Genomic DNA, 60,948 nt, shown 5'->3' with positions numbered 1-60,948 from the left:
ATGGGCTCCTAACTGGACTCCCCAAACAAAAAACAGCTGCAGGTCATTCAGAATGCTGCTGCTAGAATGTTAACCAGGACAGAGAGAACAGAGCACATCAATCCGGTTCTTAAATCTTTGCACTGGCTTCCAGTCAGCTACAGAATAGATTTTAAAGTGGTGCTTTTAGTCCATAAATCACTGAATAGGCCTCAAATACAATTCTGATATGTTTGAAGATTATAAACCAAGCAGGGCTCTTAGATCCATTAACTCATATCAGCTAGTAGAGCCCAGAGTCCAAACTAAACATGGCGAAGCTGCATTGAGCTGTTATGCTGCATACAACTGGAATAAACTAAAAGAAGATTTTAGAGGTGGCCAAAATGTATCAATATTTAAATCTAGGTTAAAAACACTTCTCTTTTGACGTGCCTATGACTGAGCACTTAAACTTAAGCACACTGTTAGCCTTACAGCTTCCCCATGCAATCTATTACGGAATCTACCTGTTATGTTTTTATTTTGTTATTATTCCATTTCTATTTTCTTATTCTATGTAAACTGTTTTTATTATTATGGTGGTTAGAGACCCCTTGTTTTATTTTTGTTGTAAAGCACTCTGAATTATCTGAATTTTGTTTTATTCTAATATTTGTTTTTATTCTATTGTATTTGTATGTTTTTCTTTTTCTTTGTAAAGCACATTGAATTGCTTCTATGGATGAATTGTGCTATATAAATAAACTTGCTTGCTCCCTTGTGAGCAAGTTTAACATCCATCCTAAAACTCTGGAACTGAACTCCCACCAACTACACCTGACTAGCCTGCTGGGGAGCAACAGCTACTGGCTGTTACCTACTATTCTGTGTCATCTGTTTGCAAACAGATGTCCTTACACAGGTCTGTGTACACACACAACACACACAGGAGCTGTGGAAGCACACCTGTGACGAGTTTGCCCACCTAAACGACTGCCAGCTGCGTCGCCCTGGTTACCTAACCTTGAGGCTTTCATCTTCTCTTGTTTCAGCACTTCCTGTTGCACAGGAAGAAGGAACATCAGCTGACCAGAATAGACTAAACACACCTGCAGTTCAGATTCCTCCGTTGCCATAGATACCCACTTGTTTTGAAACTAGCAGGTTTTAGTGCCTTCTCTTCCTGTGGGTGTGTGTGTTCATGCGTGTATGTGATCCTGCATTTACTATATATGTGGGGACCAGACATTCAGACAAAGATACTTAAAACCTGACTGACTAAGAACTGACTAAGAACTGCCTAAGAACTGCGGTTCGTTTTAGGTTCGGGCATTAGGTTTAGACGTAAAGGTTAGGTTGTTTAAGTTAGGTTAGGGTTAGATTAAGGTTTGGGATAGAAAAACAAATGTGTGCACGTGCGTGTGGACTGCTGAGTGGAGCAAGGCCTCTTGCTTTCTTTCAGAAGCTGCTAGTCTCCCCATGGTTTCATCACCACCATTCTCCCATGGACAGCTGAGCCAACAAGCTTTCCACAACAAAGTCGTGTGGGAGGGAACTTCCCTCTGAAATGTCACCACTCTCTCCCTCTGGAATGACAGCACAACCCCCCCCCCACCCCCCTGTCTTCCCTCCACAGTGTCTTTGAAACGGCAGTAACCCAAATTCCTCCCTCCCTCGCAGTGACTCAATCAGCTCAGAGACAGAGATTGCGTTGTTCTTAGCCAACACCTCCTCTCCACCCCAAAGGGACACAGACCTCCCTCTCTATACCACGGTTGCACACAGTTCTCGCTCTCTCACCCATAGGGAAACACAGACCTCCCTCTCTCCCCCTACAGGGACTCACAGGCCTCCCTCAGGTGAGCAGGTTCAGGGCTTCAGTGAACATTCAAGTGAAATGTCACTCCCAGAGAAACAAAACAACCAGCTGAATTAATTTGATCTTTTAATTGTTCAATTAGCTCAGTTGGCCAGTTCATGCTGTCCAGGAACAGGGAAGCCTAATCCCTGCCGCTCTGCATGCTGGGGAGGGTAACATCAGATTGCAGGTTCAACAGGTTAATCTCCAAGATTATCTCTGAACACCAACACACACACACACCTTGTAGTGGTTTTGTATTTCTGTAAAATCTGTTTTCCAGAACATTAACCAAAAACCTTACCATTACCCGTTTGCCTGAACCTAATCCTAACATTAACCCAATCAATATTCATACAAAAGCATTTTGAAAAACTATTCGGTCTTGGACACATGAATGTGTGAACCCTTATCTCTAAACCACGTTCAGTACCAGGGCATGGTTCAGCTGTGGCATAGACAGGCTTTTGTGTGTGTAATGACCTCAGCTGACTTACACAGAGGTTTTTTCCTTTAAACCCCAAAACCTGAGCTGACCTCACAGAACGTCCCTTAACCCTCCCCCCCCAGGAGAAAGCTGGGGGTTTCCGGAAACTTTTCAGAGGCACCCAGCAGAGCCATTGACACCTCTAACACAGAGGCACCCCAACGGGACCTCGTTCGTTCTGGGGAGATACTGAAGGGCATTTAAGAAGCTGCGAGTGATAGCAACACCTGGAAGAGAGGACACTGAAGATGTGTTCAGGAAAGTGTCATGAGCTGCAGAGAGGAAGCAGCAGCAACACAGAGAAGAGCAACCCCAAGCCGTGCTGCCCTGAGCGCTGCTTGGCTCCAGGGACGGTTCGGGGAAGAAGGGTGGAGACTTCGACTGCTGGAGCCCAGTCCTCCCCAACCGCCACCGGGGTGCCCGCCCAGAGCCCCGCCTCCCCATAGCAGCGGTTGGTTTTCTGTTATTAATTACTCCCCCGACTCCTCCCCTAACACCGCGGTTTATAGGCAATATTCCACGGCTAAGGGCTTGTTAGGCACGACTCATTGTGGAGTGCCTGGACACGGTGCTTAGCTGTGGTATATTGGCCAGTGGTCATCTAGGAAATCGACCCAAACCCCCCCCCCCCCAATGCCGTCCCTTGCGTTTATAGCCCAGGGCTGTGCCTAAACCCGCCACCAGTGTAACTGGGAGAGACACGGGGAATGGACACAGTGCCGGCGGTCTGGGCCCACGAGGGCATTTATTTGCTTTACCCAGCATAGCGTAGTCACAGCTCTACCGTGAGCTGCATTCCTGGGGCCCTTCAATCCTACCCGGACGAGGCCTGATTGAGAGCAGTTGTGCAGTGTGGCAGCCAAGCTGAGTTTGAAGATGGCCGCTGGCTGCGTTCAAGGGCCCCATTTTGCCGGCCGGGCCACGGGGTTCTGATCCCGGGAGAGGGGCCGTTTGCACAACATGCACATGCGACGGCGCTGGAAAGTGCCCGAGAACACTTCACTCCTCCCGTAGTTTGTTGTGCAAAAAGTTTATTGAAAACCTAAAATAACTGAAATATCCCATGTACACAACTATTAAGACCATTTATACAGTATATGTATTTATCATATGTGCACGTATAACACACACACACACGGTATTTGTATGTTCAAGGTCTTACCATGCCACCTACATTGCTTCTAATGGCAACTAACACTATGATCTCCACTGTAGCCAAGGCCAGAGTAATGGCTGTGTACACACTACGCCTTGTAACCCAGGAAACAAGCAACACACTGGAGTAGAGCTTTACTAGAAATGCCTCAGTATTGCATTTACTCAACTGGAAATGTTCTGTGGCTTTAGCAGAGGGAGTGTTTCTCAGTTCCAACCACACGAGGACTGCCTAAGGGACTACACGAGTTAGCAGGCAGCTCTCTGAAACTAAGACGAATCCGGGCCTGCCGTCGGTTCTGAATACAAATGTCATAGGCTGTTTGTGTGTGTGTGTGTGTGTTATTCTTAGGCACATTTCTATGGAACCATGAGTGAAACTTACTCCGAACCTCAAGTCATTCCACTGTTTGTTTGAGGACTCAGTGTGTGTTTATCACTTTGTGAGACAAACCTCTGCCCTGCCACATGCAACCCCAGAACACAGGCTCCTTTCATTTGTCACTACACTGATTAAAGGCTCCAGGGGTCAGGGATCGAGGGTGTGTGTGTGTGCGTCCTTCTCTCAACAGCCTGTTTTTAAGGTCCTGTTTTCTTCCAGTCGTTTCCTTCTGAACCCATTACCCCGCCAAGGTCCCTGCCGTCAAAACAACCCTCCTCAGACCATACTAACCTAGGCAGCCCTCTGTTTGACACTGAAGTTTGGCGACTTCACCGACGGCACAAGTGTTTAGATTCCTCCTAGGTGGCAAAACATGCTAAAGCAACAATGTGATCCATCGCCGCCTGCCCCCGATTCAAGTCCACAGTTATCCTTTTGTGCAGTATGCAAGTCTGCCTCGGGTGCAGCTCGTCAACTGTCTGCAAGCTGGCTGGTAGGTCTGATGGTGGGGGTTTTGCACACCCCCGCAGCTCAGAACGAGCCTCATGGACGCCTGAGAACAAAGAGCGACGGACGTTTGCGGCTGCATCGCGAGGCAGCACTCTTGTGGAGGACCGGCGCCCTGGTTGGACCACATACAGCTGCAGTGACAGAACAGACCCAGGCACACAGGGTTTCACTTCGACTTATGGTTAGGAGTGTGTGTGTGTTTGTGTGGGCGGGGGGTGTTTGTGTTGACTCTTCTGTCTGGATGTCTTTCACCTGGACCGGGACAGGTATATTGGAGAGCTGCATCTCAATGCGTCAGCTGACAGCGCAGCACCACACAGGAACTAACAAATGGGGCAAATTTCCAATTGAGACCACATGGGGAATTCAGCAAGAACCACCTCAAAGGGCAATGCGAAACCCCAAATAATGCATGTAGAGCAGAATCTCAACTACACCCAGTACTTTGAGAAGAGCTGTTAAATGAAATGAACCAGCAAGCGGATGAGGTTGTTGAGAGGGGAGCCTTCTGAGACAGTTGTTCTGGGGGCCCCGTTCACAAAAACCAACATGCCGAGTCCCAGGACAGCAGTACAGTTAGACCCAACCAATACATGAGAATGGTGTATTGGCTATATCGCACATACAATTAATGCATTCTTTTAAACTGACAGATTGACAGAGAAACAGGAAGAAAAAAGACAGACAGATAGATGGACAGAGACAGAAAGGGACAGGGGGAAAAACCAAGAGAGAAATCAACAGACAGAGGCTGATGGAGAGATGGCAGACAGAAACTGAGAGACAGGCACATAAACCGACAAGGACACAGTGATACAGAACACGTCCGGACATGTTTCCAGTCATCCCATTGCCTTTCCCATTGCCTCTCCTCCATCCCTCCTACTCCTCAAAATAAAATTAAAATAGGGCCTTTGTATTCCCGGGGAGGGAGAGTGGCGCGATACAACGACGCCCCAAATCCCGTCACTACACGGACAGGCCTTTGATCCCCTCGGACCAGCTCGGCGGTGGCTCCCGGCATGAAGACACACACAGAGTTATTAGTGCATCCGTTGCAGTGTTTCTACCAGTGCGTATTGGTGCACAGTCTGGACGTCTAACCGCAGTCCGCTTCTGAGGCGCCACATCTCATTACGCTGCCGGGTCACGCCAAGGTCAGTGTACACAGATATTAGAACGCCGCCACCAGCAAAGACGCGCGGTTCTGAAACATTGAACACTGTAACACAAATAGAATTTCACAGAACGCCACATTTAAACAACGGTCTTTATTCATATAGAAATATGTTGGTGTTTTTCTTACACAGCTTTGTAGTAACAAACTGTTAAAAGTAAAGGGTGCTAATGCTATTAGCATCGTCTCCAGGTTTCTCACAGACTGAGTCAAGTGGATTTCCATTCGTTATTCACATGACCTGTATAGTGTTGGACACAGACCTGGATCGATGGAGAAACTTGAGCTTGGCTCGACCTAGTGGACCTGGTGCAGTGAAACCAACAGACATGTGGACAAGCTGGTCAGCCAGTCTGAAAAAACCCACAGGCAAGTGTTGTTCAAAACACCACCGGAACCAAAAAACTTCCTTTAAAGAGGGAGAGGGGGAGAGAGAATCTACCGACAGTGGCCCTCTAAGTCCTCTTCACCACCATCGTCACGCTGTTTTTGTCTTGGAGGAAGAGTCACGTAACCGGCTACAATGTGGAAGGTGTCGGTAACGCATGGAAGCGTTCAGCTAGTCCATTCGACGGCGAGGTGCAGTGAATACAGGACGGACTACATATGTGTGAAGATCCGTGTGGGGGTCCGTTCGGGACAAACCTGCCAGGTATGAAGTACATCCCCAGTGCATCGCTATAGACAAGGTTTTCAGATATTAACACCCCCAGTGCACCACTATAGAGAAGGTTTTCAGATATTAACACCCCCAAGTGCACCACTATAGAGAAGGTTTTCAGATATTAACACCCCCAGTGCATCGCTATAGACAAGGTTTTCAGATATTGACACCCTCAGTGCACCACTATAGAGGTTTTCAGATATTAACACCCCCAAGTGCATCACTATAGAGAAGGTTTTCAGATATTAACACCCCCAGTGCACCACTATAGAGAAGGTTTTCAGATATTAACACCCCCAGTGCACCACTAAAGAGAAGGTTTTCAGATATTAACACCCCCAGTGCACCACTATAGAGAAGGTTTTCAGATATTAACACCCCCAGTGCACCACTATAGAGAAGGTTTTCAGATATTAACACCCCCAGTGCACCACTACAGAGAGGGTTTTCAGATATTAACACCCCCAGTGCATCACTACAGAGAGGGTTTTCAGATATTAACACCCCCAGTGCATCACTACAGAGAGGGTTTTCAGATATTAACACCCTCAGTGCATCACTATAGAGAAGGTAAAAACACAGGGGGTGTGTCCACAAAGACTCCTGGTTCCTTATCTAGAACACTACTCCTGACCAGGTTCAGCCATTGAAGCCGCTGACAGAGACACGACAGCTACACAATTCAAATAGGAGTGGAACAATGAAAGTAGTGCCTTCTATAGGAGGACCAGGGTGTCGTTTGGGACTAAGACACATTACAAAACCACCGTAAGGCCAGAGAAATCTCCTCAGTGTGCCTCTCGTGTCCTCCCTCAGTGTTCAGTCCAACCTGGTGCCTGGATGGGCTCTACAGACTGCCTACTGTACTCCACCGGGCCTGGTCCATTAAGACTGTTCACATGTTGTTAGTGGTCTGGACCACCCAGCTCATCTGTCCTTCCACAGTCCAGTTCCCCTGAGGGTGGTAAGTATAGTTCAGGGGAATGTTCATTAGGCAACTAAATGGAAATGTCTTCAGATATTTTGCAATGTCTCTTAATGGTCAGGTGTGGGAACTGTTCCTGGCAAGGCTGGTTCAGTTTCTCTCTATCTGTTCAATGTCCAGCTCTCCCCCGAGCTGATGAACGTCCTTCCTGGTTCCACACAGCCCTGCCCACAGGGGCTCTCGGCCCTTCCCGTTGGCTTTTCCTGATGTCAAGTCACCACAGTCTGGAGAGCTCAGCCAGTTCACCTCCTCAATCAGGATGGCTGGATCCTCCTCCCCAGAGACTCTAGCGATGACACCGCCCTCTTTAGTTCGGGCGTGTGGATCGTCCAATCCCTGATCGCCTGCAGCTGTGAAGTCTGTCTCACACTGGGCGGTGGTCCTGAGAGGGGGTGGGTCCTGGGTTGATTGACAGCTGTCGTCCCTAGTGATCCCAGGGCAGCTGAGGCTGTGGAAATTCTGAAGTTTCTATTGAGAGAGAGAGAGAGCAAAAAAAAAAAAAAAAGTTTTGGTTAGCATATTTATTTTTCCCATACAGGAAAGGGCATAAACTAAAAGCAAACTAAGATCAACTTTGGACTGTACTGTCAGACAGAACATGCCGGAGTGAACAGTCATACTCCGAGACTCTGCACAGAGTACTGGCAGTTATTCTACAGTTGGTTTCCATGGAGATGGAATATTTGGTCGGTAAATCACAAAGGCTTTTTCCTCTGCAGTCTACCACATGACCAAAGTCCTCTCTCCCACCCCTCCCTCTCTCGGTCTCGCTAGCTCTTTATGTCCGTCTCTCTCTCTCCCCCCCTCTCCCTCTCTCATGCTGTCTACATCTTGTTCTCTGTCTCTGTCCATCAGACCCACATCAGAGCAGGCCCCAAGCCAAAGCCCAAGTTTAAGTTTCAGTTACGGCAGATGTCCATCCCAGGAGTACAATCTCCACACTGTGCTCTTGTACAAAACAGAATGAAGTGAACACAGTCAGTCAGAAACCAAGAATCTCAGAGTTGGCTAGAGTTTGGAACGACCCTAAACGCTGACAGAACGGGTTATAAACGAACAACGAATAACAGCTGGGGAAACCGGTGATGGTCAAGGTCGTCTGAGCGAGCATGTGCAGAACCTCCGTCCTAAATAGCACCCTACCACCCTGTATGTAGTGCACTACCCTTCACCAGGAATTCTTCAGGACGCAGACAGAGGTTCTGAGGCACTGGGGGGGGGGGTGTACTGGCCAGGTCAGTGAAGCAGTGCACCTCTTTTGACTGGGGGGGGGGTCAGTGTTCACTACAGAACGGGACGTGATGGGGACACAGCGGCGCCCCTGGAGCTCCAAACAAGCACATCCACCAAGGAGGAGATCATCGTGGGCCAGCACGAGGGTCAATCAACTGAATGGTCCCAACAGCTGGACCGCAGCTGGACCATGGCCAGTGTGTGTTCTCAGACCACTGCATCCTAGATGGTTAGCAAGGCAAGTGCACACAGAGCAAGCAAATGTATTTTGTTAATGAGCCCTTTACCGCGCGCACACGTGCGTGCGTGCGTTGCTTGTGTGATACATGCATGCACCAGGCTGATCGTTCAGCAGCATCTAGTGAAAGTGAGTGTCTGGGAGATGGAAGGCTGCAAATTAGTGACCCTCAGTCCAGTGTCTGTGGTGGTTGGACCCCGGTTTAGTAAACTACCTTTCACCTGGGCCCTCTGGACTAGTTGTATACTAAATAAAAAAGAAGGGTTACATTTTTTACACGTGCACCCAATCAGCTCTTCAGTCAGTCCATCCCTCTGCCTGTCGGCCAATCAGGAAACCAGTCAGCCAGTCAGGAAGCCAGTTAGTCCTTGTGTCAGTCCATCCCTCTGCCTGTCGGCCAATCAGGAAACCAGTCAGCCAGTCAGGAAGCCAGTTAGTCCTTGTGTCAGTCCATCCCTCTGCCTGTCGGCCAATCAGGAAGCCAGTCAGCCAGTCAGGAAGCCAGTGAGTCCTTGAGTCAGTCCATCCCTCTGCCTGTCGGCCAATCAGACAGCCAGTCAGGAAGCCAGTTAGTCCTTGAGTCAGTCCATCCCTCTGCCTGTCGGCAAATCAGACAGCCAGTCAGGAAGCCAGTTAGTCCTTGTGTCAGTCCATCCCTCTGCATGTTGGCCAATCAGGAAGCCAGTCAGCCAGTTAGTCCTTGAGTTAGTCCATCCCTCTGCCTGTCGGCCAATCAGACAGCCAGTCAGTCCTTCCGTCACTTTGCCTGAAAGCCAGTCAGCTTTAGCATGAGATCAAAGGAGGCTGTGGTCTGTTCTTCGGATCAGAGCCCCCAGACCTGTTCCTCAATACTAGCCTCATCTATACTCAAAGACCTTTCCGGGCAGAAAGTGATGGGGTCAAGTGGAGTTCACCGGCATATAGCAGATTCTCGTTTTTCCTGTCCCGACTGACCCACAAAGATGTACTTGAGCCTTAGGTCTCTAGTGTCTTTAACCAATCAAACACAAGGGGGTTTGGTATATGGCCAATATAAAACGGCAAGACACATTACGGAGTGCCTGGACACAGCACTAAGCCATTGTAAATTGGCCATAGACCACGACCACCGATGTGTCTTATTGCTATTATAAACTGGTTACTAACACAATTAGAAAAGTATATATACCTCTCACAGCTAACATCCAATCAGCATTCAGTATTCAATACACCCGGTTTATAATTAAGCAATAGGGCATGAGGCAGTGGGGTCTATGACCAATAGACCATAACTAAGAGCTGTTCTTAGGCATGACAGATGCCTTTTTGTAAACCAACAGATTTATAACAGTAACTATGTATGTGACCCAAGGAATATGGTCTTGTATGCCACAGCTTTCAACCAATCAGCATTCAGGGTTTCAACCATCTGGTAAACAATCAATATTAAACACCAGCCCAGTCCTTGCATCAACGCTGCCTTATCAATACCTCACGTCATTCCACCAGAGATTATATAGGTCTAAGACACTAGACGGTGAGTCATTCATGTGGGCAGTCACTGATAGTAGGACTACATTCATGTGGGCATTAATTGATAGTAGGCCTACATTTATATTGTCAGTCACTGATAGTAGGCCTACATTAATGTGGGCAGTCATTGATAGTAGGCCTACATTAATGTGGGCAGTCATTGATAGTAGGCCTACATTAATGTGGGCAGTCATTGATAGTAGGCCTACATTAATGTGGGCAGTCATTGATAGTAGGACTACATTAATGTGGGCAGTCATTGATAGTAGGCCTACATTAATGTGGGCAGTCATTGATAGTAGGACTACATTAATGTGGGCAGTCATTGATAGTAGGACTACATTAATGTGGGCAGTCATTGATAGTAGGCCTACATTAATGTGGGCAGTCATTGATAGTAGGCCTACATTAATTTGCTTTCTGTGGGCTTGGAACCCATAACCTCAACAGTTCAGTGTCATGGCTGTCATGTGAGATGGTCCCTCTCTTAGAATGGTCCTGGAGTCGTGCAACAACCTCTCTCAGTGTCTCTCTGTCTCACTGAAGCCCCACTGACTAAAATACATTCAGCCTGCGCCCCAAACGGTTCCCCATTACCTTCATAGTGCCCTACTTTTAAACCAGGGTAGTGCTCTGAAGCGAATAGGGACGCACCCCCCGTCCGTCAGTCACAGTCACCCAAGCCAAGAGATCTGGAAGGAATTTCCCCGGGAAGCTTGGTTCTATTATATGTCTAAACCATAGTCACTTGAGGGGACTTAAAATCAGATTTACAAATAAAAATCCTATCAATACTAACCAAAGTGATTCAGCTAGCTCGTGGCTGATGTTAGATTATAACAAGCTGTACATCCATCCTTCGGAAAGGCCCGAACATGGCGATCGTTCCAAATAACTAACAGTGTAGTCTGACCTCTCCCTTTTTATCCCACTCATTGATCATCCATTGATCCCGGGGCCATAAGACTAAATGTTTAGGAACAGAATTAAAGGAACATCCCAGTGTGTGTGTGTGAATACATTTGAGCTGGGTGGGTTGTGAGTTGATGTGTGAATAATGTGAGGTGTGGTGTGTGTATGTTATGTATAAATGTGTGTATGTACATACAGTAGCTCACAAAAGTGAGTACACCCCTCACATTTCTGAATGTAGTGTGTGTGAAAGTAGTGTGTGTGTGTGTGTGTGTTTCGGAGGGCAAGCAGACAGAAGTGTTGAGACGGGTTTACTGTCCCAACACAAAAGGTCATACTTTGGCTAATTTAAGACTACCTGTATACATTTACACTGATGTAATTTGGCAGACTCTCTTCCCCAGCAAAACTACATGTTGATAAAGTTCTTTCTATCAAGAAAAGTGATTTACACCAAAACCACACTAATCAACCTCTTGACTTACATCTAGAGGTGCAGTAGAGGAGCAGATTTCCCACATATTCCTCCCAAACGGGACACACTGCCTGTGCCTCTACAGTTTTTTCAGATTACATTTTAATAATTTAGTAGACGCTTATAGCCAGAGCGTAAATCTTTAAGAGCCTTGCTCAAGGCCACAAACAGGCAGATCATAAAATGTTTGCATCAGCAACCTTTTGGTTACAAAACCAACACTCTTGACACTTAGGGTATCTGCAGCCACGTTATGCCATGTTATGTAGCCTTAAGACCACATAACGTAGCCTTACCACCAAGACAAACCCGTATTCTGAGGCCTAAAGGCTGCACTACTAACCTGGGTCATCTTGGCCAGATCCAGAGAAGGCCTCTGTTTGTGGGAGTCTGCCGGGCGCCGTCGCTTCATACCGATCTTCTGGTCGTTGAGGACACAGGGCTGGGAGCGGCTCCGGGCGAGCCCGCCCTGCCCAGCGCGGCGCTCCATCTCCGGGGTGGAGTCCGGAGAGCTGCTGGGTGACGCCGGGCCAGCCTGGAGCTCCGGGAGGCAGATCTGTTCGTGAGAGAGGTAGAGGAAGGGCCTGGGGGGTTCCGAGGACAGGGTTGGGGAGGAGGAAGGGGCCGGGCAGGCGAAGGAGAAAGGGCAGGGGAGACTTTTCTGGGTGGAGAAGCTGGGGAGGTCCAGGGTGAGGGGGTTGGAGCGGGCCGGCAGACTGAAACTGGAACTACGCTGAATGGCCGGGAACCCCAGCTGCTGTGAGCTGGACCCTCCCGTTGCCAAGCCCCTCTGGACGCTCCCCCCGCTGTGGCACCTCCTCTTCTCCACGGCCGTCCAAACCCGTGAGCCCTGGGGCTTCCAGGCCGTCCGGCATCCACCGAGATCCTCTGAGCAGGAGAGGGAGCGGCACTGGCGTTTAGGGGGCGGGGCGTTGGAGGGAGAGGAGACTGGCTCCTCCCCCAGGCTGAGGTCCTTGAGCAGGCTGGTGATGACCCCTGGGGCGGGGCCCAGTCCCGCAGGGGCAGAGTTCAGCCCCCCATCTCTGCCCCCCCAGCGGACAGTGCTCTGCAGGTGGTGTGGCTGGAACTCGGACGGCACAACGTCCCACAGGTTCTCCAGGCTGCTGGACCCAACAGAGGGCCCCTGGTGATGCAGGGTCCCACAGCCCCCACGGCCCAGTCCCAGTCCCACATCACGCCACCTGCTGCCACTCTCTGAAACACAACGAGGAAACAGTCAAATATACTGTGGTCGATCGTGTGACTGAATGAGGAGGTTGTAACCAGCTGGTCTAAAAGGGGAACGTGAATATTGGGAAGCATTTGAATGTATTTGAATGCAATAACTGGAGAAAAAAACTGATATTTAACAGGTTTGTAGAAAATAGGCAAACATAATAAAGTGACAGTAGGTAAGTATGCTGTAAGGTCAACCTCCAGATCACACCCTCAATCAAGCCATCAATCCGCTGACCATACCTCACTCCCTCAACCAAGCCATCAAGCCCCTGAACATACCTCACTCCCTCAACCAAGCCATCAAGCCCCTGAACATACCTCACTCCCTCAACCAAGCCATCAAGCACCTGAACATACATCAATCCCTCAACCAAGCCATCAAGCCCCTGAACATACCTCACTCCCTCAACCAAGCCATCAAGCACCTGAACATACCTCAATCCCTCAACCAAGGCATCAAGCCCCTGAACATACCTCACTCCCTCAACCAAGCCATCAAGCACCTGAACATACCTCAATCCCTCAACCAAGCCATCAAGCCCCTGAACATACCTCACTCCCTCAACCAAGCCATCAAGCACCTGAACATACCTCAATCCCTCAACCAAGGCATCAATCCCCTGAACATACCACACTCCCTCAACCAAGCCATCAAGCACCTGAACATACCTCACTCCTTCAACCAAGCCATCAATCCCCTGAACCTACCTCACTCACTCAACCTAACCACCAATTCACTGAACGCAGCTCACTCCTCAGATCCCAATCAACAGAATTCTAATCACCTGTTCACACTCACCTGTTCCCCATCAGCTCCACTACATAGTTCAGTTCCATGCACCGTTTTCTGTGTGAGGTATTGTTGTTTGTATGAGTACTCTAAAAAGCCTTGTCTTACAGTTACTTACTGGATATTCTTGTGTACTGGCCTATGTTTCTAGCCTTAGACCTTTTCGATCTTGATTTTGGATAGCCTCTTTTGTACCTTAGCCTCTCTCTCTAGGATCTCTAATGGACCTTTGGACCTTCTTTTGCCTTATTTTACCACGTTTTCCAATCTACCCCATGTTTAAAGTCCTTTCAATAAAGTGCCCTGTGAATGAAACCAGCTCCTGTGTCTTTGGTACTTCATTACATATTCTGGTCTAGATGCACTTTTACTTAGGCTACATTTCCTTATTACGAATGTTTTTAAGTTGTGTAATATCATTTAACAATGTAAGTAATTACTTCATTCCCTGGACACTAGACCTCTGAGCCCAGACAACTTCCTGAGTTAAAACCCAGGCAGAGATCGACCGCTCAGGAAATAAAGAAAATTCACACGATAATCATTACAAACCAAAATAACCAAACATGAAATCACTCCAAAAATTCACTGACTCTTTCACTAGACATGTTTTACAGATTTAGAATCTCAATATCAACTTAGCCAGACGGACAAGGAAGCCACACAAACCAGGATTCATTGTTGTTGTTTTTTATAGAGATGTTAAGTGATTGATTAGGAGTGTCCGTCGCAATTTGACTAACATAAGTGACAGGAATAAAATCGCAAAGGACTCATCATCTCATAATTTTACATCTACATTTTATAAGTAAGAGAGAGCATCTGAAGAAGAGAAAGAAGAAAAAACAAACAAGCCACATCAGCATGTGGGCCTTAACTAGACCTACTAGGAATGTCTCATTCCTTCTCTTTTCCTTGTCTACTTTCCCTTCAGACCAGAATAGAGGCTAGTGAGGTGCCAAATACTCAGACAACACGAGGATCCTTACAGAAATGAGCAATTTGCTGGATGCCCTGATAATTTCATGTCATTATCCGTGATCAGATAGTAAATGAAAAACAGAAATTCTCATGCCAGACGTCTATAATAGTTAGTATTCAGTAAGAGGTGCAGGATGTCTACAATAGTCAATATTCAATAAAAGGAGCAAGACAGCTATAATAGTCAATATTCAGTAAAAGGAGCAAGACAGCTATAATAGTCAATATTCACTAAAAGGAGCAGGACTGCTATAATAGTCAATACTGAGTAAAAGGAGCAGGACAGCTATAATAGTCAATATTCACTAAAAGGAGCAAGACAGCTATAATAGTCAATATTCACTAAAAGGAGCAGGACAGCTATAATAGTCAATATTCACTAAAAAGAGCAAGACAGCTATAATAGTCAATACTGAGTAAAAGGAGCAGGACAGCTATAATAGTCAATATTCACTAACAGGAGCAGGACAGCTATAATCGTCAATATTCACTAACAGGAGCAGGACAGCTATAATATTCAATATTCAGTAAAAGGAGCAGGACAGCTATAATAGTCAATATTCAGTAACAGGAGCAGGACAGCTATAATAGTCAATACTGAGTAAAAGGAGCAGGACAGCTTTTAATAAAAATGAACCTACCATCCAGGTAATGTTAAATAGGGTTTAAGGCTTAAGGCGATGATAGTCAGCAACTATCCACGGTCATGGTGTGAATACATATGGAGTGATAGCCTAGTGGTCATAGTGTTTAACATGTCAATCTGAAACTTGGCTGGATCCAATTCCAGCCGGCTGAAGGTGAAAAATTTGGCGTTCTGTTGCTGAGCAAGGCAGTTAACCCTGATAGCTGATCACGGTGACTCTTGAAACCTCCCCAATCTGCCTTTCCCTGATAAGGCCACCATGCCAGGCTTCAGCTACCTACCAACCCTCACACCTATTGACTAACAGCAGAGCCTGCACAGTCTCACAAACATTTGTTTAGGAAAACACAACTGGTATGCCTGCATTTCTGTCGCTGTCCAGGTCTCTCTCTCTCTCTGTCTTTGTCACTCCAGGTCTCTCTGCTCTGGGTTTCCCCAGGTCCCTCTCTCAGTCTTTGTCTCTCCAGGTCTCTCTCTCTGTCTTTGTCTCTCCAGGTCTCTCTCTCTCTGTCTTTGTCTCTCCAGGTCTCTCTCTCTGTCTTTGTCTCTCCAGGTCTCTCTCTCTCTGTCTTTGTCTCTCTAGGTCTCTCTCTCTCTGTCTTTGTCTCTCCAGGTCTCTCTCGCTGTCTTTGTCTCTCCAGGTCTCTAGGTTTCCCCAGGTCCCTCTCTCTGTTTCTGGGTTTCCCCAGGTCCCTCTCTCTCTCGGTCTCTCCAGGTCTCTCTGTTTCTGGGTTTCCCCAGTTCTCTCTCTCTGTCTTTGTCTCTCCAGATCTCTCTGTACCTCTCTCTAGGCCTCTCTCTCTGTCGGCATGCTTCAGACAGAACAGGAAACCTCTTTCCTTTCAGCAGACGACCGATACAATGGAAGTGCAGCTCAACAACAAGGTGTAGATTTATTGTAGAAGCACGACCTGATCTCAAGGAGTCGGTAATTACAGGCTACACAATAAAGGAGCCGTGAGCTCAAGTGAAATAAGTCAAAGCGATATCCATCATAATTAACAGCTATCAGACACATCAATACAACCTGGCAACCAATCAGACACACACACCTGCCGCCAGATTCTTGTGATGGGACCGGACACCCAAAGCTGTAGAAGGCTGCCATAAGCACATAATTATGGTTCAGTTCGTGGCAGACCTTAATTGTGAGAACGGCACAAAGAGCCAATGAGAGTCAATGTAACGGGGGAGGTAAAGACAAGAGGGGAAAGTGACAGTAAAGTTTGGGGCGAGATGGGTTGCCTGACTGAAATAGGAAGAGAGTGAATGGGTGGGGGGGGGGGTTGAGGGAGAGAGGAGGGGATGAGGAGAAGAAGGGAAGATAAAGGGGGTGAGATAAAGGGGTGAGTCAGGGGATATGAAGGTGAGAGGGAAAGAAAAGCAGGTGGTGTGGCTCTTTCTTAATCAGTCATTTTCTCGGTTGCATTTTCTCGGTTACGTACTCAGCTCCTCACAGCGGATGGGAAATCAAAGGGGAAAACCATTCTCCTCAAACGCATTTTGCAAAATGAGGCGAAGCGAGAGGTTGAGAAAAGGTCAATTAGGAAAAAGCCCCATCACCCGGAGGGGCTCGGTGGCCAAGCCGACCCCAACCCCACCCAACCCCCCCCCCGACAACTAGGGGCTCCGTGTCCCCACTTACCCATGACTCCGCAGGGAAACATCGCAGTCCCCTGGAGGCTCATGCTCCGTCTCTCGATCTGCGGAGAAACACAAATCACACATGAGGAAACAACACCTCCTCGCCGGACACGCAACACACCGTAATCACCGGACAACAAACCTGATGCCCGCGCGCACGCCCTCCTCACACTGGGACCCTCCGCACACTGGGACCCTCCGCACACAGGGACCCTCCGCACACAGGGACCCTCCACACACAGGGACCCTCCACACACAGGGACCCTCCGCACACAGGTGCCCTCCCTTACAACCCACTGGTGGAGCGTGTGTTCTGGTAATTCGCAGACAGAACAGAACTCTACACATTGAAACAGGAAGCGTGAGCTAGTGCCATGCGACCCCCCCCAGATATGCAAAGATGTCTCAGCTGCAAACCGCAAGCAAATGTGCTTGCCGCTGTGGGCGTCTGTACTTGTTCTACCGTCTTTGTAGGGACCGAAAAAGTTGGCTGATCCTCGTTTTTTCAGGCTCTGGTTTATGTTCAGGCAGGGGTAAAGTTTTAAGAGGGCAACCGTTTTTTTTTTTTCCTTCTTTGAACGGTAATGCCATTTCGGTCGTCACAGAGACGGTTAACGACCAAAGCGTGAGCACATTTCCATAGCAGGCCTATGTAAATGATCAAAGAGGGACACTGGGGTGTGACTGCAGCTGTGACGCCGTGTTATTGACATCTCCACAGGTGACGTCTAAAACCGCACCCTATCCACTTCATTGAGCACTGCCCTCGACCAGGGTAAGTGGCGTGTGCCTTGGATGAGACGGAGCGGTCCATTTGAGCCACACGACCAGCCACACAGAAACTCCGCTGGGACAGAGACTGCTGATGACTTCACTCCACACCGACTGAGGGCAGACCGAGTCCACGCTGCATCGCACTGGGGGGAATGTTCACTTGTGAGGAAAAACTAGAAACGCTCCTCTTCCCTGGTAACAAACATGAGTCAGTTGCCCGGCCGTGTCTCCTCCCGTGTTGTAGGAGTGTTCCCAATGGCACCCTATTCTTGACACAAATAGGCCAATTGGAACCGATAAACAGAAGTGTACTTCACAGAACACACGGTGCAACTGAGGACAAAGAAGATTCCAGAATGGAACCACATGACACACCCTTCACACACACACACACTTCCTCCCTTGCAATAACAAGTTGAACTATTACCACGAAATCACGGTTTAATTGCAGTACAAACACACATTTTGTCAGGCAAACAGTGTTCAGGTAACGTAACAACATTTGACAGTTTCATGAATGGAGATGTGGCAGTGCAGAGCCATGCTTCAGAGCCACGCTTCAGAGCCACGCTTCAGAGCCACGCTTCAGAGCCACGCTTCAGAGCCACGCTTCAGAGCCACGCTTCAGAGCCACGCTTCAGAGCCACGCTTCAGAGCCACGCTTCAGAGCCACGCTTCAGAGCCACGCTTCAGAGCCACGCTTCAGAGCCACGCTTCAGAGCCACGCTTCAGAGCCACGCTTCAGAGCCACGCTTCAGAGCCACGCTTCAGAGCCATGCTTTGAGTTTCCCCAGTGAATTCAACAACCCAAGGAGAGTGGCGTCTAAGTCGATTAGTAAAAGCTTACAGCATCAAAAGCAGTCCCTGTGATCCCAGTCCGCAGCAGAAATGGCTCCCCTTATAGTGCAAGACTTCACAGCCAAAATAGGGTGCTAACATGCTAAAATGGGAATGTAATTTAGGCCCCAGTCATTCTAATGCTCTGATTAACTTTAACAAAGAGAGAAAGCAGTAATTTATTATGCTCTGCCTGGCTGTATGGTTAATAAACTGTTCCAGCTTTGGGATGCAAAAAAATGTGGCAAGTTATTCTTGATCTACAACACTGGGCTTTTGTTTTCATTTCACAGCTATAGATGACAGCGGAACACCAGAAAACAGTACACATCAACATAATATTTTCCCAGATAAGTGCGATAAGAACAGATTCTTATTTACAGCAACGACCTGGGAGCAATTAAGAATGAACCCTCTTACGTACAGAACAACAATGTTTTCCACCTTGTCGTCTTGGAGATGACAATCACTGACCTTCCATTTGCCGACCCAAAACTCTTCACCTTCGGGCTATCCTGACATCCTAATACATCACAAAGCTAAGCCATAATGAAGCTGAAAAAGAAACAAAACTGCTCACCAGCTCCAAATCCAGCTCTTTGGCAATGGCCTTTACATCATCCAGACCCGGCTTCTTCTCCAGTGTTTTACTGTAAATGATTACCATGGCAAAGCTGCCACACACATTTGCTGCCACAATCTATTCCAGTTTATTGGGCTGTGAACAGGGTTGGAGACGGAAGCAGATGCAGCGGCCATCTTGACGGCCATCTTGATGATCCTCCTTGGAGCTTCCGGGAACGTCGGCTTTGCCTGTCACTCTTCCAACCAATCCTGTTGCAGAAAGACACAGAGATGAGCAAAGGGCATTCCAGTTCGGTGCATTTCTGAAGTTCGTAAACTCATTCCTCATTCCTCTCAAGGGTCCCACCAGAGTCACAACTCGATGATCTTCTAAAGGGCCTCTCGGTTCTTTTCTCCACTCATCTTTGCTAACAGAAAGCATGTGCTGCGCATTTGTTCGCACTGAAACAGAAAAGGAAACAAAAACTTGTTTTTATCAGCCGAACCACAGTATCTCTACGATAATGGTCCTCTGTAGGTTCTCTGTAGCCAACGCTTATCGCGATAAAGTGCTTTTACAACTTCACAAAAATCCATACTCTAGCCTAACACTGCAGAACATACGTATGTTTAAATCCATACTCTAGCCTAACACTGCAGAACATACATATGTTTAAATCCATACTCTAGCCTAACACTGCAGAACATACATATGTTTAAATCCATACTCTAGCCGAACACTGCAGAACATACATATGTTTAAATCCATACTCTAGCCTAACACTGCAGAACATACATATGTTTAAATCCATACTCTAGCCTAACACTGCAGAACATACATATGTTTAAATCCATACTCTAGCCTAACACTGCAGAACATACATATGTTTAAATCCATACTCTAGCCTAACACTGCAGAACATACATATGTTTAAATCCATACTCTAGCCTAACACTGCAGAACATACATATGTTTAAATCCATACTCTAGCCTAACACTGCAGAACATACGTATGTTTAAATCCATACTCTAGCCTAACACTGCAGCACATGCGTATGGTCAAATCCATACTCTAGAACACATTTCTAACCGGCCTACTGTTAATACCAACAACCGCCCACCCATCGTCATTGGTCTATTTTATTTACTGACTGGTGATGTCACAAGACAAGCATAAATCCCACCTATGTCCGCAGTGTAGATACACCTGCGACGATTGTACATTCAACCAGCAGATCAGGAAGTGTTAAGTGATAAAATAAAAGCTTTTGTGTACAAAAGGGCAGTATATTTATGTGGCTCTGGGTAAGACTGCTGAATGATTAAACTGTAGCACAAAACACAGGAAGATCACAACTTTGACTGAACTGCGCTTTCAAACCTCATAATGACTCAGTGCAAACATGGTCAGATCCTTGCCAGCACTTGAAGTCTACACCGACACACTCTTACAGCAACCAAAGTGGAACGTCAGTGAGGATGAACGAGATCCTTTAATTTTCTCATAAACGTGCGATATTCCCAGCAAACTAGCAACCCGTCTCCTAATACTAAATGAGCTTCCATATGATACAGGAACAATACTTGACATTTAAAACAATACAATGCCTGGGTTGATTCATGGAACAAATCTATCAGATCTGAAGTTGGGCCTCCCGCTGTCACAGTGTGTGCGTGTGTTGGTGTATCACTGTTGTTTTTGTGCGTTTTCTTTTTTTACAAACTGCTTTCAGAACAATAAATCTTAACCTTGACATATTTCTGAACATCCATGATGATGATTCGCGGACTAAAAAAAGACAGAAATGTTTTCTTGACAGTGGTCCCACTGCAGTACAGACGGACAGAAACAGAGAGACTATAGCATAGTACAGGAAAGTTAAACATTTGTGTAACAGAATCCATGGAGGCAAGTCCTGGAATATGACCTAGTCCAGCCATGACCTTGTTGTTATGACAACAACCCCTTTCACATTAGTTCTGTGCCAATAACTGTGAACCATCTGATTAGTTCCATAAGAAAATCTATTGTCACTGTGTTTGATTATACACAGTACGAGGTACAGCAACATTCACTGGGGAGTAAAGGAGCCAGGCGTCATTTACTGACAGTAGTTTAAGGGCAGGAAATACAACCAACATTGGTGTAAATCATTCAGTGATTACAACTGGAAAAATAAGCATAATTTTAAGGCACAGATCTCAAGCCAGAAAAAAGCACAAGATAATGAGTTGGAGAACAGAGGAGGTGAGGGATGGCGGAGGAGGTGAGGGAGGACTGAGGAGAGAGAGAAAAGACACGGCGAGAGACGAGGGAGGGAGGAGAGAAGCGGAAAAAGAGGGAGTAAAGGAGAAGAGAGGGAAGAGGAGACAGGAAGGAGAGAGGAATGGAGGACAGGAGGAGCTCCGGAGGACTGTCTGTGTCTGTGGAACAAAGGCGTGTTGTCTTGATGAGGATGACACACCGTGAAAGACAATGAGGTGACATCAGAGAAGACAGAAAATAAATCACAAGACCACAGGGTGCTGACCAACTGAGCGGTGGGACCGCGACTGGCGGTGAAATAGTGTACGCTTTCACCCAACTGGAATGCCAATTTGAACAGGTGCTTGTAGACAGTGAATGAAATCAGTCCCATTAAAGCAGTGTGAGGCTGAAAGGTGACTGGCCTCGCTGTGGTACATTATAGATACAGCACAGTGAGGAACTTCATTAAAGGACTAGTTCACCATTTTGCCACTGAATGTCTGGCGATTAGGCTGTGGCTTAAGTGAGCTGTAGTGTGTAATGGCTGTTTAAAGAGAGAGGGTTGCACGTTCTGTGGACTACTTTTGGATGGTAAAAATAGCATCCTAGTCCTTTAACTAACACAGAAACATGATGTGTTCCCTTCCTAGACCCATCAGAGATAACCAAGGACATTGTGGCGCTGAGGCAGTCCATTTAATACATTCCCCATAATGACTGTGTGCTTCTGTAACGGCACCCTATTTCCTCTGGAGTGCACTCATTAGGACCAAAGCCCCATGCGTCCTGGTCAAAAGTAGGGTACTAAATAGAGAATAGGGGGCCAACTGGGACACAGAGAACATGTGACGTCAATGCACCACACATCTTTGATTCCCATTTAGCTACAGTGATTATTATTCATGGGACCCAAAGGATTTCTCCATGATTCAATTGACTGAGGGACTGGAGTAGTGTGTAATAAAATACAATGGACACTGGAGGTCATCCACTCTCGAGGTCATCTCATGGAGTTGGGAAAGGGACAGGCAAAAAAATAAAACACGAAACATTTTAAACCGCATATTTGTGGTCAAAGGCGCTTGGTGGGGCTTATCTGGTAGGGGGGGCTTTCCTTAATTGTTGCTTTTCTACTGCTTTTCTGTTGTCCCTTTTGTAAAATATTGACATTACAATATTCTGATGTAAAACTATTTATAAAGCAACACTGTATGATTCCAGGTATGTTTCTGCCTTCGTCCAAGCCAAAATATTTCAAAACATAAAATATTTGAGTGCTCAGAGGAATGGAAAACTGCACGCCTTTAGAATCTAAAGCCCTCTCTCCCTGAATGGAACAAGGCTTGGCAGGACCTCCGCTTTCTCATGCCGGAATGAAACTGTAAAGCAAACGCAACGACGGCCTGGACTGCTTGTGCTGTCCGTCTGCCTGACACGGCTCCTCCACTACAAGCTGTCCTGTCCGTCACACCGCCGCTGTGTTCAGCGTTACTCCAAAACGGCCATTCCAAATTCAACCCAGCAGTGTACACACAAGAATCGCAGCCACACTGGTTGACATGGAGTTCAATAAAATGAAAATGTGCCTAGCTTGGGGTGTCTGAGTGCCTGGGAACAAACCACAGGCACCTTTCGCGTCACACCAGCAACACCACTATATGGTTGGGACTTTGATAGTTAATAATAAACCAACCGCAGTCCAATGTGCCACAGACCTAAAATGACATGAATTCCATTATAAATGACATTATCAGTGTTCAGTTCAAACATAAAGACAGCGTCTCAGTCTCAAAGCGCTATCCCACACAACAGACCGGTCGTGTTCAGCACCGCCCCCCCTCCCCGGGCCCCGGCGCTCTTCTCCCATAGCAGGGAACACGCTGGGCTCAAACCTTCCAGTGACTGATGGCTTCATATCTGAGGGAGGGCAGCCGGGGACACAGCCGGCCCAGACAGCCGAGCAGAAGGCCGACGCCACGAGGAACATCCCAGTCAGATCTGACCGTTTTAAGCTGCTCTCGCTGACTAACCAACGCGATTGCGGCGGTGACAGCGGACTTCCCGTTAGGATGAAAGGCGGCGACACGGAAACCATTTTGGGTCAAGCAGTGGTGAATGGATGCCACCGTGACGGCTGACAAAGGGTGTAATCTCTTGCGAAAGACACGTCGCAAAGAGAAGATCTGAGAGAAAAATATTTATCTCAGATCTGGAGTTTTTCTCAAAAGTGACCTTTACTTTTAGGTCGCAAAAACACAAGTGAAAATCTGAGTATGTGTAAATGTGTTCAGCAAATAAAAGGTGATTCTGATCACTTTTCTGCCGGGTCAAAAGGCAAGAAGATCAACTAGACCCGTGGATATGCACATTTTCTCTGTGGTCAAAGTGAGCCTTTCAACAGGGAAGCCTATTTTGGGCTGTTAAAAGTTGAGATGGCTACAGCTATCGTGTGCATTTTTGGCTTGATTGGTGGTTGGGAACAGAGATACTGTACACTTCCTCTGTGGTCACAGTGTGTCTTTCAAATGTTGCCTATTGTGGGGTGTAAAAACTGGGTAAAACAGCTCAGGCTATCTGGTATGAGATCCCTGGGAAATAACCATGCATAGACAAGAAATGCTAAATGATGACATTTGTATATACACCACATTCTAGAATACAATTAGGGTTAGTTGTGCTTTGTGTATAGAAGGAATTCTAGAATTTGTATGTTTGTGCTTTGTGTCGGGCCTCTTACAGCATCCGGGTATCTCTAGAAAAGCATCCACAGTATATATGGGAATGGGTAGGGTTAAATATTTGCATTGCTTCTCTGAGGAAATGTAGTAGAAATGCCAAGGAACACTCACAACACAGTGAAATATGTCACCACTGTATGGAAAAAAACTGCATAGAAAAACTCAATGTGGGATACAGAAGCTATTGAGGCCAATTTACAGCTGATGATATATGAGCACCTTTCATTTGGATTAGCTGTTGAAATAAAGCAATACACCTAGCCAACTTGCTAGCGCCCACACGAGGGCAAAGCTATTTTGCCTAACTGATTTAAAAATTTCAGACGGGGAGCGAACATTTGGAACTGAGTGCTACCTTTGCTAGTTGCGTTAGCATCTTTTCTCATACATCTCTGCCAAAAAACATTCTGCACATTTTTTTTAGATAACACTATTAGAAACACCCAACAGACCTGTTCAGAGGACAAAATCTGTCAATATTCTGTCCCAAACAAACTGACAAGGGACTTACATAAATCACTGCCACAGCCACAAATTTCACCCTAAGCCTTATATAGGATACTTCTTTTTACCATGGCCCATAATGCTAGTATGCAGGGAATAGTGTGCCATTTGGGATGATGCGATACTGCAAATTTGACAATAGGCCTCTGATTAAAATCAATAGTTTACTGCTCTACTGGCAACCTAAGGGATCTTGGTGACAGTGTGCCCAGTCTCAGATCAAATTGACCACTTTTACAGCACTAGGATATAACTCATCCGACTGAAGTGTTTTTCGTTCTTAATATACACAGTCCAGCTTTCAAATCTCTACAGTCTTATTATTATAAAAGAATTCAAACTTAACAGCTTGAAGGAAGTCTGAAAATAATCCCACATAAACCACGAGGAAGTCCGAAAGCCAAGCAGGCAAATACCAATTGACTGTTGTTCTATAATCCTGTTATATTTCTAAACTGGCAACTGGCCTACATATGAATTAGCCCAGTCCCATAGCCATCCATGCTGTATAAGGGACCCATATTGTCGTAGTTGTAGCCATGCATCTCAGTTGGCAAGGCAGCAGAGAGGTCTGAATTGCCCCCCTATTATGGGAGCGTTGTGCAGTGCACTAATTGGATGTTAGAAGGAAACCCAAGCTTTCCACATTCCTTTCGGACATAGCCTGGGTCAGATGAGTGTTCCAGGGCGGAATCATCCCACTGGGGCATACTAAAAAGCAGGTTCAATGAGTTAACCAGTTAAACAAGCCTAAACATTCTTAAAATATTATTATTAGTATGTATTTAATAGTTATAGGCTTACTGACACAAAAACTTTTAATGAACCAGAAAGCTAGTTATTTCTGGTGTTTTTATCAGGCTTTCACCCTGTTTGGTAGCCTAAGGGTTAAAGTGGTGTGCCAATAAGCTACCACTTTAAGGGTTTCAAACCCTGATAGGACAAGGTGGAAAATCGTACACGCCCACAAGCAAGGTACTTAACCCAAATGACTGCTGTAAGTCGCTCTGGATAAGAGCACCTGCTCAATGACCAAAGTGTCATTTCAGGATTATGGCCTCTCGTCTTTCTGCAGTAATCCCAGTGTCAGGTGGGTAGAGAGCACCTAAGACTGGCTCAACAACCAGACCAGTACAGGGAGAGAAACATGGAACCAGACCTGTCTGGGAGACGGCATGAAGAGATAGGATAGTGGAGAGAATGCTGGTGCGTGAGGGAAAAAGATACAGACATGTGCACTGCAAATACAAGCGCTCACTAACGCTCGGCCACACAGAGCAAAGAATTCACTCTTCTTAGAAATAGGCATGTGTACGAGCTAATGCTTTTGCCAATGTATCGGTCACTGTGGTACGTCTATTTCAGCACTGCTTATTTGGTCTGACAGTATTTTCACATGGGGCTTTCGTGCCCACAGAGCTTTTTTTCCCCATGTCATCAAGTTGTGTGTTGACACGGCAATGTCGTAAAGGGCAGAACATGGTAGAAATAGCCTAAAGACTAAAAACACTGATAATAAGAAAACTTTTTTGTTTTTTTTTGCTGTGTCAGCAAATCTTTACTGTTGTGAAATGAAAATATTTGTAAGACAGAACCTTCAAAAACAAAAACACTGGCAGAGTTTGGTGTGTGTGTGTTCTTTACAACAAAATATTTTGGTGGTTTGGCCCTCTGGAGATGGCAGCAATCAATGGGTATATTTTTTATTAGGTAAATGACAAAAGTAGTAGATGAACACCAAACCCTGGTGGAGAGGCACAGACCTAAGTGCCATCTTGGAGTTCCCTGAAGTCGACTTGACATTTCTTGCAAGGTGATGAGAGGTTTCCAAATGTGCAAACCTCTTATGAGCCTGCCATGCCGCAAGATCCCTTCCCTTTGCCTGTTCAATAAAGTATATTCCTACGGACATAAAAGACTGAAAAGTTTGGGGTCACATTTTTTAAAAGAAAAGCAATTTTTTGGTCCATTAAAATAACGTCAAATTGATTATCATAAATATAGTGTAGACATCGGCGTACAACCATCAGTCCCGGGTTCCAATGGCACGGTGTGTTGCTAATCCAGGTTTTTCATTTTAAAAGGCTAATTGATCATTAGGCAACCCTTGTGAAATTATGTTAGCACAGCTGAAACCTTTTGTGCTGATTAAAGCAATAAAACTGGCCTTCTTTAGACTAGCTGAGTATCTGGAGCATCAGCAATTGTGGGTTCTATTACAGGGTCAAACTGGCCAGAAACAAATAACTTTCTTGTGAAATTCATCAGTCTATTCTTCATCTGAGGAATGAGGGCTATTCCATGTGAGAAATTGCCATTTTACAACACCATGCCATACCCTGTGGACAGTGCTTGATTGGAGCCAATTTCCTCCTACAACAGGACCATGGCCCAAAGCACAGCTCCAAACTATGCCAGAACTATTTAGGGAAGGAGTCAACTGATATTCTGTCTATAATGGAGTGGCCAGCACAGTCACTGGATCTCAACCCAATTGAGCTGTTCTGGGAACACCTTGACAGTAAGAAGTGCCGATCAAGCCAATTCAACTTGTGGGAGGTGCTTCAGGAAGCACAGGGTGAAATCTCTTCCGATTACCTCAACAAATTGACAACTAGAATGCCAGAGGTCTGCATGGTTGTAATTGCTGGTTTTTGACAAAAAAAACATAGTTAGAAGGACAATTATTATTTCAATTAAAAATCATAAGTTTCCAACCTTGTAAATGACTTTATTTCCTATTAATTTGGCTATATTTGCTATTCAAACTAATTTTCATGGAAAACAAGGACCTTTCTAACTAACCCCAAACTTTTGAACAGTAGTGTAAAAGTACCCAAAGTATCAATAGGCTGCACTCATGTCAGGCTCCTGGCGACACGCTGAATAGCCTAGTGAGTGTTGAGTGGAGCCGGGGGGGTAACTTGTCCATAAAAGTGCTAAGGTTGAGCAGGGCCTGGGAGGGACTAGCAGAGCACAGCAAAGGGTCTCATAAGCATGCAGCTGCCTCGGACACTTACCATAAAAACAAAGACTCACCCCGCACGCCTATGTTGGCGGCCAAGGCAGAGGCCTGCCTTTCACTGGGTCTACATTCTACGAAAGAGGGCTCGGTCTGCCTGCTGTTTAATGGTCGTGTATCTAACCACGCGGACAGTACACGTAGGTCCAGCGCACACAAAAAACAACAGGCCTGTCCGGCGTGGCGGGTTAGCGTCTGTATTGGTTTGGCTCGGTACGCCTGGGCTTAAATTCTGAAACCGTTGGGAGGCCCGTACTTTATAGGCAACATCCTTCCAGGAAGGACCACTGTCCATGTTCCGGAGAGGTATTCCATCTAACGGAGTCATAGGGAAGCTCAGTGGTATGGAAAGACAGGAGGGGAATATGCATGCATCCCAAACGCCCCACCCTTCACTGCGCACTACTTTTGACCAGAGCCGATGAGGCCGAAATGAGAAAACGGGGTGCATTTTTAGAAGCAGCCTGACAGTCGCCATCCTCGACTTCGGGCTCGTCAGTCAGCGCTCAACGTCTATCCACACGAAGGTGCGGGAGTGAGCAATCTTTGGACACTCCCAGTAAACCTTAACCTGACAATTACGATATGTATGGAAAATAACTGTTGGGAGTCATCTTTACAGGGTGTGTCAGCCTTCGACCCCCACCTCTGTAAAATGTTTACTTCAAACAGTACAATGCATTTGCGGCACATCAAGCTCTGATTACGGTCTTGCAGTGCAAGAGAACAGAGCATGACTCAAATGCTGACTGGCTACCATGGGTTTTTACCTGTTGACACTTTCTCAATGAATACATCACTATACATCTGACCACCTCAATATAGCTAGCAGCACCAGCCTTTTCCAAAATAGGAAATGAGTGTGGCAAGCAGGTTGGTATGGCAGAAATCCACAGAATGCTGCCCAGGATGGTTGAAAATACATCTGTCTGGTGGGAGAAAAGTAGGAAAGACTTGTTTGCAAGTCTTTTGCTCAAAGTGGAATACAAAACAGACAGGATTTCCACCTTAAAAAAAGACCACTGGTTGCTGTAATAACCCAATATGAGTCTAATATGAAATAATATTTCAGTCCTAGGTTAGCTTTATGATGTTACAGTGAATATGTGGAATGTTGACATCTACATTATAAATACCTACTGTATGTCCAAAAGGGTTAAATATCTGCCAGAGAAGCTCCTGGACACACTCATTTCCTTATTACCTACATGTTTGGGTGATGAAGTATTAATTAACGTTTATGGATTACAACATTCAACCTATTTAGAATGTACTAAATAACAGAAGAGGAACTAGGTAGTGCAATAACTAGACATTTATTGTCAAACGTTATTCTAACATTGGAGCTAGCTGGTCATAAAGCTGATATCACTGATGTTAGTTTTATTAGATGCCACCTTGTATTGAAATGATAGGAAAGGTGCGCCCTTTCAAATTAAACTAATCCGTTTACAAACTACTTCTTCTGGGTTCTCTTTCAGAAAAAGGACAGTAACATAGAGACATTCCGTTATAACATAATTATGAGTAATTATTTTTGTACCAATTGTGTGCACAGAAAAGCATTTCGCAAAAGGAGAAAGATCCAACTAATGTTGTAGTAGAAAGACTAGTATGTAGTAATATCTGGCACGCCAGTAGTTGTATTGCAGCTACGCTGTTTGTCATGTGCAGTCCAAAACTACTAGCTACTGAGCCAAAGCTACTTTTTTTCTGGCCATGAGCAATGTTCCACGAAAACGGTCTAGTAAACACTTTAGAGTGTTCAAGAAAATCTGTACAATATTCAAGGGGCTAGTACAAATAAATGTACTTGACTGACGATAAAACATGAATCTTATTAACTTTGTACAGTATTGAGGCATTATAAGTCAACTTTACAGTACTATCTTACTAGACATCAGCAGAAGCCAGTTATCTAAAGTATCTGGTAAAGTTGTTCATGACACGCCTCTGTTCTCTGACTAGCTACGTTATTCCACAACAGCCACTTAACAATATATAATCCGTAAAGGTTAGTTAGAGTCTTATTAGCTTACTAACTAGCTAGCTTGTATGGCTAACTGGCTAGACAAAGAGAGCATGTAGCTAGAAAACTAACTTTTTATAATGTTAATGTTGTAAAGGCTAAAAAGCGTTATTTCTATGCTGTCAGTTACAGCACCACCGCAAGCTTTATAGCAGAATAATAACTTGTTAATCATACTAGCTACAAAACATATCGCTCTGACATAAGCCTACATCCTACCTTGCTACTACGCATGTTTCCTACCAGCTAGCTTGATTGCTAGCTATAGAGCAAGTCAAATGGCTTGGTGGCTACCGGTAGTTTGATAGCCCTAGAATATAATAAAAAGTGTTAGAGCCAGCCAAACGGTGTTATAACTCACGCGATTCAGGCTGTACATCTCGAGGGTCCAATGCTTGCCTGACTCCCACACTAACTATTAGTTAGAAATGCCAAATCATCTTCAAGTTTTTGCAAGGAATTGTGCAAAAAGAGAAGCACCCAGCTGGTTCAACTTCATATGTAGCAGCAGGAGTCTGGGCTCTCGCAACTACCCAACATTGCGCCAGTGTGTCCAAGTTAGCACGCCGTGACATGAACTTTGGAGCGAACCATTATTCCCTCGTAGGGGTAGTAAGTCTACTGAACTAGACCTTGAACAAAGTTGACGCGCATTTATTGAGAGGTTATTAGGCTTGGGTCGCTTTGATAAGATAGACAATTAAAGCTATGTAGGGATTAAATGTCAAAGATGTACCGCAACAGACTTTAAGAACCACGGAGTGCCGGTTTCGCCTAAACTATGGTCTCAACCACGTCTGTAATCGAAAGCACATAACAACAGTTTAATATTGTTCATAATGGTAATTACAATGTTATCTTAGTCCGATTAAAACCCACTCTAACAACTATGGAAAGGGCTACAAATATATGTATGATAAATTACAGTTGTACCGGTGACATGAGCCTTTCAGTGGGAGTGCAGGTTGGGATGATGGCACTTGAAAGTACCTGGAGATAAAATATTACAAGTACGTCAAAGGAGCAAACATACACACACACTTAGGTCACACAACTGTCCGTGGAAAAGTGTTTTTATCTGCATTTCACATGACATGTTTCAATACTTAGTGTACTTAATAAGTAGAATAGCACGGTCTTGTAAGTGACCAGTGCCTGCTGACCACGATGAGTCTGCTGATAGATTGAGTCTTGGGTTTCAGTCCTAAATTACATCCTATTCCCTATGTCGTTTTTAATCAGAAAATATGGGTAGGAGTCAACGCACTAAAGCGAATAGCGTTCCATTTCAGACAAAATATGTAATCAAAGGATCCTCCTTTGGCCTGCGAAACTATGCCTCACACGCAAACACTTAAACAGATTAAACAGATATACCCTCTAACGTGGTTTAGAAAAGATTCACGTAGCACTGAATCATAAAAGAGGACGTAAAGCCGTGAATACTTTCTACATCACACTTTTGAGAGGCAGGAGAGTACTACATGATAGTGGCGAATGGGAAACGTGAAAGGAAGTGATCGTCAACTCTTAGCTACGGTCATAGAGGGAAATGTTGTTGCCCATTCTCACAAGCTCTGGCGAACAACATGGCATCTGCCGTTTTCCAACGAGACATCAGACATTCAAAGTTTGCATGGGAACTAGCCCAACACTCATTAAACGATAAGACCGTTATAGACGTGGCATAGGGGTTATTGACTTCAGTGTCACACGCGGCAGACGTCGCCGTGTAGTTAATTAATTGGGGGGGACAGAAGGAGGTTGCTGAGGCCTCAGATGGGTGGAGTGGGCTGGGTACTATATTGCACTGGCATTGGGCCACCTCGGACAGCCTGGGCTTGGCCGACACATTCTTAATCACTGGGAACATCTGTTACGTGGCCCTAATCTCTTCGTGGTGCAGACTGAGGCACATTGTCAGCCGACATGAATACAAAACATTGTTCGTTGCATGATTTTTTGTCGCTGAGGTGTTGTGTTAAGTTAGCTATCATCCGGAGTCTAAACATCCAGAGCTACACTGATAAATGTACATGTGCGTGTGTTTGATTTTAATCTTGAATGCTGATCGGCCGATCATATATGGGACCATATATCACAGATGTGACACCATATAAGCTTTTATTCGTATAAGTGTGCTGGTAACCGGTTTACAATAGCAATAAGCCATCTCGGGGTTTGTGGTATACTGCCACTATACCGCAATGCATCGTAACATCATAACAGTTCTTATCGTTTTAGGTATATTGGACATACCCCAGACCCCTTGTACCATATTGCTGAAATGTATTGCTATTATTCATATTTATGTCACTATAATACAATAGCTTTAAATGTAGTTATGATGTGCACAAGCACAATACAGCATTCATGGAAGGCCACACGTAATCCCCGTCAACGCACACACAAACACAAAACATAGTGACATACGAACAAACGTCTGTTGATTCTCTTTCAAACAAGTTTTAATTGACCTACATTTAAGAACGGATGACACCGGGTGACACACATTAAGCAAATGTAATGTGTACTTTCAAACTGTAGGGGACAGTATACACCAACCTGCAGACCAGTAAGGTTGACTTTGTAAGTATTGTATGTATAGCTAGTTGTTTAACCTGTGTTTTGCTGTAAAAATCTGTATATTAAACAGATTAAATTCGTTTCTACAACATTTAATGTATGGTCATAGATCAGCATCAGAAATCATTACCAGCTTTCATTATACGTTTATTCCGAAATCACACCCTACAGTGTCTAAAGGGCCCTGTTCAAGGGATGTACAATAGCCTACATAGGGAATAGGATGCAATTTGGGACAACCCCAATGTCCGTTTTACTACAGTGTGGCCAGCAGCTACCACATGGTCCGGCCCATGTAGCCAGGAACTGTTTGGCTGCATCTGAAATGGCACTCTATGTGCCCTTTCAGTCTTATGCGCCCTAGTCCTTTAGGTCCTGGTCAAAAAGTAGTGCACTGGTGTGGATAGTGTGTCATTTCTGACGCAAGCATGGTCCCAGCTCTGGAAACCCCATGGAGTCATGGTGAGGGCATCACATGCATGCCATCTGGGGGTCCCGATTAAATTAGGAAATTAATCAAAACCTATATAAAGAGCATTCAACAAGCCTTTGAAAACATGTTCATCTATATCATTTCAATATAAAAAATGTTTGTCAGCCATTTAGGTCGCGCAGTGACCCCTCAGTTATACAAAATGCACCCTCAGTCATGTCATCCTGGCGCCGGCCCTGTCCGTTATGTTCCTCGAAATATTTGGTTGAAGTAACCAAATGTAGAATATTGCAACAGCTCGAGTTTAATTTCAACAGAACAACATGTATTCGACTTATAAATGTTGATCTTTACCTTTACCTCAATGTTGTTGGCATAAGAACACAGAATAGGATCTGTCTTTTTTGATCCTGAGAGAAAAAAAATCCATGATTCGTCACAAAGAATTACTACATTTCAGAACCACCTACTGGATGACCTAGCATTCTATGAGAAACAAAATGTAGAAATACTGGACTACAACACATAGTAAACACAAGTAAGTATAGTTGTTCTTATAAGTTTGCATACCCTGGCAGAAATTTTGACATTTTGGCATTGATTTTGTAAATAGGACTTATCTTTTATTTAAGTATAGTGATCATATGAAGCCATTTATTATCACATAGATTTTTGGCTCCTTTTTAAATCATAATAACAGAAATCACCCAAATGGCCCTGATCCAAAGTGTACATACCCTTGAATGTTTGGCCTTGTTACAGACATAAAAGGTGACACAAACACAGGTGAAAATGGCAATTAAACGTGAATTTCCCACACTTGTGGCTGTTTACATTGCAATTAGTGTCTGTGTATAAATAGTCAGTGAGTTTGGTAACTCTCATGTGGATGCACTGAGCAGGCTAGATACTGAGCCATGGGGAGCAGAAAAGAACTGTCAAAAGACCTGCGTAACAAGGTAATGGAACTTTATAAAGATGGAAATGGATATAAACCAAAGCCTTTATTTATTAAGAAGTAGAAAATTCAGGGATCTCTTGATACCAAGCCAAGGTCAGGTAGACCAAGAAAGATTTCACCCAAAACTGTGAGAAGAATTGTTTGGGATACAAAGAAAAACCCACAGGTTACCTCAGGAGAAATACAGGCTGCTCTGGAAAAAGACGGTGTGGTTGTTTCAAAGATCACAATACGACGATACTTGAACATAAATAAAGTGCATGGTGAGTTGCCAGAAAGAAGTCTTTACTGCGCCAATGCCACAAAACAGCCCAGTTACGATGTGCCCAACAGCACCTTGACATGCCTCACAGCTTCCGGCACACTGTAATTTGGAGTGACGAGACCAAAATAGAGCTTTAGGGTCACAACCACAAGCAGTATGTTTGGAGAGGGGTCAACAAGACCTGTAGTGAACAGAATACCGTCCCCACTGTGAAGCATGGTGGTGGCTCACTGATGTTTTGGGCGTGTTTGAGCTCTAAAGGCACAGGGAATCTTGTGAAAATTCATGGCAAGATGAATGCAGCATGTTATCAGAAAAAACGGACAATTTGCATTCATCTGCATGAAAGCTGCGCATGGGACACTCTTGGACTTTCCAGCACGCCAATGGCCATAAGCACAACGCCATGTTGACCCTCCAGTGGTTACAGCAGAAAATGTTGAAGGTTCTGGAGTGGCCATCACAGCCTCCTGACTTTAATAACATCGAGCCACTCTGGGGAGATCTCAAACATGCGGTTCATGCAAGACGACCAAAGACTTTGCATGACCTGGAGGCATTTTGCCAAGACGAATGGGCAGCTATACCACCTACAGGAATGTTTTTGTTTTGTGCCATTCTGTTATGACCTACAGTTGAATGTAAATCCCATAAGAAATCAAATGTGTTTTTCCTGCTCACTCATGTTTTTCTACACTTGAAACATACACTCACCTAAAGGATTATTAGGAACACCATACTAATACTGTGTTTGACCCCCTTTCGCCTTCAGAACTGCCTTAATTCTACGTGGCATTGATTCAACATGGTGCTGAAAGCATTCTTTAGAAATGTTGGCCCATATTGATAGGATAGCATCTTGCAGTTGATGGAGATTTGTGGGATGCACATCCAGGGCACGAAGCTCCTGTTCCACCACATCCCAAAGATGCTCTATTGGGTTGAGATCTGGTGACTGTGGGGGCCATTTCAGTACAGTGAACTCATTATCATGTTCAAGAAACCAATTTGAAATGATTCGAGCTTTGTGACATGGTGCATTATCCTGCTGGAAGTAGCCATCAGAGGATGGGTACATGGTGATCATAAAGGGATGGACATGGTCAGAAACAATGCTCAGGTAGGCCGTGGCATTTAAATGATGCCCAATTGGCACTAAGGGGGCTAATGTGTGCCAAGAAAACATCCCCCACACCATTACACCACCACCACCAGCCTGCACAGTGGTAACAAGGCATGATGGATCCATGTTCTCATTCTGTTTACGCCAAATTCTAACTCTACCATCTGAATGTCTCAACAGAAATCGAGACTCATCGGACCAGGCAACATTCTTCCAGTCTTCAACTGTCCAATTTTGGTGAGCTCGTGCAAATTGTAGCCTCTTTTTCCTATTGCTAGTGCAGATGAGTGGTACCCGGTGGGGTCTTCTGCTGTTGTAGCCCATCCGCCTCAAAGTTGTGCGTGTTGTGGCTTCACAAATGCTTTGCTGCATACCTCGGTTGTAACGAGTGGTTATTTCAGTCAAAGTTGCTCATCTATCAGCTTGAATCAGTCGGCCCATTCTCCTCTGACCTCTAGCATCAACAAGGCATTTTTGCCCACAGGACTGACGCATACTGGATGTTTTTCCCTTTTCACACCATTCTTTGTAAACCCTAGAAATGGTTGTGCGAGAAAATCCCAGTAACTGAGCAGATTGTGAAATACTCAGACAGGCCCGTCTGGCACCAACAACCATGCCACGCTCAAAATTGCTTAATCACCTTTCTTTCCCATTCTGACATTCAGTTTGGAGTTCAGGAGATTGTCTTGACCAGGACCACACCCCTAAATGCATTGAAGCAACTACCATGTGATCGGTTGATTAAATAATTGCATTAATGAGAAATTGAACAGGTGTTCCTAATAATCCTTTAGGTGAGTGTATATTACCAATTCTCCAAGGGTATGCAAACCTTTCAGCACAACCGTATGAATGTTTGACATGAATACATATTAACAACGGCTAATAATTGTTGTCTATTTCTTGGTCCATTTATATTGCAAATTTCAAGGAACGCGTCTCTATAGCCTATAAGGGGTTTTAAGAGCAGTGCTCCTGCTCATTTAATGTAATTGAGTACACATTTGCAGTTGATGTACACATTTACAGAGTCAGTACAGTATCTCGTTAATGAACTGTTTCATAGCAGTGTAGTGCAGCCCTGCAGTTAACAGTTTGGAAGTGGCGCTCGATCCAATGAGCATCTCATCGATATCAATGGGACAGACGGCAAGCTGCAGGCCACTGCACACGGAAAAAAACTGTCCAGGTTTCTGTGGCAATTCTCTTCCGATGCCCACCTCCACTTTTCCAATACATACTCTCAGGCCACCCTACAGTAAATTGTTTCAAGCTATTTATCTGTGCAGTGTATACTCGCTTGTAAAAACAATATATAACATACTGTATATAGGACTGAAGTAAATCCAGTGATGTGCTTGCTCAGCGTCTGCCAATGTCCGGCACTGAAGTGCAGTGGGAAGAAAGGTAAAAACAAACGGCCTTGTGGGCACTGGCGGAACCACCAGTGGCAAGGGGTGGCAGCTGCTACCCTACAAGAATGTCTTGCCACACTAACTTCCGAGTCCCGCCTCCCCCGTAAAATGGTTGTGTCCCGGAGTACGCCTGCACCTGTCACGGTTCTGCTCCCATCCCTAACAGTGAAAACACCGGGCCTCGGGCCGTGGTGCTCTATGCAACTGAGCAGTCAGGATCGCGGCAGACTGGACTAGACTAGCAGTAATGAAAAAAGGTACTGCTGCCACACATTTACTAAATATAGGTTACAAAATGTAATCTTATAATCTTGCATTAGCAGCAGACATGTATTGTAGTTAAGATATGTCTGATATCGTCTACTAGCTAATGTAATGCAATCGTCAATATTATTGGTAAAGTCCGCGAGCTAGCAAATTTGCAAATGAAGTAGGTTGCCATCATTGCCATGTAATGCTTGTCCTGATAGCTAGCAAATGGGCATTGGACAATGATGTAGCTTGCTATGGATAATTAAATGGTTAATTATGTGTAGAAAGTTAAGGTTTATCTACAATAATTCTAAATTAGACATCACTGGACATAACCAAAAATGGAACTATATGCCTCTCTTGAATTTCAGCTTCTGCCACCACATGTAACATTTTCTAGAAACACCACTGCTTGTGGGGGAATGTTACAGCTAAGAAATGTTACAGCCATAATCCTGCCTGCTCGTTGCCTTTCCACTAGAATGGTATCTTAGTTGCAACACACACTACAAGGCAGAACAGAATGCAGGTAATACAGACAGAACAGTAAGGTCAACTGACAACTACATCTGTGTGAGAGGTGTTTATTTTGCAAAACATTTATGGCTTGGTAAAATCTCTTTTAACATTGCAAGCTGTGAGTCAAACTGGAAATGTACTAGCATCCAACTGTAACCATGACCGAATCCAAGCAGCTGATTATTAATTCAAGAGAGACCTTGGATACGTTCCAAATGGCACACTTATATTGTCCAAAATGAATGCCCTACTTAGGGAGGACAGTGTGCCATTTGTGTGTGCAGCCATTGGCCTAAGGGAACACAAAAGAGCCATCTGTCCCCGATAAACCCTCATCTACTCACATAGCCTCTATAAGACATCTAGTTAATGCACAGCCCAGGACGGAGGCATGACATTACTGAGCTGCAAGATAAAATGCAGGGATCCACTTCCATAAGGCCTACCATGTGCTCACTGGTGAATAATTCAGCCCACTATGGTACAGTCCGATTAACTTTCAATCAGAACTGTATGGACTGTGGTCAAAAATGCTGCAGTTGGTAGGGCACTATTTAGGACACACCCCAACTACCTCCCCAGGCCAGTTGAGACCCAGTGTGAGGCTTGGTAATCATCAATGTGTTGTGTCGTGACTTGCAATTACCAATTCAAGAAAAGCCATTCTGAAACATTAAATATATTGCATTTATTCATTCTGATTAAAACTTGTGCATTTAAGATGACTGACAGCGTACTGCATGACCCGCATGGGCTTCAGATTCAGCTCACGTGTACTGCAGATCGCCAGACATTCTCTTTTAGAAGTATCCGAACCAGAACCAGAATTCTCAATTACGTCAAGCCTTCCAGGTCCCGATCTAGTAAATAATCCGGAGAACATCCCATTTTTGGGATCTGTCCATAGGAGATCGCTCCCAGTCAGGACAGGTGCCTCCAGGTGCATTCTGGCAAATATTGGAGTGCTTGTTTAAAAACCCAAAACGTCCCTAAGTAAATGCATTTCTAGATAGAAAAGTGGTCAAAATAATTTCACAGAGTGTAATTTCACTTTTAAAGACAAGCTGTGAAATAATTTCACTGTGTGTCTTTTTACACTCCGGTTCCCTTTTTTAAATATTGAAATCTGAAACCTCAAAATATTGTGACTAAACAAAAAGAAATTGGGCCTATTTTCTTGGCACTTTACAGAACTCCAAGCTAGAAGTGTGCAGTAAGTGCCCAATACATTACCAGACTTTATTCATCTCATTAACAAAGAAAATCAGGACCACATTTTTCTAATTGTGAATGTTTACAGCTTGATGTCTGGTTGCCAGCATTTCTTTTGTCAAGTCAGTCCTCGTAAACTGTAAGACACAGTGCTCAATGTTAGAGGTTTGTTTGACACATTGTAAATGTTTTAGTTTAAAAAAAAAACAAAAAACATTGTTTTGTATTAAATTACACAACGTGACCAGTTGTTTTTCATAAATCCTTAAAAGTTTTTAATATAATGAATAGATCATGTCTATAAATGAAAAGGCTTTCTCGACTTAAAGTTGACTAGGTTGCCTAGTGCTCGGAGACTCCTTTCTGTCTACATTTGCATTGCATTGCAAAATAGTAATACAGAAAGCAGCTTTGAAAAGGCTGTGAAGTTGCCATAACCACAGTCAACGGAGGTGATGCTAATTTAGCTATTGCATAACTTTTGACGATACAATAATCAACTCAGGACGTATTGGCACCCTTCATGAAATCGAGCAAAAGTGAAAAATCACACAAATCAATGTTTTGTGTTTGGGAAATAGTGCTGTAAATAAAGCAGAGCCCACGTTAGTAGAGTTTGTAGTCCCAAAATAGGACTCACTTCATGTTCTTCCTTCTCCACTATACATCGTTGTTGATATGATGAATGCATTTTCTGCATTTTCCCAGTCTTCTCCCGTTTTAAACTTTAGGAGGACATGAGGTCCTGGTCCACACCTGCGGAGTACCTGGTTGGGGGGCCCATTGCTGTCCCTGTCCTTGTCCATCTGGTCATACTTCTGACCTAGTCTAATTTTAAATTGACTCTGGATTTAGCCCAGATAAATGTATTAATTATTCCAATTGGACTCTTAATATCTCACCTGGCACAGCCAGAAGAGGGCTGGTCACCCCTCTGAGCCTGGGTCCTTTCTAGGTTTCTTCCTAAAATTCAGCCTTCTTAGGGAGTTTTTCCTAGCCACTGAAATTCAACACTATTGTTGTTTGCAATCCGGGTGTCTCTGTAAAAGCACTTTGTAACAACTGCTGTTGTAAAAAGGGCTTTATAAATAAAATTGATTGATTGAAAATTGATTGTGTTGTTTCCTTGCTGGCATTCCATTTTGCTCAATTTCATGAAGGGTCCTAACACTTCTTGAGTTCAAGAATGTAGTAAATGTCTGGAGTAAATGTCTGGATGCAGTATTTGCAGTATCGAGCAGTTAAACTGCAGACCCCCAAGGCCTAAATCTACATATAGTGTTAGTTAATATTGACCGTTTTGCCTAGTGGGGAGGCTTTCCAGACTTGTGTGTTGCTGTTCAGCTGTGTTCTCCTCTCGGGTCTCTGCCCTCTCTGACTCCATGTAGGCCTGGACAGACCTCCACAGGGCTCGGATGTTCCCCTCCCCGAATCCTGACGCCCCTCTTCTCTCTATCAGTTCCAGGAAGAAGGTATCCTCACAGAAGATAGGCTTGGTGAACACCTGGAGAAGGTATCTGGTTAGAGGGAAAAACAACACAACACTCACATTAATCCCTGTTGCACAATGAACCCACACTATACAGATTCCTCTTCGCAGGTGGCAACCAAACTCAGGTGACGTTAACCCTACGCGACAGTCATCTCAACAGCTAATCAAATGCCCAAACATGGTCTGACCATTCCCACAATCCAATTATTTATTTATAATATAGCGTATTTTTGGCCAAAGGATAAGATACACGAGTGATCTATGGACACACTGTGTGCTAGACACGGTAATACATCTTACCTTTTCCCCTGGGCGTCAATGGCCTGACGGGACAGGTCTGTCTGGCGCAGGTCAGTGTCCAGCAGGATGCCGTACTGAGACAGCACCTGGGGGTCATGACCTGCTTCCTCCATCTCCTTCTGCTTACCCACCTGCCACAGCACACAGGTCAGGAGTCAAAGGTCACGAAAGGGTCATTAGGCACAACAACCACAACTCCTGGGGGACCAGAAATAAACACGGCGATCGACCCGTTTCCTCGGGGACAGACGCCAGCGGCTTCTGCATTTGAATGACACAGACACAATAGCAGTACATGAGTCATACCAGCTGTCTGATCATATTGTTTCCATGAGGGGGAGAGAGATGTCATTAAGTAAGTACATTTCGATTGAACGCGTCAAGTGAACTTCACCTGGGAAATTCATTGAAGGAATCCCCCTAGAAACAAAAACATAGTACAGTAGAATGAGTCATGTAAAGGGGAGTAGAGTGTAAGTGAGTGAGACCTACCTCGGTGTAGTAGAGTGTGAGTGAGTGAGACCTACCTCGGTGTAGTAGAGTGTGAGTGAGTGAGACCTACCTCGGTGTAGTAGAGTGTGAGTGAGTGAGACCTACCTCGGTGTAGTAGAGTGTAAGTGAGTGAGACCTACCTCGGTGTAGTAGAGTGTAAGTGAGTGAGACCTACCTCGGTGTAGTAGAGTGTAAGTGAGTGAGACCTACCTCGGTGTAGTAGAGTGTAAGTGAGTGAGACCTACCTCGGTGTAGTAGAGTGTAAGTGAGTGAGACCTACCTCGGTGTAGTAGGCTGGAGGAGGAGAGAAGAAGTGTACTCCGGCCTGGGCCATGGTCTGCGCTGTGGACACAATGTCCTCTGTGTACAAACCAATGTGCTGGATACCTGGTCCTCTGTGCTGCTCTAAAAACGTTTCCACCTGGTTACTACCTGAAACACACAGGATCCACCTGGTTACTGCCTGAAATACACAGGATCCACCTGGTTACTACCTGAAACACACAGGATCCACCTGGTTACTGCCTGAAATACACAGGATCCACCTGGTTACTGCCTGAAATACACAGGATCCACCTGGGTACTGCCTGAAATACACAGGATCCACCTGGGTACTGCCTGAAATACACAGGATCCACCTGGGTACTGCCTGAAATACACAGGATCCACCTGGGTACTGCCTGAAATACACAGGATCCACCTGGGTACTGCCTGAAATACACAGGATCCACCTGGGTACTGCCTGAAATACACAGGATCCACCTGGGTACTGCCTGAAATACAAAGGATCCACCTGGGTACTGCCTGAAATACACAGGATCCACCTGGGTACTGCCTGAAATACACAGGATCCACCTGGGTACTGCCTGAAACACACAGGATCCACCTGGGTACTGCCTGAAATACACAGGATCCACCTGGGTACTGCCTGAAATACACAGGATCCACCTGGGTACTGCCTGAAATACACAGGATCCACCTGGTTACTGCCTGAAATACACAGGATCCACCTGGGTACTGCCTGAAATACACAGGATCCACCTGGGTACTGCCTGAAATACACAGGATCCACCTGGGTACTGCCTGAAATACACAGGATCCACCTGGGTACTGCCTGAAACACACAGGATCCACCTGGGTACTGCCTGAAACACACAGGATCCACCTGGGTACTGCCTGAAACACACAGGATCCACCTGGGTACTGCCTGAAACACACACCAGTCAGACAGACAGGATAACAATGTGGGCTCCATCTCTAGCCTTGACCCATTTGGTCTATATTTATATATCCACTCTCCATCTCCTTCTCATCACTGTTAATGTATTACATTTAAATTTTGACTCATGAGTAATTTTATGAACAGCTCAGCCTTATGTTTTTGGTGGTACATCTTTTCCTTAATTGACCAAATACATAATATAGGAGACTACATGCAGACATGCCTGAAAGTACGGAAAATAAACATCTGAAAATTACTATTATTATAACTGTCTACAGCATCTTTGAGTCTGGCCTCCATAATACAGTTTTTTTAGTTCAACCCTTCCTGTGAATTAATAAAAGGTCTGAGGGAAGGGGCTTTGGACCTTCTCTTTCATCACAGTTGAAAAGGTGATGCAAAGAATCTTAATGTGGAAAAACTCAATTAGATTAGTCCATGATACAGATTCCACTCCGCAGCATCACCCCTTGAAGAGTAGCCTACCTTGTTCTGGTAGGGACTCTGCAATGACAAACTTGCAGACCGGTTCCTTCTTATCTGGTGAGAGGAGCTGCGTCCCTTTTTCACTGGACTTCCAGTACATAGCAGTTAGACGGAGACCGATGCCATCCTGGCTTAAAACAAAGCCCTCATCCACGTCTTCGTTGCTGCTCACAGATCGGAGACAAAAACCAAAACCATTTACAACTGAGCTTACCATGTCCATCTGTTTGCACATTCAATTGCATTACAAGAAAGACCCAACAATGTATAGCCTACATTTTAATTTGATAACCATTCTTACCTTTCAATGAAAAACCTCTGAAAACCAAAGTTCCTCTCATACCACCGGATCACCTGAGGGGTTAACATTCTTGGGCAAGCATAGGTGATGTGATCAAAGTGGGAGATAGGACAAGATTCTGTATTCTTAACCGTAGGTCTGCCGTTGTTCATCACGGTATCAACTTCCTGAAACCCGGGTAGGAAGCTCCCGTCATATCTAGTCCTATCCACAAGCGTGTGGTTCACATTGCCCACAATGGACTTGACGACCATGTAGGTGACAACTCCCTTGTCGTCACATACCTCCGTCGGGGGCACAAGAAAAACGCAGCCTTGCTTGCGGAGAAACTTGAACGAGCTTTCCACATCCTCTACTTCGAAACAGACGTTACACGCGGTATCGACTGAATACTGAGGATAGACATCGTAGAGACATGAATCCGTACCATTCTTGTACTTTCCTTTTCCAATTTTCTTATTCCATTCTTGTTCAGATTTTAAAGAAGTCCCACTAGTGCTCGATAACGTTGATCCTCCATTTAATCCAAAATGAGGTGAATTTGGTCTTTCATTGACGATGAAAACAGCTGCTCCCTTCTTGAAAGCCAACTGTTTAAAGCTCTCTGTTTCCCTTGTAAAAAATAAATTAAATTTAAATTTTTGAACAAGGTCATACGCTACTTTATCCACATTTCTAACGTGGAGTGCTATGTGATGCAATCTGCTCACGAAGGCTGCCATTTCCGTGTGACGTTAATTTGGGGTCGCGTCATCTGGGAAATTTGAGTGGCCATAATCCTATTTTTATTATTGCCTATGAAATCAAACCCTGTTAATTACCTGCGTTAATAAGCGTACAAAATTAACACCTATAAAAATACGTGTCTTAAACCACGATGTTTCGGTTATAATTAGAGTCCCGGCCCAAAATGCCTAATGGTTAATGTATTAATAATTTCCCACAATTGACAAAAATCGAAATTAATTTATATGAAGACAATAAAGCGATGGAGAACACAACCACCTTGTCAGGATATCAGACACCTCGTGGTACATGCGGTAGCTGCAGTAATAACCAAGCATCATCTTTCCATTATCAAAGCCGGTCAGAGCCAATGAGGGAACGTTATTTAGGAACAGCCCTAATGTGTCGATAAACCGAACACCTGTCAATCACGTCATGCCGTCATTCCGCTATAAACATAAAATGATTAAATGAATGACAGTTGTAAGCCGATGTAAAACTAGTCTTTATTTAAAAAAAAAAAAACATTAGATGGTTGTAAAAAAGAATACGTTTGTGACACACTGGCATACTTCCTCCTGAGATGTAGGCTGTCCAGAAAGAACTACCCATGTTTATCAATCACTTCAAGAATAGCCAGTAAGTTCCTCTCTTTCTTCTCTTAGCTCCCGAGATTCACTATGGCGTCCAGTCCAGGGGGTGTATTCTTAGGTCAAACCGCCTCATGCAACAGAAACAAGCTTCTGCTCCTATATACTGCCCGAGCTAACACAGCCCAAGGCATGCGCAAAGCCATGTTACTTACTTTCTAAGATTGTTACACTCTCCCTTTGGGCCAGTCGTCCTTTTTGTCTAAGATCTTCCATCTGTTCGGCCATCTCCTCTGCCATCTGTATCTTCAGTCTAACCTCTTCCCTGTTCGTCTGACACGTATATGTAGTGCGGGAAAGCCCAGGCACAGGACTAGAGCCTTCAAGGCCTGCATGGGGAATAAAAGAGGGACATTGTCCAAAACCTGTAGGGAGTGAAAGCAAGGTGGGAAGGGAGGAAGAGCAGGAGGGACAAGAGGAAGAGAGAGCAAGCCAGAGCAGGAAGACAGGGAAAGAGAGCAAGCCAGAGAGCAAGCAAGAGCAGGAAGACAGGGAAAGAGAGCAAGAAAGAGAGCAAGCCAGAGCAGGAAGACAGGGAAAGAGAGCAAGAAAGAGAGCAAGCCAGAGCAGGAAGACAGGGAAAGAGAGCAAGCCAGAGCAGGAAGACAGGGAAAGAGAGCAAGCCAGAGCAGGAAGACAGGGAAAGAGAGCAAGAAAGAGAGCAAGCCAGAGCAGGAGGGAGGGGAGGGAGAGAGAGAAAGGCAGAACAGGAGGGAGAAACTGACATACCATACCATCTTCTTCCGCTTATCCGGGGCCGGGTCGCGGGGGCAGCAGTCTAAGCAGGGATGCCCAGACTTCCCTCTCCCCAGACACTTCCTCCAGCTCTTCCGGGGGGACACCGAGGCGTTCCCAGGCCAGCCGGGAGACATAGTCCCTCCAGCGTGTCCTAGGTCTTCCCCGGGGTCTCCTCCCGGTGGGACGGGACCGGAACACCTTCCCAGGAAGGCGTTCCGGAGGCATCCGAAAAAGATGCCCAAGCCACCTCAGCTGACCCCTCTCGATGTGGAGGAGCAGCGGCTCTACTCTGAGCTCCTCCCGGGTGACCGAGCTTCTCACCCTATCTCTAAGGGATCGCCCGGCCACCCTGCGGAGAAAGCTCATTTCGGCCGCCTGTATCCGGGATCTTGTCCTTTCGGTCATGACCCAAAGCTCATGACCATAGGTGAGAGTAGGAACGTAGATTGACTGGTAAATCGAGAGCTTCGCCTTGCGGCTCAGCTCTTTCTTCACCACGACAGACCGATACATTGACTGCATTACTGCAGAAGCTGCACCGATCCGTCTGTCAATCTCCCGTTCCATCCTTCCCTCACTCGTGAACAAGACCCCTAGATACTTAAACTCCTCCACTTGAGGCAGGCACTCTCCACCAACCTGAAGTGGGCAAGCCACCCTTTTCCGACTGAGGACCATGGCCTCGGATTTGGAGGTACTGATTTTCATCCCCACCGCTTCACACTCGGCTGCAAACCGTCCCAGCGCATGCTGAAGGTCCTGGTTAGAAGGGACCGGTTCTGTTCGTAATTTTTATGGACAGAATTTCTAGGCGCAGCCAGGGGCCGGAGGGTGTCAGGTTTGGGGACCACACAATTTCGTCTCTGCTCTTTGCAGATGATGTTGTCGTGGAGAAACTGACAGGTTAATAAAAACAGATAAATGAGAATGGATTAGGCTGTGTACATAACAATAATAAAGCTATTCAGTTTAAGCAGTAATAAGGTTATTTGTGGTGGATGTAATAAGTCTATGTGTTGTGTTTATTATAATAAGGTATGTGCTGTGTATATATTAACAAAACAGCTATAGGCTCTGTATTTACTAGAATTTACTAGATTATGTGATGTATATATATAAAATCATTAACACTATAGGCTGGGTATACAACATTAATAAGGTTATGTGCTGTGTTTATAGTAATAAGTTGGGGTACTGTCTATATAATGAGAAGTTCATATGCTACTAAGCCACGCCTCCACTCCAGAGATCCCCAGGAACCGGTCGTTACATTAAACCATGAACAGTTCCTACCCTCAACTATCTGAAGTCTCAGGAATGAACCATTGACCAGCATTGGCTCTTGGAGATCTCCAGGGATTCCTTGAGGATATCCAGGGTTACTCTAGTCACCGTTAATTCTAATATTGTGTGTGGCAAGCTAGATGGAGTAGTCCTTGCTTGGTAGACAAAGTTGGCCTACTTAATATAATCCTCTGCAATGCACGATTGCATGGAAGGGCAGAATAGGCTACATAACTTTCCCCTTTTTCTATAAATAGAATCTGTGTTAGTGCAGCATAAAGTATTCATGGCCAGGCTATCCTCAAAACTATGCTTGCGAATACAAAAGGAACTCTACTTTACAAAGCACTCATAACAATGTAACTTACGGCGAGGACAAAAGAAATATAAAAAGAGTGAGGGCAAAAAAAAAAACTTTTAGCAAGGTAAGATACGATTCTTATGACACACTAACAAATGATCTTAATTTTGTTTAAGTGTCAACAGTCTTCTTCATGGATATGTGTACACTCTGTCACTGTGAGATCCATGCCTGTTGTTGTGTGGTTCCGGGAGAATACAATACCACTACTGATGACTCTCTGCAGATGTATTGCTCAAAACGGCACCCTGATCACTTTAAAGTCTACTATATGAATGTTTGGCACTTCTTCTGGCCATAGATGTGTGTTAGATAGAGGGTTATGTAGACCTTCTGAAGGCGGATTAGGTAACCATATTGAATTTGATGTACATTGTTTGCCATTAGGTAATGCATGACAAACCGGTGGGCTAGGCAATAATGGCACTGGGTTTCACAGGAAATGTGTTTTGACAAATGGACAATAACCGTTCTATTATTAGAGACAGAAGGAGAGAGGGAGAGAGAGAGAGAGGGAAAGATGGAGAGTAACAGAGACACAACGAGAAAAAAGAAAGAGCAGACAAAATGTTAGTGATGTGCACAAGAGTTCAGGTTTTTGATGGTCAGGAAACCTCATTCAAATGTTTAACCTACACAGTTGTGAGAATTAAATCCTGTCAGTAAACGCTTATCACAGCAACAATCGCTACAAGACTGTGATGCAGGTTCCATGACAGCTCACCAGAACCAAAAGAAAAACACAAACCTTTTATGACACCAGCTAATTTGTTTGGCAGGTCACTCGTGTAAGTAGACAGTCATGGATATAATTAACCTGAGGGAGAACACTTCCCTGGACTGACAGGGTCCACTCTTTCCCCAGGGGCCAGTAAAAATAAAGATATATTGCTTGAGACGGCTTTGAGAAATAGCAAAGCCACACATCTACAATTGCTACTTCAGCCTATGTTTAATAATACCAGATGGGATTATTCAACCAGATACTGGATGGGAGGTGGAGCATGTGGATGTGTCTTATGATACCTTATTCAACACACACATGCATTCTGGGATTTTTTCACCACTAGTTGTAAACGTGTCGCTGTTGAGCCCAAACAGGTCCCCAAAAAATCATGTATTCTGTCATTATATGTGCTGACATGATTCATGTTATCAAAAACACTTTCGCACTTTCAAATTTCATGGTAAAACTGTGAATCATTTGTTTATAGATTATGCACGTATATAAACATATTACACATACAGACTCAAATAAGTTTGTGGGGTTTTATATGTTTTATTTTGTTTATTTGCAATGTCCCATGGTGCATCTTAAACTAAGAACAGACATGGATTCATGCAGAAATGTGGCGAGGAGAGTATTAGTCACACACAGAGACAGAGGGAGAGGAAAAGCTGCACTACTGCTTATTCACACAATGGCCCTCCACACTGCCCCAAGGGCAGGGATCCACTGACAGTACAGCACAGTTGGAAGCATATATTGTGCTTAGCACTGGAACCAGCATTCACTTGTCCCTCTTAGTGTTATTTGAGTCCCGAAAGAACTAGTCCTGAAAGGGGAGCTCCAGTGTGGTTTGGAGTCAGGCTTTTGTCTTGCCCAAGACAACGTGATGCAGCTTCCAGTTGGTTTGACATCCCCACATGTCTTTCGACTGTATGTATCTATATGTACAATGTAATTAAATTGAGTACATATTCGCTAACTAAGTCACTGCAGATTCCTGCAGATGTGCATTGTGGGTACTAATGGGATATATATATATATATATATATATATATATATACACACACATATATATATATATATATATATATATATATATATATATATATATATATTGATAGGACAAAAAAAACGATTGAGGGGGTGTAGACTTTATATAGGTCCAGAAACTCCATATCAAATTGCTTAATTATGTTCAGTTCTAGATGATGACTTCGTACAAACAGGAACGTAAGGGAAAAGAAAGGCAAAGACGACCGACAGTTTTAACGGTAGACAGCGAAATGACGTAGTTGCATAAAATAAAAATCTCTCAGTCTTCAGAAACGCCTGCGCAGAGGAACGGATAAATCCGGGAGCTGTCTAGTGATGGTAATTCCGAATCATTACAGTGAACTTTTTTAAATGATTCTGAGCCTTTGAATCATGGATTCGTTCAGCATATCTTCATGTCCTATCGGTTAATTCCATCTATATCTTATGATATGTCCATATTTGTCAATGTAATAGCGCCCGGTTTGCTTTTTCCAAGAAAAAGAAACACAAGATAATTTTACAGTTAACATATTTGCCATGTTTATAGCAAAATAATTGTAATTTGAATAAATAATGAACCCAAAGTTATTTTGTGTAACACGTATCATTGCACACATAATTTAAAAGTGATTTTGAAAACGTAATTAAAATGAAGGAGTGAAAGAGAGTTTTACCAGCAACTACTTTTGAAATTACATTTATTCAGGCAAGTGTGACATATGGCATTGTGATGCATTTGTTTATAAACGTTTTTAATACCGACCTCACTGGCATGCTAAATAAATATAATTATGTCATTTTGCGTTGCGCAATAGTGATTAATTTGAATTTATATTTAAGAGTAGTGATTACGTACACTCAGTTCACTAAAAATATGATGTACAAAAATAGGAATCGTTCGCGAAATGCAATCACAAGGAGCCAAATGATCGTCTCCTTCACAAATAAGATTCAGTTCCCAGCCTTCACCCGAAAGATCCGTTCGTGAAGAGTCGATCATCCCCAGTACCAGTACGATGGAGTCCGGGGGATTAACAACATGACATAAAGAGGGAAGCGGAACGGGGTTTATACTGTACAAACACGGTTCTTTTTACTGAGTTAATCGTGGACAAAGAACGGAAAACATGTGAGAGAGAAAACAGTTCGCAATCAACTGGAAGAACGCGGGGAGCGTGAAAGGTTCGATAGAACGACGAAGAGGGACTGGTCAGCTCGAGCGGTCTCTGGTTTGTTGTGGTTCAGGACCAATGAGGAAAAGTAGCTAGCCTACACGGGAGAGCTAATTCAACTAGCGAGGTAGCTAACGTCATAGTTTCAGTTGATAACGAAAGTGACAAATTGAATCATGATAGAGACCAGGCAACGTTCTTCATTGTAGTTCAACATGTTTACTCAATGAACGACAAATAGCAAATTTTAACGGAAGACTAGCAAACAGGCAATGCTACCTAGCTAACGCCTAGCAGCAGTCGCTAGGTAGTTAACGAGTGTCAATACAAATCATGCTGCCAAAACGGGACGTCGGGGGGGGGGGGGGGTTCTTTGAAAATTTAACAGATACAGAAGGTGGGAGAAAATGGCTGTCCGTATAAAAAACAGACAGGTGGTGCATTCATAACAAAAGCGAGCAAACGTTTGCGAACTAGCTAACATTTCGAGCTAACGAAACGTAAAATGACAGTCGTATGTTAGCTAGCTGGCTTGGGTTTTAGTTGCTGGGCAAAGTGCAGTGTTTACGTAAGAAACTCAATTACTTGGTATATATTATTTTCTTGCTTTGGGGTGGTACGGAACGTGAAATTGCTGTTATGTTAATCCGTTATGTTACGAAATTCAGATAAATGTATGTTCAATAAATTACATATTACAAACTATACATTTTGTATTTGTCTGTTCAACATTTTTTTTTATTTTTGCCCAATACATTTTTTATGCATACAAATAATTTCCCATAAGAGCTTTTTTTTTATCTGCATTTTTGTCTACAGCTAGTGCTATCCTGATCCTTTGGCCAAGGGAGCAGAACAGTCTTTCCTTTCCAGCTGATAAATAATGACTGAGGTGGGAGTGAAGTGGGCCTGCGACTACTGCACCTATGAGAACTGGCCGTCTGCAGTCAAGTGCACCATGTGCCGGGCACAGCGCCCCAGCAGCCCCATCATCACAGAGGAGCCATACAAGAGCAGCCCCTGTAGTTTCAGCCTGGAGCCCGGCTGCGGCTGGCAGGACCCCCCAAACATAGAGGGCAGCGTTGGAAGTCTGCTCATCTGTCCGGACTCCAGCGCCAGGCCCCGGGTCAAACCCCCGAGCACCGCCGAGACTAGCTCCAAGTGGTCCTGTCAGATATGCACCTACCTGAACTTTCCCCGGGCGATCCGATGCACCCAGTGCTTGTGCCAGCGCCACCAGAGAACCCCCCGCGGCCCGACAGAGTCCCCTCCAACGTCGCGCTCTAATGCAGGCCGCCGCCCAGCCACGGCCGCCCCGCCCGCCCACGTGGACCCGTGCACAGAGGAGTACAACGACCGGAACCGACTCAACACCCGTGGCGGCGGCGGAGGAGGAGGCAGCAGCAGTAGCACCGGGCAGAACTGGACTTGCACCGCCTGCACTTACCAGAACTGTCCCAAGACCTGGAATTGTGTTGTGTGTGACCACCCTCACCCGCAGCCCCGACCTAAAAGCCAGGAGGCTATTCCTATAGAACTGGCCGGGCAGTCTGATGAGGCTCCCTTTCCCATATCCTCCATAATTAATGAACAGGACAGAGATAGGGCTCGGTGGAGAGGGAGTGGGGGGAGCTGTAGTGGGGGACTGGGACAGGGGAGGACATCTCCAGCTACCTCCCAGAGAGAGGCCGAGGAAAAGATGGACTTCCAGAGGATCGAGTTGGCGGCGGGAGCGATGAGCAGCAGAGATGAGCAGCATCAGGAGAAAATCGACTTCAAAAAGATGAAGCAGATTAAGAACCGGATGAGGAAAACAGACTGGCTGTTTCTCAATGCATGTGCAGGTGAGTGGTCACCACTTGATCAGTCCATTACTATTTGCCCATGAGGCTTTGCGGTTTTCATCCTCTTAATCATGGCCCCTAACTGCTTCAAGTTCCAAGTGCAATTTCTGACCCCTGTTTGCCCCTAAAATTACATCATCTGACATGTAGTAGGCTAATCAGGAAGACTTGAGAGCAAGGCTAAGCTAATTGTTTCCTGTGCTAGTTTACTGTAGCCATTGTTCTGCTAGTCATTGTTGCTCAACCCTATTCAGTGGTGAGAGTGCACTGTTCCTATCTCTCCATCTCCCTGGCAACACACTGGCACTGTAATCCTTTTAGTGCCTTCTGTGATGTCATACTCTGCCAGGGCAGCCAGATGGGGGAGTCCCAAACGGCACCATACTGCCCGTATGTTGTCCTTCATCCAGTGAGGTCACCTGATGAGTAACTGGGTTCTGGTCAAAGGTAGTGCACTATAATGTCCTATTGTCACTGACACTTAAAGAGCCACTTTGGTCACGTGACCTCCCAGCTGAAGTGCTCAACCTTGCATTGGTTTAGGAGACAAAAGGAAGTGTGACAGCGTATTCTAACCTATGAAAGCAAAAAAAGCAAGGTGTAATACAAAAGGGTATATGTTAATTGGTGATTCTCTTTGGTGGGTACGCGATCAGTTTGTCGTTCAGTTGCTCAGTTACGGCACTGTGTGATTTGGCAATCCCACGTCATTTCCTGAAGACTTGATCGAGTACATTGTGTCATGAACATTATATAGTTGTCTGAAATAATTATCTTAAGGAATCACCACAAATGGCGTGGCGTGTAGCTGTCTAAACCTAATGTCGTCAGGGGCTCTGGTGAACGTGAGGGAACGAAAGCAGCCAAGGAATCTCGACCCGTCTATTGTAGCTGAATGGTCGTGTGTGTTTACGTGACAACTGGGGCAACAGAGTTGAAGTTAAATGTCAAGGAATGTCACTTGATACGTTAATGCAGACAAAAACGTTTTGTGATCGGTCTGTTTGAAAGGGTATCACATAAAATGATTATTATTGGCAAATTGTTCTGACAGGAAACGTGCCACAAATTGTGTCTGAACCCAATGAAGGACTTTGTGCCTATTAGCCTTAAAAATTGTTATTGACGTGACATTTCGATGTAAATAACGTCAGTGCGGTTTCCCATTCATGGTTGCGATGCACATTTGCATGCCCAGCGCCTGACCTCAAATCTACTCAATAGTGTCTGCAAATTGAGCTCTGTTGCATCCTGTGTCCTTTGATCATCCTTGTTATGTCTGTGGGACTTGATTGTAGTCAACCTCGGGCAAATTCAATGATGTCTGTGTGTCGTCCCACACTTCACTTCACAGTGCGTGTCAGAACAAAACCACAAAGTCAGAACTCGGAGTGTTTTCTTAGACATAGATCCAGGGTAGATTATTACAAAGAAATTGCTCCAGCATTGAGTTCCCAGGATCAGTGTGCTCCGTTAGGATTCAGGATGGATGAATGGGGCAAAATACGGAGAGGTCTTTGAGGATAATTTGTTAAATAGGTACATTTTGCGGCTGTTGTAGCAATGTTTTAGTGTGTTCAACCACAGCGCTTGGAAGGTTAACGATTCACTCGTAACAGGTTTGATATTCCGTCACTGACAAATAACGAATCGTGACAGCAGAAAAATAATGAGAACAGGGGATGTGTGAAGTAAAAAAATAAAAATAAAATATATATATATACTGCACTGATTTTAAAGAAAATATTTTCTGAAAACATGAGTATCTTACCAAGGGAACAAAACGGATGGTATGTTAAAAGGAGAACTTAATCTTTCCCTTCTGGACCGTGTTAAACAGGAAATCGGAACTAAACAATAAAACAAATAGAGCTCTTGACTATTCCTGTTACTGAACAGGATAATACGCAGACTTGAGCTCTCCAAAGCTAAATGAGTAACGGTAGTCAAAGAAGTCAGGGGAATGACGGCTGATGTGCTTCTTCCAAACTTTGCGTCCGTTCTCCCTTGTCACTGCTCCAAAATGTGAGCACACTTGGCTCCTGGGTTTCCAGCCTGGGGTGCTTAAATAGGGCCTTAAACTCCAAGCAGCAAACAACAGTAGTGTTGAATTTCAGTGGCTAGGATAAACTCCCTAAGAAGGTATATTTACAAATTGCCCCCCAGTCCAGTGGCCCCTTTTTCTTCCATGGTAGAGATCAGGGTGGACCCACGTATAATGTCCCTGTGTCTCAGATGTTAGACTGTGGTGCTTACAACGCCAGGGTTGTTGGTTCAATTCCCATGGTTGGACACCAAGGAAATGTATGCACTCACTGCTTTAAGTTGCTGTGAATAAGACCACCTGCTAAAGTAAATGTGGTACAAGCCAGTTCGATCAAAGCTCATGTATTTTCATTTTAGGGTCTGTATCTTGAAAATGAAGACTTTTGAAAGCTTGCGTGACCCCTGCCATTTCAAAATTGTCTCTGTCTCTGATAGTGGAAGTATTGCCTTGGGCTTGCACAGATTAACAGCAGCTTGGCAGGGTTAGCAATGAAAGGACCAGCTGGTATACACAGAGGGGGAGAGGGCGTTTGGCGCTGGATCCAGAGAGCGAGAGAGACTGCGAGAGACCGAGAACGATAGCCCCAGGGGAGCAACACAGTTATATCCACCCACATATTGAGAAAACAAAACGAGAAATACTGTTTGACGCTCTGGAATCGGTGGAAAGGCTAATGGTGGCCTTCGCTGCAGTGCTCTGGGTAGGCTTTCCCGGTTGGTCACATCCGTGTGTGACAGAGTAGGAGACTGGCTCTCTCTTTCTCATGGCTAATACACATAATAAGCCATTAATAAGTGGTCTGCGTGACAAATATATTTCTATAGTAGAGTAAGTGATTTATTTATCCAGTCACATTTGCGACAGGAACAAAATGGGTCAACTAAGCGAAAAGTGTGCAAAATCTGATTTGTCCAACATTGCTAGCTAGCTAACCTCAGCTAAGCCAACTAACCTCCCTGAAACAGGCTGTCAATTACATAGGTTGCAGCTTTGCACTGCAGCACACAGTATTTACCTAGATAGCTGGCCAGCTAGCTACTTCTGCTGAGTTAGTGACTAGTCTATGATGATTTTTTTCCTCAAATTCAGTGGTATCCATGTAATTGTATTGTGATTCTGTTTTTAATATCCCTGCTACAAATAAAAACTATATATATTGGTGTTGTGCGGGTCTGCTGTTTTGTTCCACCCACACAGGCCAGTCATTCCAAATAAGCCATTAGCAAACATCAGACTATATGGATGAAGTAGAATTTGGAATCCCAGACCTGACCAAAACTACGAAAATATAGAAAATGCTTTTAATTGACTGGCGTGGGTTGGCAGCTGAAATGTAGCGTACTTTGAGAGGAATACTATGGCCTAGTTTTCTAGTTGTCATAGATTATTGGATAAAAAAAAAAGGACTTTGGCCTTGCGAAGTCCTAAACCTGCCTGTTCTTTGGATATAACTGTGGGACTGCGGGTCATGATACAAGTCAACCAGCGCATTACTAGGGAGGTTGACCTATTGGAGCGAGCTCGTGATTTTTGGCAGCGCGCTCTGGTGCCTGCAGTACTTCAGCAGTTTGTTTTGGTGTGGAATATCAGCCTCTGCACGCACGGCAACAAAATCACAAACTTAAAATCTGCCATTAATGTTGATTCAAACTCAGCCATTAATGGAAGAGCGCTTCAAACATTTTCGCAAAGCAACATGTTTGTTTCATGTCAAGTAACTACCTCTTCTCTTTAACTAGTAGATGTCTGTGGGTTAATATACAGAGCCGTAGGTTGTTTGAGTGTTTAACCAATTAGAGTTGTACCAATTCCTCAAAGATATATCGATTTTTTTTTTTTTTTTATGTGTGGCCAAAGAGGCTTGGCTTTAGTGTCGCCGGTACTGACATTTTGTAAACAGATGTTGGTGTGTTTAGTTCTTTCTCACTACGTAACTTAAGCCAGTGGTAGCAGTAGTTTCTCTTGAAGTTTGTTGTTTTATTATTAGCTGACATTTTGTAGTTTACTAGTAATTTACTTTTTAAAGTAATTGTTTTAACAATAGAGAAAGAACTGGTTGACAACACAAAAATTTGGATACCAGACAGCCCTACTTACTGCTACTCCTCCACTCACCCAGCCTGTCACCCACCCTTCCCCTCAGTCCAGACAGCCACCCAGCTACCCAATCACCCACCCAGTCCCCCAGTTCACACAGCCATCCAGCTACCCGATCATCCACCCAGTCTCTCAGTCCGTTCAAACAGCCACCCAGCTGCCCAGTCCACCCACCCATGCAAGCAGGCAGTAAAAATAGCTTTGACATATCATGAGCAACACCAGGCAGGCAGAAAAGGCATAAGGACAAACAACAGATGAGAGCTCTGACAGTTTAACCTTCACTCTGATTACTCTCGGCCCTCAGTCCCCTTTCCACTCCTCTACTCCCTTCTCTCAATCCCCCCATCACCTCTCCCCTTTCCTCTCCCTTCTCTTTCGTCTCCTCTCTCTCTCTCCTTTCTCCTCCTCGTGTCCCTGAGTTTGTTCCTGAAGCGTGTGTTGCTTGTCGACCCGTGATGTTGAGGAGGCGTTTTGGGACGCAGGGCTGTAATAACCCCTCCCCCAACCTCACGGGTCGTTGTCTCACCTCAGGATGATGTCTCCCGTCCACGGCAGTTGTCACAGTCTGGGAAGGTGTGTGTGTTATTGAGATGCCAATACTATTTCATGCTGGGACATTACTAGGGCTTTATCAGCTGACAGTGACTCAGGTTTCTGCCTTGCTATGGGATACATTTACACCCCTCACCACAGCAGGCCTTCCTGTCCAGCTGATGCTCTGTTGTTTTTGTTGATCCAATAATGGCCTAGCCCCCAGGTATCACAAGGGAGTTTTTGAGGAGTTGTTGTTGTGGGACAGGCTAGGCTATTTGGTGATGCTGTGATTGCTAAGTTCTCTCGCTCATGCATGAATATGCTACGATACAAAGATGAGCATTAGGCAGCAGACACTAGTTCCTCCATCAGAGATTATGGTGCTGGAAACTCAGCCTAACTGAAATGCAACGCTGCGTAGAATTTAAAGAAAAACACGTTGCTGGCATCGGGCATGTTTTTCCAAAAACAATAGCATTTCTCAGTTTCAACATTTAATATGCTGTGTTTTTGCTATTTTCAATTAAATTATTGTAGGTGGTATAGCTGCCCATTTGTCTTGGCAAAATGCCTGCAGGTCATGCAAAGTCTTTGGTCGTCTTGCATGAACCGCATGATCTCCCCAGAGTGGCTCAATGATATTAAGGTCAGGAGGCTGTGATGGCCACTCCAGAACCTTCAAATGTTTCTGCTGTAACCACTGCAGGGTCAACTTGGCCTTGTGCTTAGGGTCATTGTCATGCTGGAAAGTCCATGCGCAGATTTCGTGCAGATGAATGCAAATTGTCTGCCAGTTTTTTCTGATAACATGCTGCATTCATCTTGCCATCAATTTTCACAAGTTTCCCTGTGACTTTAAAGCTCAAACATGCCCAAAACATCAGTGAGCCACCACCATGCTTCACAGTGGGGATGGTATTCTGTTCACTACAGGTCTTGTTGGCCCCTCTCCCAACATACCGCTTATGGTTGTGACCCTAAAGCTCTATTTTGGTCTTGTCACTCCAAATTACAGTGTGCCAAAAGCTGTGAGGCGTGTCAAGGTGCTGTTGGGCACATCGTAACTGGGCTGTTTTGTGGCATTGGTGCAGTAAAGGCTTCTTTCTGGCAACTCACCATGCACCTTATTTATGTTCAAGTATAATCGTATTGTGATCTTTGAAACAACCAGACCATCTTTTTCCAGGTTACCTGTGGGTTTTTCTTTGTATCCCGAACAATTATTCTGGCCATTTTGGGTGAAATCTTTCTTGGTCTCCCTAACCTTGGCTTGGTATCAAGAGATCCCTGAATTTTCCACTTCTTAATAAGTGATTGAACAGTACTGACTGGCATATGGAAGGCTTTGGATATTTTTTTATATCCATTTCCATCTTTATAAAGTTCCATTACCTCGTTACGCAGGTCTTTTGACAGTTCTTTTCTGCTCCCCATGGCTCAGTATCTAGCCTGCTCAGTGCATCCACATGAGCTCCAAACTCACTGACTATGTATACACAGACACTAATTGCCATTTTCACCTGTGTTTGTGTCACCTTGTGTCTCTGTAACAAGACCAAGTATTCAAGGGTAATCATTATGATTCAAAAAGGAGCCAAACCACTGTGTGATAATAAATGGCTTCATATGATCACTATCCTTAAATACATGTTTTGCATTTTCAATATCAATGCCAAAATGTCACATTTTCTGCCAGGGAATGCAAACTTATGAGCAGGACTGTAAATAATTTGCATATCATTGCATTCTGATTTTATTAGCATTTTATGTCAATTCGGGGGTCTTAACTTTGTTTGGAAACAGGGTTGTAGTTGCATTGATCCTGAGTGTGCAGAGACTTCCTGTTTTGCACTCTTCTTTATCTCCGGCACTATGACAAATCATACTGTGAATGAGGTAATCCTAGATATAGGAAGTGATGGAGCCAACCAGGCCTTTACGAGCTGGCCGAGTCTGGGAGTACTTCCTCACATTTCAGGTCTCCGTCTAATTTTGGTCACCCCCATCCCCGCATTTTGTGTTTGATGTTGTTTCAGTACTGGTTCTGATGTTATGAAAACTCAGATCAGATGATCCCACGGTTTTAAATTTCCACAGCAGAAGGAAGCAGATAGTGTTTGTGTGATATTGTTCTTTTGTTTCAGTTAGCTAGCTTTTACATAATCTTCCTGTTAGAAAGAATAAGTCCATATCTAAACATTACACACGCCTATTGAGTGAGCGTCTGAAAGTGCTGTGCAGTGCAGTGTTCTCAAAATACATTTAGCCTATTTGGGAATTGGATTTGACATGGCGTTGGATTAAAATTGATTTATTATACTGAAACAAAGGAGTTTTCCTGAGTCCTATCTGGATAGCAGAAATGAGCCCCGGTTCTTGTCAAGAACCCTGTTTAAGCTGAGGCGAGTGACAAGCTTTTTCCCTTGACAATGTCCTTCACCTCCTTACCCAAATCTAGAATGAGAAAGTAATTTATGGAGTTCAGTAACTGCTATTGATCTGTCCCAGCCCGTGTGTTTGCAGAGCGTCACATCGGATTAGTAAGATGAGACGGGAGGAATGTGCTGCAATGTAAATGTAATTTTAGCCAGGACAACAAAGTGCGTTGAGAAGGGGATGGGAGGGGGGGTGGGGGTGGGGGGGGCTGGTTGAGTGCTAACACCGTGGTGGAGAGGCTTGAGAAGAGAGACGCCTCCCCTTTGGTCTGTCCATATGTCTGGGGTTCTCAAACCCCCTGTCCGCTGCATTTATTTGACCTCTTCAAGTGATGGCCCACCTGATCCAATATGTCACCTGGTCATCGGACCTTTTGGGTGAATCCGGTGTGCTTGTTCAGGGCTACAACAAATAATTTCTACTGAAATGTCGGGTGGAGTTTTGAGATCCATTGCCATGCATGAAGTCGTGACAGGACACGCTTTGTTTGGCTTTGTCCTCTACCCGGCCTCCAGGGGGTTTAATCGCAGTAGTGCTTTATTTGACGTGGGGTTGAAAGGGGAGCCAAATATTTGACTGCTGTCACTAATGTTTAACTCTCCTACTCTGATTGGCTCCGCTAGGGCTTAACTGGGCCTATGTAAAAGCATCAGTAGCATCACTAGATAAATGTTGGCTGATTCCTGTGGCTTAAGGCAGTCGCAGCACATAACTACAAAATAATCAGTCAATAAAATCCGAAAATGACAACGACACACAAAATAAATCAATGTTTATTTGTAGACTGACTTCAAAATTCTATCCTATTCTCTATGTAGTGCACTAAAGAGTGCCGCTAAATGTGTGAATAGAGTGCCGCTAAATGTGTGAATAGAGTGCCGCTAAATGTGTGAATAGAGTGCCCTTTAGGTGGCCGTTTGTTAATTGAAACAGTACGGGTTATGATCTGTGCGATGGCGGAGGTTGTAGGTCCTTTAACGAACACGACAGCTTGTCAGTAACAACTCGCGTTTTAGCCAGCAAGGGACATTTCCCCGGAGCCACTTCCGCACCAGGCCTTTAATCCATTCAGAGACTGCTGCTGTAGCGGCACGTGACGGGCATGCCATGTGGAGTGGGGGAGGCCCTGTATCCGTCTGTAGTGGTATCAGGGTTTATGATGCAGACCCCTTCAGGGCTGTCAAACACTGGCCCCGCCCATGGGAGCGTGGAGGTTTTAGTTCGACAACATGCCATGCCATTCGGGCGCATTTCCAGGGGGCACAATGGATCAGTACGATGTACAGTGGGTGTAAGCTTCCACCCGCCATTTGTCCCTTTGTATCCATACATGACTTGGTGCCTTACTTGTCCGGCTAGTTGTGTTTCTGTCTTGTTTATGCATTCCTGCCGAGAGTCTGGCAACCCGGCAGTTCTCTGATCGATCGATTGATGGATCCCTCAAGCAAGGTTTATGAAGCCTGCTTTGTATCAGCAGTTGTCACAAAGGGCTTGCACAAATACCCGGCCTGAAACCGCCAAGAGGACCGGGATACGCGGTCGCCCTTCTGCGGTCAGGGAATGTCTCGTCCGTGCTGGTCAGTTCCCTGACTCCACGGTAACAAAGTCATTGTAGACGGCACCGACCTTCACTGGGCTTCCAGGCGTTGCGTCTGCACCGTCCTTCGAGTGGATGTGTATTTAATAAAGCTTCAGGGTGAAACTGTTGTTGTTCTCGTCTGGAGAGTGGTTTTGTGTTAAATAAACAGGTCTCAGTGTCTCTGAACAAGTCCGTAGTAGGGCTGTCTGGCCGCGGAGAGGAGACACCTTAGACGTTATCTGGGCTGTAGCTAAAGCATGTAGGCCAGTTAGCTACACTGGTTCACAGAGGCCAACCTGACAGCGGTGCTTGTTCACTGCCCGGTGTCATTTCTTTCCTTCCTACGAATTTCTGCCCTAATGAAGAATGACAGCCAGAGGGAGGAACCATGTTTGTGTGTGTCAAAGGGATGAGGGCGATGTGTGCACGTGTGCGCATGCACGTGTTCCCTTATGCAATGCAAACAATGTCTCAGTGTGTTTACGGTTTGAGTATTCATCATGACCCCCCCCCCCCCCCCCCAGTGCAATCCGCATTCCAATATGACTTCAGGTCTCTTAGGTCTTTGATGTGTGGCTACGTTCTGTTTCTTTTTTTTTGTAACATACAGTAATTCCCCTTTATGGAAGCCTTTGTGGTTGGTCCAGTTTGGACCCCGTCTGTCCATTCAGGTAGCATACAAATGTGTGTCCAGTTAGCTGCTGTTATGCCGTCAGTTAGCCACCTTGTTTAGTTTATCGGTCTAAAGTTATTTTCATGTTCAACAAGTATTAAGAACAAGCGAACATAGTCAAATCAAGCAAAATCATTTTTTAGGAAGTAAAAAATTAAAAATGGTTTCCAGTGTGGTTCTATAATCGGATCGTGTTATTTAACTTGTTAATAGAGTTCAGTCACCCACCTCTGGCTGTCAGATAAATGTCCCCTTTGACGGCAGTACGGTTTGAATTGAATCCCGTCCCCTTCTCCAGGTGTGGTCGAAGGCGACATGGCGGCGGTGGAAGCCTACAAGTCCTCCGGTGGGGACATCGCCCGCCAGATGACGTCAGACGAAGTCCGTCTCCTGGACCGACCCTCGGCCTTC

At 44.9% G+C, this 60,948-nt stretch overlaps 3 protein-coding genes across 6 annotated transcripts in view; 1 reads left to right on the top strand and 2 right to left on the bottom strand.

Annotated features, from left to right (window-relative positions):
- Nucleotides 1–5,609: 5,609 nt before the first annotated feature.
- fam53b (family with sequence similarity 53 member B) lies at nucleotides 5,610–30,120 on the bottom strand. 3 transcript variants are annotated; one of them, XM_010868827.5, is made up of 6 exons: nucleotides 29,928–30,120; nucleotides 19,392–19,486; nucleotides 19,041–19,294; nucleotides 16,851–16,908; nucleotides 11,893–12,764; nucleotides 5,610–7,647 (listed from the first exon to the last, which is right to left on the bottom strand). In XM_010868827.5, the coding sequence occupies exons 3-6, from the start codon at nucleotides 19,125–19,127 to the stop codon at nucleotides 7,270–7,272; spliced, it is 1,395 nt and encodes a 464-aa protein (XP_010867129.2). In that variant the 5' UTR covers nucleotides 19,128–19,294; nucleotides 19,392–19,486; nucleotides 29,928–30,120; the 3' UTR covers nucleotides 5,610–7,269. The 3 variants fall into 3 exon arrangements, with proteins under 3 accessions (XP_010867129.2, XP_010867123.2, XP_010867137.2); XM_010868821.5 differs by lacking the exon at nucleotides 19,392–19,486; XM_010868835.5 differs by lacking the exons at nucleotides 19,392–19,486; nucleotides 29,928–30,120 and adding an exon at nucleotides 16,992–17,886 and having other exon boundaries at nucleotides 19,041–19,116.
- Nucleotides 30,121–37,172: 7,052 nt separating this feature from the next.
- hpdl (4-hydroxyphenylpyruvate dioxygenase-like) lies at nucleotides 37,173–43,641 on the bottom strand. Of its 2 annotated transcripts, XM_034292940.1 has the most exons (6): nucleotides 42,629–43,641; nucleotides 42,328–42,491; nucleotides 40,900–41,051; nucleotides 40,128–40,258; nucleotides 39,632–39,852; nucleotides 37,173–38,472 (listed from the first exon to the last, which is right to left on the bottom strand). In XM_034292940.1, the coding sequence occupies exons 1-6, from the start codon at nucleotides 43,348–43,350 to the stop codon at nucleotides 38,459–38,461; spliced, it is 1,404 nt and encodes a 467-aa protein (XP_034148831.1). In that variant the 5' UTR covers nucleotides 43,351–43,641; the 3' UTR covers nucleotides 37,173–38,458. The 2 variants fall into 2 exon arrangements, with proteins under 2 accessions (XP_034148831.1, XP_034148832.1); XM_034292941.1 differs by lacking the exons at nucleotides 37,173–38,472; nucleotides 39,632–39,852; nucleotides 40,128–40,258 and adding an exon at nucleotides 40,267–40,388.
- A 5,459-nt stretch (nucleotides 43,642–49,100) lies between these two features.
- LOC105009375 (ubiquitin thioesterase ZRANB1) overlaps nucleotides 49,101–60,948 on the top strand; it is a 24,864-nt gene continuing 13,016 nt past the window's right edge. Inside the window, exons 1-3 of the mRNA XM_010868798.4 lie at nucleotides 49,101–49,451; nucleotides 50,144–51,168; nucleotides 60,836–60,948. The exon at nucleotides 60,836–60,948 is cut by the window's right edge and continues 75 nt beyond it. Of these exons, the coding sequence (XP_010867100.3) occupies nucleotides 50,208–51,168; nucleotides 60,836–60,948 (1,074 nt within the window). The 5' untranslated portion in view covers nucleotides 49,101–49,451; nucleotides 50,144–50,207. The remainder of the gene's footprint in view (nucleotides 49,452–50,143; nucleotides 51,169–60,835) is intronic.

The sequence above is a fragment of the Esox lucius genome, chromosome 6, assembly GCF_011004845.1.
Source record: "Esox lucius isolate fEsoLuc1 chromosome 6, fEsoLuc1.pri, whole genome shotgun sequence".
NCBI lineage: Eukaryota > Metazoa > Chordata > Actinopteri > Esociformes > Esocidae > Esox > Esox lucius.
Note: the sequence above shows the minus strand (reverse complement) of the source record. Positions and strands in the feature narration are given on the sequence as shown.

What these genes read in the sequence shown, in the direction of transcription:
- fam53b (XM_010868827.5), bottom strand. Translation starts at nt 19,127, where the DNA reads ATGGTAATCATTTACAGTAAAACACTGGAGAAGAAGCCGGGTCTGGAT. An exon ending in GTTTCCCTGCGGAGTCATGG is followed by an intron (nt 12,765 to 16,850) that starts GTAAGTGGGGAC and finishes GTTGTGTTTCAG; the next exon opens with AGAGTGGCAGCAGGTGGCGT. An exon ending in ATCTGGCCAAGATGACCCAG is followed by an intron (nt 7,648 to 11,892) that starts GTTAGTAGTGCA and finishes CTCTCTCAATAG; the next exon opens with AAACTTCAGAATTTCCACAG.
- hpdl (XM_034292940.1), bottom strand. Translation starts at nt 43,350, where the DNA reads ATGGCAGCCTTCGTGAGCAGATTGCATCACATAGCACTCCACGTTAGA. An exon ending in CAGAGGTTTTTCATTGAAAG is followed by an intron (nt 42,492 to 42,628) that starts GTAAGAATGGTT and finishes ATCTGTGAGCAG; the next exon opens with CAACGAAGACGTGGATGAGG. An exon ending in CTCCAGCCTACTACACCGAG is followed by an intron (nt 40,259 to 40,899) that starts GTAGGTCTCACT and finishes GTGCTGTGGCAG; the next exon opens with GTGGGTAAGCAGAAGGAGAT.